Genomic DNA, 72,089 nt, shown 5'->3' on the forward strand with positions numbered 1-72,089 from the left:
TTATCCCAACAGTTTTGTACTCTCTTTTTGATCTTATAAGGTTTCCATTCTGCTACAGTCGATGAAGATAAGTTTTGTTTGTCTTGATTTAGGTGTTTGGGATTTCTAACACCATGATTTTCATTTTCTAGGGTTTATAGTTTTGTTCCCATGGAGTTTTTTTTTCGCTGTGCTGAACTAATTCTAACTTAGTGAACGTGGTTAGTGTTTGTAAGCCTCATAGTTCTTCTGCTCTAATAATATTTCATATATTTTTTCATGTTTTTTTTTTGTTGTTCGATACACCAATTGGTTGTGGTAACTGGTACGCCAGGGTCTACAGTACATTGTGGGTTCTCTTAGATGTATTTGATTCATAAAATTTATGGCTCCAATGCATTTAAAGATTCTTATAGCTGTGCAATTGTGGATATATGTGTTGTATGGTATAGAAATACTAATTGAGAAGGCAAAGGTTGTGGGAGCTCTGGCAAAGGTTGAGAAGGAGATGGATGCTGCCAAAGGTAATTTGCTTAACCTTGAACGTTTATAGTTTAGTTTCTTTTAATGATCCTTTGTTAATGTTAGAATTATATGAATAATAGGGATTTTTTCCCATTAATTGTGAATCCATTATTGAGTAATGAGGAAAAATGAGATGGTTTAATCACACTCACACTGAATTTACACTAGGCTTGTTTAACAGTTCTAGTTGGGTAACTGAAAGAGGCATGGGTAACACTATAATCAACCTCATTATATTGACTGATGCATGATTACGTATTTGCCGTTTCTCGTAAATATTGCATTTTGTTATGTCTATCCTTTGGTCTGCTAGACTTAGATGCCGACTTTTCGTTTGTTAAAATTTTGATTGTACTTTAGCTTCAAGTTACTTAAGAACATCTGATATTTCTGTGGTGTTTGAACATTGATTGTGATGCTTTTATGATCTAAATTGCATTGTCTGCATGGAAAGCAAGGTTTCTAGCTAATAAAAACACTTTTGTAGGATTACATGTGTGTTTATAGCCACACCAGTCTTGGTGCTCAACTGCTTATGGTTGGTGTGTTGCTGATACCAGTCATAGTGTGGTGGTGGTGCTGGCACGTGGTGTGAGTGTGTGCTGGCTGGTGGTGGTAGCGTGTGAGTATGTGTACGTAGGTGGTAGCGTGTGAGTGTGTGCACGTAGGTGGTAGCGTGTGAGTGTGTGTACGTAGGTGGTAGTGTGTAAGTGTGTGAGTGTGTGAGTGTGTGCAAGTGCTAGTGTGGTGAGTATGAGTGTGGTGATGTGTGGTGTGGTGTGGTGTTGTACATTGCTGCTGGGTGAAGTGTGTGTTGGATGGTGCTGTTGCGTGCCTGCCTGCTGCTGTTGCTGCTGGGTGTTGTTGCGTGCCGCTGCTGCTGCGTGCCTGCCTACTGCTTGTTGTTGCCTACCGCTGCTGCTGCATTTTGCTGCCTGCCTACTGCTTGCTGCTGCTGGGTATTGTTGCTGCCACTGGTGTCAATTTGTTGATGATTGAAAACTTTTAGCTCTTTCAATGGTGGGTTAATCAATAAAGCTTGAATGGTTGAGCTGGTAAGAAATTGATGATTGAAAACTCCATGATATTCAATTTTGTAAAATGCATTGCTTGAAGCTTGGAATTCTTCCTATGTAGATGAGACTCAAATATGTTTGCAAATTGATTTGAATGTTGGTACTACTAGATGCATGCTTGAGAAGTTTAGTTAGTTGATTTGAATCTTCAGTTGGGTTTGGTTCTTCAGATTCGATTCTGATGAAGTGATGCACCGAGATGCCCACACCAAGGTAAAGCAAGTCCGAGCACGCCTATACGTAAATACCCGACAAGTTCGGGAGATTCCGAGGTTCCTTCTAGTAAAGATTGTTTACTATTTTTAGCAATATATGGCGTGTAGTGTGTGGTGGTTGACTGGTGGTGTGCATTATGTGGACTAGTGGTGCAATGTGTGAACTGGTGGTTTGCGTTATAACTTGTTTAGTGCCCAAGTTGTTGCGTTATAACTTTTTTTTTTTTGTTTATCGACTGGACTTCATTTGATACTAAATGGTATAACTTACTCGTCGCAGAAATATATAGTCCCGATGAAAGTAAACTAGGGAAAGGAAAAATGGCTATGCCAATGATGATGATAGGGCACTTCTAAAGGTGTGTTGACTACTATGTCAAAGTATTTTTGTATGTCCTTTTCATGAAAATTTATTAGATGCTTATATACTGAAGATTTGATCATGTCTTATGATTAATATTTTTTCTGCGACTGCTTGAGCAAAATGTTAGCTCCCTTGAAAATTGATTGGCTAATTGATCAAGCATAATGAATAATCCGATCTCAATCTAGAGTTCAAAATTATGGACCAATTATCATGTAGCAAATGTTCCTTCTGTTCTTGAAACTTCAAAAGCAGTCTTGAGTTTCTTTGTTCTACCTTGAGTGGGAGAATTATACTCTCATGGGTGGTCTACGATATATCTTTTGCTTTCAAACTGTTTTTTTCTCCACTGGAAGACATTCTTATACGCTTCATGGTTATGCAGATAGTTATTACTCTCGATATATATGGGGTGAAGAACATTTTTGGAATCCCATTTAGTTACCGTGGATTCTATGACAAGAGTTTATCTGAAATACCGGTGAGAGCTGCTAGCTTCCCTAACTTATATGTTCGTTAGTTTCGTTATTTTAAGTCCTACTCTTGAAATTTTATGCAAATTTCAGCTCTCTCGTGAAAAGTGGTCCAAAATATTAATCTTCTTTGGTGGAAGTTTCCTTGGTGTTTCTCGTGGAAGTACTACCCGTCGATAATATTGTAGATAGCATACGTGGTATTTCCTATGTAGCGAAATAATTTGTCCACCAAAGTGCCATTGTTCTCTTTATTATGTTTTCTTCAGATGTTAAGAGGTTGTATATAAAATGGGTGTTTTAGGCCAGAAGAATTGATATACTTTTTGTACTTGGTGGCAATGGTACTCATGCAGGAGCAAATTCAATACACGAAGAGGTATTTACTTCATTTTGTTTTGGTGGTTACTGGAGGGAACACAATTTTATAGATTATAGTTTGTAGAAATTTGTTTTAAATATGATATCTGTGTACTCTCTGTTGCTCTGTACATGTGAAGGCACTTCTTTTTTGCTCCAAAACAATATTGTGGTGTGAGGAAATTAAGTCTGGATGCAATTACAATATGATTTTTCTGTAACATTGATTTACATATATATAGTATAGAAATTTGCGCTCGAAACAAAACGCTGAAATTTATAAACTTGCTTACTGTCTTAGCAATTTGGCAAGTGTCTGACTCCTAGATGTGCAAAATCTAAAAACAGTAATTTCCTCATCGTATTTTGCACATGTCGACCGATTTTACATGTGCTTGTGTCTTATAACTTCAATGGAATTTAGCCTGCAGCCATGCATGATTACTATCATTTCCTTAATAACTAACTCAGTAGCCTAACAATCAATTGTGCTTCTAAATGCATACTATGTTTCCTTTTTACTGACATAGTAGAAATGCTTTGTACAACGTCTCTTATGAGAAGAAATAACTATTAGATTCTCATGGACATCCAATGAGATATTAAATCTTAGAAAGGGTAAAGATTTGGTTGGAACTTTTGATTGATTTTCTTGTTCCACTCTGTCTTTGGCACTTATATTCTTGTAATCATTTTAGCTTCCACTACTCACGATTCGAATTTTAGTCACTCTCGACATAAGAGAACTTCCAACACGCCATCTGTTGTTATATTGTTTTTTAGTCATGATGGTATGAACTCTTACTTCCAAATAATGAAAATTGAACACCATACTCATGAAGTTGTGGTTAGTTTATTCTACCGCATATCTTTCATATTGCTCAAACTGGTTCTTTTGTTTGTTTGTTTCTTCGCCGCAAGTAGCTTTCTTTGAGAAAACTGAAAATATCTGTTGTCTGCATCCCAAAAACAATCGACAATGACATACTTTTAATGGATAAGACGTTTGGTTTTGATACGGCTGTTGAAGAAGCCCAACGAGCAATCAATTCTGCATACATTGAAGTAAGCAAGTGTGTTTCTCATTGGTTTGTCTCGCTTTGAAGAATGGAGGTGTCCATATTGCAACAACTTGGGCACTTTCTAATAAGACTTTCTTTTTAGGTAGCTAGTTGTAAACACAATGTAATGTAGCATAGTACTTTCGCTTGGGAAATATAAGTATTTAGTCTTGCAAGTGACTTCATAATTTTGAAAGGGATGGAATGAATACTATATATTATTGAATGAGATTGATGGTGTAATTTTGTATTCTATAGAGTGGATGGTGTTTTAAATGAGTTCTTTTACAGGGTGCAAGATTGTAAGGTGGATGTATAACAACTAATTATTATTATTTTTTTTTTCTAAAATATATTTTGTGATGCCATTTTGTCGTCACAAATATTTGTGACGTCGTTTTGGCGTCACAAATTTGTGATGTCAAAACGATGTCACAAAAATAATTGACGCCAAATTGTGTCGCCATATTTGTGACGCCAAAATGGTGTCACTAAAATTATTTGTGACGCCATTTTGGCGTCACAAAAAAGCTATTTTGGTGTAGTGTCCGGATTAGGAGGACAAACATCCATAATAACAGAGGCGTTTGTTCTCTTATATAATCAGTATAAGGAGAAACAACCTCACTTGGTCCTGTTCAATACACTCAAAGTGTACTAATATAATCTTATAGTCAAGATAGACTAATACCAGATTATACTACAACCGTACCAATGGTTTGTCCAAATTCATCTAGGTTGTGAACGATTACTTATATTTTATAAGGTACTGATGATATGATTTTCTGTGTGTTCACACCATATCATCTACAACATAAAGTATTAGACACATGCATATAACTAATAACATATATAATATGCATAACATTTGCTCATATGATTCCCATTCAAAATATAAAGAATTAGAATTAATACAAAAGTAATGCTTTTAATATATAACCCTATCAGTGCACATCTGAAGCTCCGGTCTTAATGATGCCAGCTGGGGCATATGTTACTATCCGTTGAAGTATGAAACTAATGTGAACCTTCTGGAGGTCGTTGCCTAGGTCGAACTAGTGAGGCGATCTCTATAGAGAGATCGTGCCATTAGTGCGAGTTGCTATAAGGTGATTTGGGATTGTGGGTTGAGTCCAAACAACCTGGAGATGTAAGTGAATAAGATCGGCTGATAGCTCTGTATGTGTTGGACACGTGTCTGATATCCATTGGATATGGATATTACTCCCTCACAGTCATGACTCTTGTTATGTGTTCGTCACCATAAAATGAAGCTCTATGTATGGAAATTGGGCCTGTAATTAACTGATGTTCATTAACAATGGTTGTGGAAAACTTGTGCATTGCCGTATTGGCTAATTGGTAGGATTTTGCTCACAATGCTCATAGGGACACACTCAAATGACTCAATGCAACACAAAATGAACAACCGCCTAATCAGTCTCATTTAGTTCCACGGGTTCATTTTTGCATTTGAATGCTTAGTTTTCCTTCCAACCAAAACATAACACGGTGCGTCAACCCAAAATTAAATCGAGAAAACTGTAATGCTGTTATGTAATAATAAACTCCCCATTTTGCCCTTATTATCCACCTCTCCCACCACCACCACTACCAACCACCACCACCACTTTTTTTTTTTTTTTTTTTTTTTTTTAACTTTGTTCCTTTTAAAAAAAAACAGCCCACTCTTCAATTTCAGAATTTTAATCAATTTAACATTTGATAAAAAAAAAAAAGTTTAATTTCTTAAAACCCAATTGTATAAGTTGAGGGGATGAAGATGAAGAATCACTAGAAGAAATGAACTGGGGTGGGAGTGGAAGTGTTTTTGGGAAGACAAAGCTACAGTTCATCTAAAATTATTTTGTGGTATGTTTGGTAATTAGATGGTTTTTGGGGGTTAGTTTGGTATTGTATTTGGTTGGGTTTTTGTTTTGGGAAAACTGGGCGGAGTCTGTTTTAGTTATGGGCACGTGGCGCTTTCTCATAGGGCCAGAAGCAAACTAGGCATAGCAAAATTGCAGCAAAAATGGGCTCTAGTTCCACCACACACAAAAGCCTAGAAGTATCCACTGTCCTACCAAAAAAAATAAAAAAAATAAGTATCCACTGGGCACAGTGGGCAAAAGCAGTTATTTGATTCACGTTTCAATTTCACACTGATTTTTTTTTTGGTCATGAAGTAAAAAGACCGAGGGAGACTGGGACCACACACTACTGCTGTACGGTATAGTAGGGTGTAAGAACCAGTACAATATCGAGCAAATCACAACCGTCTTTGCACAGCCAGAGAATTATACAGAGAATCTTACTTTACAGCTCAAACCAATAAAATCATTCCAGTCTAACTATTTCTACCACATCAAAAAAGTTCAGACGCCATTAAAATGTAACCAAGCATCAAACAAGTTCATCGATCATTAAAATGTAATTAACCAAGCATAACGAAATAAACCAAACTTAAAAAGTAACAACGTAACATCAGTTTCAAAATTAAACTAATAACAAAACAAGTAAACAACCAAGCAGTCCACATTCGGATTCACAATCAGCAACATTTGAGAACGATATCCAAATACTCCATTCCAACTTGATGAAAAACCCAAGCATCAACAGTCAAATCCATAGCATGTTTACTAGTAATCCCAGCATCCCTGTCTTCAAATCTATCCCAAACACTATTAAACTCAACTTCATTCCTCATCAAAATCCTCTTCTCTCTCCCCAACAATATCTCACTCAGTTCATCAACATTCTTCCCCTGCAACAACCCTCTCATTCCAAGAACAAAACTCCTGCCCAAGTCTTCAACCCCCACCACCTTGACCTTTTTATTCCTCTTCAGATCAAATTCCTTCTCAATAATCTTCCTCACATAACCTCCCCCACTAGTAATAACCTTCTTAGCCAAAGCTCTAATCTCGACTTTTTTACTCATCTTCAAATCATGATCTTCTTCTAGCTTCTCAGACACAACATTAATACTCATACCAACAAATATCACATTAGTATCAGTGAAAAGATCTTTCAAAACTTGAGGAAGTTTAGAGCCAGAATAGCCACGACTAGTTCGGTAACGAAGATCAGGTAGTTCGTAAATGAGACACTGGGAGCCGATACAGAGTGTTAAGTATTCATAAGGGTTGTTTTCGACACCTTTCTTAGTGTAGTTGAGTTCACGAGAAACTTGAACACCAACGATAAGTGGTTGGGTTTTCTTCTTTTTGTTACGGTAGGCTTTTTGGACTTGGGTTATCCATTTTTTGGCAGTGGTTTCGTTGTCCGAGAAGATTGTTAAGATACGGTTTGGACCGATGGTTACAGTGAATGATTCGTGATCGTCTGTGAAGTATGTTTCGGTTCCGTTTGAGCCTATTTTCTTCATTCTTTTCACTTCGGTTTCCATTTGTTTAATTAAAACTTGAGGAAGAAGAAAAAGAGTTTTTGGCAGAGAGGTGGGAGCTGGAAATGACGTTTTATAAGCTTAGCTGGGTTTTTGGTTTAATGGGAATTTGAAGTCCGCGGGGTAAAATGGTAAGAGTATCTGAATTGGTTCGTTTCTAGAAAGATCTCTTTGCCTAGCTTGTGAGTTGTGGTACGTATGATTCCTACAGAAAGTTAGATCGCAGGACCAGGGTGGATAGACTTGTTTCTTACGTTATATACGTATGTTACTGTTGAGAGCACTGGAAGACTGCTGAAACTGGACATGACACATGAGCAATTTTAGCACGTCACATAGGTGCCAAAGTGCCAAAATACTTAAATACCATTTCGGCATTTAGCACATATGTTTGACAATGCAACAATAGAAATTGAAGGACCAATTTGCTAATTGACTCTTTGGATCAATCCACGAAGTCCACAACCTTAAAGCCTGATATGAAAAAAACCCCAGCTTGAAATACATCCAGATGTCATGGCACCATTATGTCTACAGTCCTTTGTAAAAGAGAAAAAAGCTAGAGAAATTTTGTTTTATTGGAAGTTTGTCATGAAAACGTCCCCTACGTAAAAAAAAAAAAAAAACTGCAAATTGGGGAAGCCATTATCGCATATGTGCTGTAAATTACACTATTGCTAGGCTACTTTTCCCAAAATGAATTCTAATTAATGTTCTAAACTTCTACAGTTCTACCAATAAATTTTTAGGCAAGAAATTGAGCCTAACACCCAATTTTTGAAAAATGAAGTCTAAAGGACACATTTTTTGGTGAATAACTCACAAGGACAAATTTTAGAAATTAGTAACTTACGAGCCCACGATTTCAAATTTTGTAACCCTCAAGGACAAAATAAGTCGGCCCGACTATTTTATTTTTTTTAAATGTCAGTTATACCTTTTCGTGAAAATAACCCTCAAGGACAAATGGCCTGGATTTAAAATAAATATTTTCCAATTTTATTCCTTTCGTCATTTTACTATGAAAATGAGTGTTAATATTTCACCTTTTGGTATATGAACAATGATTGTTCATATCCAAATAATGTCGTCCGGGGTATACTTGACATTTCATCTATCCAATCCGCTTTTTATTTCAATCAAGAGGTTACTTGACAATCTACCCGTAAAAAAAAAAAGTCCTTAAAAAGTTACTTTTTCTACATTTTTGTCCTTGAGAGTTACTCCTTGATTTTTAGGCCCAACCTACATTCCCCAAATCCCCATCAAAATGCTTCAACCCATTATGTTTAGAATTGTCTCAGCAAGTAGGCTGCACACCTAAGGCTTCATTGCTGGTCATCACCTAAGTTTCAAGTGTCAATACATCATTTATACATAAAAATCCCATTCCTCACATCTGTACGTGTTTTTTCATTATTCATTGCTGGATGCAAAAACCTTATACGTTGAGGATTTTGCTCACAGTGCGCATTTGGCGATCAGTAAGTGCAATGCCAAGCAAATTGTCATCCCTCATCAAAAGGCACAAACGCCTAATTCAATGCCCTTTAGGTCCAAGTAACAAGTGCTTATAATTTGAGTTCTGAAATTCTTTCTAATCCCTGATATGATCAACTGATCAAAGACACACCACGACTCCACGTCTCCATGATATGATCAACTGATCAAAGAGAACTAGACTCAGAGTCCATGGACCACAGAATATGGTGCTAGAACCAGTGTACTACAGTCTACAACATGATCCTGCAGTTTCCTTGGCACCAACAAAAGAGGTGCGGACTGTGTGTGTGCTGTTTTATTTGCAGGTTACAGAGAATCCTACTTCACACGTCATCAAACCAATAAAATTACACCACCTGCGTGCTAGGCTGCTACTATTTCCAAGTTTCAACTATCATCACCATTGTGGTGATTAGGGCAAGGAACGGGTCGGGGTCGGGTCGGATATGACTATATCCGAATCCGAATAGTTTGACAATATCTGAACCTTAATCTGAATCAAATTGAAATCTTCTATCCGAACCCGATCAGATAACACTAAATTTTTTTAAAAAACCCAAAAAATATATTCGAATCCGAACCCGAACCCGACCCGAATAAATAAACATATATGAAAATCGACCCAAACTCTAACTATTCGTATTCGGGTCGGGTCAAACCCGACCCGATTCACTGCCCTAGTGGTTACCAGAATTATCATTTGAAGAACTAACAAATATTTAAATGTTGAATTGGGATTCAAGAATGAATAGAAGTATATTTTATTGAATAACAATGGTGTTCTTTATAATTTTTCTTTTTGCTCTCGTTTTACAGTTTTTTGGTGGGAAGAAGATAATAATATTCTTTTCCAGTTCTTGTCTTTATATAGTCCTCCAAAATAACTTTCCTCCAATCAACTGCTGACACGTGTCCATTCTCTTCTTTTCCACCTTCTTCCCATTCATATTTGTAAATATTCAACTATAAAGAGATATCAACTAATATGTTGATAATAAAAAGACCAGGCTGAAATATCAGTCACGATATTTGTCCACAATATTGCCCCCTCGAAATCTTCTAAGTTCAAAATAATTTAAAATTTGAATTTTTTGAGAAACGGTTACTGTTTGGAGCGTAACAGTTTGGCCCAAAATTAGAGGTATAAAAACCCATCACTATCCCTTTCTCTCTCCTCACGCTTCATTTTCAACTTAAAACAAAAAACAAAGAAAAACGCAAAGAAAACAGGAGCAACTTTTGAAACTATCACTATCAACAGTTACGTGTTTGCCAAACTCCGAAATCTTCTTTCAAATAACATATTTTCTTACAAACCTCTAAACATGTTAGAAAATTAAAAACTCTTATCTTATGCATTATATATGTTTATTTTCATCTTGTTTATTCTTCTTCTTGATTTAAAATTCTAGGGTTAGGGTTTTAAATTCAAACTGTTAAACTTTTTCAATACCATGATAGCTTATAGGGTTATTGAACTATGGTTTTACCTTGTTTCAGTTATGGCTAGGAGAAAAACTTTTGGTAATTTTAGACAAATTACATCTATGCATTTCTGGCTTCGAAATCGAGGTCTCATGACGACATGTCAGATTTCACCTCTAAGAACGCCATCACCACCACCTCGACACTTCGATATGTGTATTATAAATAACATAATATATGATTGTAATGAATATAACGATAGTAGTACCGATAGGGGATATAGTTTTAATTCGAAATTTATTGTTTCTAGTGATACTGAGATGTCAAGTGAAGATACCGAGACCGAAGTAAGAGCCCAGTCTTCCTCCTCGACCTCAACATCTCAAAGGGACATTCATAATGAACATACTTGGGATATAACTTATATCGTTGAGGGGTTACCCTGCCACCCCTTCGAAACTTTAAGCTCCGAGTTCGAGCGCGATATCGTGGACGATACCAACAGATGGTAGTATGGGCTTAATACATGCTTCCCAAAGAGGCCAAATCTAGCCCTAGTTTGAGCAGCCTACAAAATATCGAATGCCATTCATCTATGACACTACGCTGGATTAAGGAGAGATACCAAATGCCAAAGTGGCGATATCGACTCCATTATCATCACCGTTGGGCAAATTGTAGATATGAGATTTCCTTTTACAGACCTCGATCGTGAAGTCTTAAACCATCTCGATATCTCACTTGGCCAAGACATGGGAAACTTCTGGAGGTTAATGCACATTTGTAATTATTACAATGCTCACTTATCTGAAGATGTGTATAGGGCTAGAAGTATTAAGTTATCTGACATCATGAATCACTATTACTTTGTTGAGGGTACCATGAAGGGAGTGAGAGGTCCCGAAAAATATACCGAGTACTTTTATCCTAAGAAAAGAAATATTGATGGTCTGAAATGTATAATACGAGAAAACCGAGATAGCGATAGGAATTGGCCACTCTATCCCATCATAGTATTTGGGTAATGGGAATCTGCCGATGCCAATGCCAAAGCTCCCTTGAAGCACAGAACTTTCAACCTTACAAGTTTGTTAAGTAACCCTACTCTATTTTCGATATGGCATATCGGTTTCTCCCTCTGATCCAATTTCATCTTTTCCTTTGTTGCCGGTTCATAAACCTGCCCTTCCGAAGATCCTTGGGAATTCTCCTAGAGTTCTTGAGCTTCTAAAAGGGACTAAAGAAGAAATAAACATGAAGACCGATGTTGATGTGTATGGAAATCCAACTCCTACCGTTGTCTTGGAAGATATTAAAAATTATCTTGCACCGTTATACGTTCTCAAAGGTGGCGTCTTAGAATTGGATCAGCACCGAGGTCCTAGGAAAAACCCCGATGCTTCTGTCCAAGGTTTCTTACAACCGTGTTCTTCTAATACTTTTAGAAAAGATTTTGCTTCTTTAGAACTACCTCGTAAAACTCCTCAATGCTATTTTGAATATGTAAATAACGGTTTCATCATGACGGAAAATCTATTCCCCAAAATTAAGCAAGAGGTTCCTGATTTTTATAATTATGCTCTTCTGCAAGATGTGTTTGATCACCATTCCCTGTTTTATACATATATGTCTGGTAGAATGAGCAACAATTTGAGTGGTTTCTTGGGCACTCAAAGGCCAGCTGGGGGTAACTCATCGAAAGCTCCTGCTCGAGATAAGGAAACTTACTCCAACACTGAGCTGAATAGAAGGAAAATAAAACAAACTGCCGATACTACTACTACCGCTCATCCAGTTGCTACAACCTCGATACCACAAAGTCGTCCACCTTCTTCTTCTCGACCAACGACAACATCTGCTGTGGATTTCGAGCCTCAACTTTATCTCTATACAATTCTTCCTCAGGATAGAGCCATGCAAGTGCTTGCCGAGACACCTATCCCTGGACTTGGTCAGGTTCTCATGACTAATACAATTCTTCCTTGGGATAGAGCCATGTTGGCCAAGGTGTCAGCACGTGAACACTTCAACATTATGTGTGATTCGCTTGAAAAGGTATGTTTCCACCTGTTAGTTGTACTTGTACAAATCTCTATAATTGTTTCCCAACTTTTCTAAATACTTATCCCATTTCGCTGACTTCAGATGAAAGCTGCTGCTGTGGCACAGTTTGATGTCGATATGGCTTCGTCTGGGCAATTTAGAAAAGAGAATGAAACTTTACAGAAAGCTCTTGAGGAAGAAAAGAAACGTAGTGCCCTCCTGATTACCCAAGTGGCCTCTGCTGAGAGGAGCAAAAAATCAGGGGTTTTTTAGACATTGGCCCTAGTCTTATTATGGTAATTAGACTTTGGTCCAAAAATGCTGAAATATTAGGTTTTAGTTCTAATTCTGCCACTTGACCGTCAGTCAACTCAGTTGACTATGATCATGCTGCTTGCTTTTTTGAAATGGCAAGAATGCCCCTGAGCATGCATCTTACGCGCTTACCTCAATAATACCATTGGAATCCAACAGATTTAACTTGCCACGTGTCAAAATCTCACAATAGGATCAACGACCCAGAAAAAATAGTTGTTGGCAAATTGTTCTATAAGAGTCCAAGCTTCAAAGTTCTCTTCTTCTTCATGCATTTCATACTCCACTTCTTCCTCCAAGTAAATTAATAATAATAATAATAATAATAATAATAATAATAATAATAATCTTCATCATCATCCAAACGGAAAACAAGCAAGCAAGAAGTTTGAAATATGGGTGGAGCTCCTTCCGAAAAATATTTTGCACCACGGGTAGGTAGACTTGCACTTCACCTTCCAACTCTTTAATGGCTGACAAGTAGGACTAAACCCTAATATTTAAGTTACAACAAGGACCATGTCCTAAACGATGACATTAATACTTGGGGTTAAATTATAACTTTTTTTTAACTGTTTTTTTTACAGAAATGTCAGCTATGCTACCAAGAAGGTCACATAGCTACCAAATGCCCTTACCTGAAAAAAAAAAAAAAAAAAAAAATGCAATTAGGATAAATGTAGAGGCATTACGGATTTGGTCAAGTATGAAGATAAATCAGGCAAAGTACATGAGATGTGGCTCCACTGTGATTGGGTTGGATGCTTCAATAAGGTTCAACTAACCACTGCTGACAACAAGCTTATTTTGTCAATCGAGAAGAAAGTCACATTTGTCATTGATTGTGATGCATGTGGGCATGAGTCTTGCTGTGTTGTGGAGTATCCAGAGTGAGTGAGTGAATGTGTGTGTGTGTGTGTGTGTGTGTGTGTGTGTGTTTGTGTTATGGAATATTCCCTGTAAGGACATCTAAATAATGAAATAAAAATTCATTTATGCCATATTGCAAGTGCGTGTAGTGTGTGTGCATTTTTGTAATCAATATGAAGTATAACAGGACAAAATAACTAATATATATAGCATTGTAAGTAAGAAACAAAGAACATGGTTTCATACCATACCATAAGAGTCATCTGATTGATTCAAATCCAAAAAATAGACATGCTATCCCAAAAGACACAAACATCTAAAACCAGTAGACAACCTATAACCTAAGTAGAAGCAACAACCCTAAAACCATGCATCACCACTTTAACCTCCACTGACAAAGGCTCACCACTGACTTATAAAACTTATCTAGTGTAGCCCAAAATGTAACTGAAAACTAAAATAAAATGGTAAACTAAAATGCTGAAAAGTACCAACTTCATCCACCTACTGTGTCTGGGTAAGGGGCAATGTAGCTCTATGGCTTGAATTCACTTGGGGAGTTGATGGTGTTGCTGCATCATCACCAAATATCAAGTTATGCAAACCCCTTGTCCTGGATCTAGTGCCTGGTGTTTGCCCACTTGACCTTCTACTTCCTCTTCTACCTCCTTCAACTTGTGGTGTTGGTTCTTGTTGCATTGGTGGTGGTGTTGCTTGCACTGGTGGTTGTGGTGCTCTGCATCCTCTTGTCATTCTACTCCTTCCTCTACCTCTTTGTTCTTGCATTGGTGGTGGTGATGGTGGATGAACTAGAAGCTGTGGTGGTGTTCTGCCTCCTCTTGTCCTTTTATTCCTTCCTCCACCTCCTTCTTGTGTTGGTGCTTCTTGCATTGGTGGTGGTGCTTCATGCATTGGTAGATGTGGTGGTGGTGCTTCATGTTGTAATTGTGTTTCTTCCTGGACTTGATTTCTTTTCCTTTTCCTTTTCCTCCCTCTCTTATTGCCATCATTAGTTTCAACATGTTCATCTGGTGCTTCTTGCACTTGTGGCCCTGCATGTCATGTTCTACCATTAGCTATGATAAGCAATAATTATAATTAATACTAAACCATCACTAATTGAAATCTATTCAATTACCTTTCTCTTTACTCTTCCCTTCATTTTTATAAATCCCCTTCTGTCTTACTTCACAAGTAAAGGCATTGTGACCAAGTGTTCCACATTTTTTGCATTTTCTCTGAGTATTATGTGGTTCATCTTCCCCTTTAATCCATTGTTTTCTTGGCCTTCCAGCCTGTCTTGTTTGTTCAGGAGGCAATGCCAGTTCATTAGGACCTTCTTGTTAAGAGAAACAAACACATTAGTTATATTACTTGATTTAGGATATTTTGCATTAGTTAAAAAGAGACAAACACATTAGTAACTTACAATTTCTGGCCAATCCTCAATCTTATCTAGTGGGTAAAGATAATTTCCATAACTTGCTCTGAATGCCTCCACACTGAAATATGGACTACAATGTCTTCCATAAAATATCATGCAAAAATTAATAGTCTTGAAAGAAAGCAACTTTAAAATTGGAATATCACCACAAAATGTAAAATCAATGTGATGTAAACATTAGAACTACCTTGCCCACTGGGGTCTCTTTGGTCTGAGGACTGCAACTGCATGTACATAAGGCACTCCTAATATTTGCCACTCAATGCAGGTGCAAGTAAGTTTGGCAATATTAACAGTATACTTAGTCCCAGTCTTGTTGTTGATGGACAAATACTCAATATCTGATACACCTTTGATCTCATACCAATTGTATCTCAACTCCCTCTTTTTAATCATGAACATCACATTAGGGACTACTTCACTATTCACTAATGTCTATGACAGGTTTCTTCTATCATTCACAAGTTGTAACAAATCCAGGTTGTACTTATCTATAAAATGGACTAATGCCTTATATCTGATCTTCAAGATCCAAGCATTGAAACTCTCACTGAAATTATTTGTCAACTCATCACACTTTGAAATCCAATCAAAGTGTGCCCTAGCCGAACATTCTCTTGGCTAAGAGTCCAACCAATCCAAAGCTTTAGGGTCAGTCTTGTTTATGATGCCCATGATCCTTATAAGCTTTAGTTCTTTGTAAGCCATTGCTGCTCCCCAAGCTAGATTTTCCCATAATTCACCACTAAAAACTTTTTTCAAGTTCTTGTACATATACCTAAAGCAATATCTGCAACAAAAACATTTATAAATGTCAGTATTACTAAAATGATCGATGAAAATAAATAACTATAATAATAATAATAATAAATAAATAAATAAATAACATGTTTGGACTCTACCTATGAGAAATAAGCAGCTACAACACTTAGAAGCCCCTTTTGTCTGTCACTAATGAAAGTAATCTTGTCTTTATGCAAATCAAGATAAGGCTTCAGCTCACATAACAATTGGCTCCATGTATCCTTGTTCTCCCCTTTGCATACATAAAAACCAATTGGCTTCAGCTCACATAACAATAGCTATTAGAAAGCACCCACCATCTTGGCTTTCAGAAAACAACCATCCAGACCAACTACTGGTCTACACCCATTCTTCCACCCATCAAGTGATGACTTAAATGTAACTACAACACCAATGAAAGACTGATTCTTATCATGCACAAAATATTTAGCAAGGCTGCCTGGGTTGGCTTTGATAATTTGCCAACACATTTCTGGGACAAGTCTGTAACCCTCCTCATAGTTGCCATTGATTACTTTAGAAAAAAAAAATGAATTTCTAGGCATCCAACTACGGCCAATTTCACATAGTGGACAACCAACTTTTTTTGTTAACACTTTGGGCATCCAACTTTTCAATTTTAACAATGTGGGGATTCCGTCAGTTTCCCATCCAAATTAACTTAACAGTTGCTTATGTGGACCCTAAATTACTTCTGTGGATACTAAATTACTTACGTGGAAACAAGTTTTTCAACACATAAAGAAAAGGAAATTAAACAACGGTCATAAGCTGGCATTAAACCCAACAACGGTCATAATCTCCAACACTCTCTTCTCTAACTCCAACCCTAGTCATCATCTTCTCTTCAACACAATTATATCACCACCAGCTATCATTCTTATGAGTTCTATCACTAATTCAAATCCTCTTCCATTTTTTTTTGGAACCTTTTGTTTTTAATTTCATGTTTTTTGCAAAGATGTCAACTGCATCGGTGAATTCAGTATGTTCTTGTTTTTGTGGGGTTGAGACAAAAATAAGAACGTCAAATACACTGAAAAATCTAGGAATAAAATTCATAGGGTGTAGATACTATCTGAAAAGGTGTGAATTCTTCACTTGGGAGGATGATCTGGACAAAAAAAAAATATCAAAGCACTTGAGACGGAAAAGGAAAGACTGGAGAGCCAAGTTTATGAGCTGAAGAAGGCGAATGAAATGAAGAAAATGACCATTGTTATTCTTGTTTGTTTCATATTCTTTTATTTATTTCCTTTGTTTAAGTGACTGTAATGGAGTTTTAGTCTAAAATGTGGTAATGGAGTCATAAGCAAGGCCAATTCAAGCTGGAAATAAGACCAAGGAACCTAGTAAACCAATATGGAACAACCAACATCAACTGAATGTAAGTCCAAGGCTTTTCTTTTGGGTTACATTTTTGGGTTTTTTTGTTGGGTTACATTTGAATATGGATTCGGATATGATGTGATAAGAGAACTGCAACAATTAATGTAAGAAATATGATATTGTTGACTTAAGACTTAGAAGGAAGACTTAAAACTATTTTGGATAGATTGTATCTGATATTTGTTGCATTGTAAGTTGTGCTTAATGAATGTGTTAGTTAAGTAGTAGTATGTATTAATTTCTTTAGTTCCATTTCTTTACTTGTACCAATGCCAATGCTCATCTCCTACATAAGAATAATTTGCTCTCTACTCACACCACTCTCTACTCACACCACTCTCTACTCTCACCACTATTCGAAATCAGTTGATCATTCTTTTTTTGAAATGGTGAAAGGAACCTTGAAGACTATTTAGATTGACACATCCAAGTTAAGTGAGTCCTATGATAAACTATGTGAAATGATGAAGACAACATAGGGAAGGAAAGTGTTCATGGAGATAGTGTACCAAGATGGAGACATACATATTGGAGTCTGTCATAAATGTGAGAAGTTAGGCTACATTGAAGTGTTTGGGGAAGAAGGAAAAGTACAAAAATGTCTTCTCTACTGTGTTGTGAAAGAGAAAGATGTTGTTCCAGATGATGATGATGAGCCACCGCCAGGATTCCAGAAGTCTACTGTACGTGTCACAGAGGAGATCAATTAGGCTTCAAGCAAGCACCTCAAGCACACTAGCCCCAGCAGCAGAAGTAGGGACATCTAAAAAGCAAATAAAAGAAATTGTGTTAACACTGGCAGCTGTAGGTGTGTTCATGAAAACTCTGCAGAAAAAGTGATGGTGTCTTAGAAGTGAGGAATTCCAAGAAGTGATGGTGTCTAGTATTGCTATTGTTTAGTCTAGGTTTATTTTTTTAAAGAGTCTTTTGTTTATGTTATCTTATTGTGATTTTGGATGTTTATGTATTGGGAATTATGTATTGTACTAGTTTGGAACTACCATTTTTTTGTCTTCGTTTTTCCTAGTTTTTCTGTCAGAATATCAACTATGTGTTTGTCATGCAATGTCAGAATCTTTTGTCTTAGTTTTTCTGTCATAATCTTTTGTTGCTTCATTGTTATGGATTCCTCAAATCATCTGCATAAAGTAATTGTGTTATGGGACTGGTGTTTCTCTTAATCTTAATACCATTTTTGGGAGGGGAGATGATTCTATGAAGACGGCTTTTTAGTCTATTTTCCATGACTAACAAGGTATTATGTCAGGCTTGGGATGGTCAGAGGTGAAGAGTTATATGAAATAGGTCGGCTTTCCTAGTGTCTTTCCAGCTACCATCATTGTCTTGAGCTTTGAAATATAGTTCTTTCTTGGTTCCTTCTTTCTTCTGACAGGAGCAAAATATAGACAAAATATTTTATCTGACATGAACAATATTCCATTATCTGACAAGAGCAAAATATAGACAAAATAGGTACAAAATATTTTTATCTGACAAAATATTATTTATCTGACAAAAGAGGAACTTCTACAAAATATATTATCTGACAAAATAAGAACAAAATATAGACAAAATATTATTTGACAATTCAAAAGGAAATCGAAAAGGTTATCTGACAATTCAAAAGGAAATCCAAAAGGAAATATTATCTGACAATTCAAAATATAGACTAAGTAGCCTGCTGGAAATCTAAAAGGAACATACATATATTATCCTAAATTAAAAAAGGGTTATTTAGACTTTAGTCCTATTTTTTATGGGGTATTTAGGCTTTAGTCTTAAAATTATCGATTATTAGATTTTAGTCCTACTTCCACCTTTGATTTTCTTAAATGACCAAAATACCCTTAGAGCATGTTTATCGTACGTGACTTGAAATTACATAAAAGTAGGACCAAAACCTAATTTACCCAATTACAGGAGGGGTAAATCCTAAAAATGAGATTCGATTACGCAACACAATGTTGCGTTCATTGAGTCATTTGAATTGGAGTGCTACATTCATGGGATTGAAATCCGTTCTATCTTGGGAGACAATTGTTCACCAACTTTGAGCATCAAGAGGGAGCAAATTTGTCTTAATAAGGACATAGTGATTATCACTAGGATCGAATTTAATCATTGGTAAATTAAGTTAGTTTGTTGAACTAAAGGTTTGTTCATGACATATTTGTTGTATCAATTTGATTTTCTTGTTTACTTAATAATAAATATAATTTTATAATAAGTTTCCTACATAAATTACATCTGCCATTCGATCATTGAGATTTTTCATCTTGATAAATTAGGTGAGATAATGAGGGAAAATTCTTCTCACTCCCCCTATTTCGTAGATTTTGGGCTCACTAAAACCATTTATGGGCTTGGGCTTTTATGAGCTGGAAGGTCTCTCTGTCTGTGTGGCACTATCTTTAGAGAAGAACCTCAATTTGAGCAGTAAATTTTTCACTATATATTTGTATTAAACACGCGACTAGTCAATATTTGTATTTGTATTTATATTTTTATCCCTATGAATGTAGCACTCCAATTCAAAAGACTCAATGAACACAATATTGTGTTGCGTAGTCAAACAATTTAAAATTAAGACTTACAGAGATAGAGAATGCACAAAAAAACAATGCAATGACTTTTCCCAAAATACATTTTTTTTTAATGTTAGTTAAGAAAATGTTAGAAATTATTGCGTAGTCGAATCTCATTTTTAGGATTTACCCCTCCTGTAATTGGGTAAATTAGGTTTTGGTCCTACTTTTATGCAATTTCAAGTCACGTGATAAACATGCTCTAAGGGTATTTTGGTCATTTAAGAAAATCGAAGGTAGAAGTAGGACTAAAACCTAATAATCGATAATTTTAGGACTAAAGCCTAAATAACCCATTAAAAAAACAGAGCACAAAGTATCCAAATACATTATTGTCTTCATTTCCAAGCAGGTTTTGTCATTGTTCTAAGGCTTGTTCTAGTTTTCAACCCAACTATTTTAGTCCTACTTTTCTTAGCCTGTGGTTCATTTGTAGTTGCTTCAAATGGAGGATTGACAATTAGAGCTAGTGGTGCAGAACTTGAGATAGACAAAGATGGTGTTGAACTCAATTTTCATGGAAGATGCTTTTCCCTTTGGTTTGTACTTGTTTCCCTTTTCTAACATGACAGGTTCTTTTTGGCCTGGTATCTGTGGAATAGCATAGTAAATAATTCACACTAAGACAACAAAACAAAAATCTAAAATAATAACCTAATAAACACATAAGATAGGACTAATTTACATACCCTTATAAATGAGGAACCAGTGAAAGGAGATGTGTAGTACCCATATCCTTCTGGAATCACCTCTCTCCCACCACCTCTTCTAGATGGTGGTGCATTATCAGTTGAGGGTGCATTGTCAGCTGGTGGTGCACTTGCAGGTCTCTTACCTTTCCTTGATCTTTTAGGAGGTGGTGTAGTGTCTACTGTTAGTGGTGGTGGTCCATTGTCTGCTAGTGGTGGACTTGCAGGTCTCTTACCTTTCCTTGATCTTTTAAGAGGTGGTGTAGTGTCAGCTGGTGGTGGTGGTGGTGCATTGTTTGGTGGTGATGCATTGTCTGCTGGTGGTGGACTGCATTGTCAGCTGGGGGTGCATTGTTAGTTGGTGGTGGAGCATTGTCAAGTTCTGCTGGTGTTGTATTGCTAGGCTTTAGTTAGTGCTTTTAATTTTCTTCCTTTTCGAATTCCTTTTCTGCTTTATTGATTACCTCCTATCTTTGATGGTTTTTCATAGTTTCTTCTTTTTTCCTTCACAACAAAGTAAAACAACCACAATATAAATAAGATATAGACAGCCAAAAAAATTAATTATGTATGATAGTCCTAAATAAATATAACTACCTATTAGATTAGGAATACATTATGAATTAGATTACTCACATTTGGATTGGGTGCAACAGGTTCAGCTGTACAATTCTTTTTGTTATGACCAAGTACTTGACATCTCCCACACCATATTTGAGTCCCCTTTCTACTGACCCTATGACTAGTCTTCTTTTAAAGAATAACCACTTACTTGAAGCCATAACAAATTGTGTGCGATTTCCCTAATTAGAGATAAAATATTGAGATTTTCATTTTTTAGGGTTCTATGTTTTGCAAAATTGGAGGGAATTCCAAATTGGGGATAAAACATTACGAGGGAACAAGAAATTGGGTGTTTTCCCATATTTGCCACATCATTATAATTATTTAGCCACGTAGATTAATTTCTTGATCTTTTGATGATTTTTTAATAAAAAAACAGTCCTATGGTAAGATTGTTGCTGGTCTTGAGAGGGAGTTTGTGTTATCTGCTCCTCAGAAAGCAGTCATTGGAACCTTGCAGTCAGAACATGCAAAGGATTTCCTACTTTCTATTCCGATGGAGGGACTTGGACAGCGTATGTCGCCGGTAAAGTATCGTTCTATTCTCTAGTACCGTCTCATGATTCCTTTGTACTCTGATAGTGGTCTATGCCCTGTTTGCAAAAAGAGTAGACTAGATGCTTTCGGGGACCATGCAGCACATTGTAGATATTTCCCAGGTTTCAAATACCGACATGATCATGTCAGAGATATTTTATGTGATGCATTTTGGAGGGCTGGGGTACAAGTGAAGAAGGAGGCTTCTGTGAATTTTCTCACTGATCCGAAGGAAGGGAGATCGACACTTCGGCTTGCGGATGTATTGATCTATAGTTGGTCTGAGGGGAGGCATGCGTGTGTTGATGTAACTGGAGCCTCTCCATTGGTAAGGCTTGGGAATAGAGTCTTTGAGGTGGGAGAAGCAGCTAATAGAGTAGCGGCAGGGAAAATTGAGAAACACGAGGAGGCTTGTAAAGTTAACCAGCATTGTTTCATTCCTTTCAATTTTGACACTTTTGGTTTCTTGGCACAATAGTCTGTTGAGCTCCTTAAGAGATTGTAGAAAGTTATGGACTGCAACGTAATGACAGTTGGTTCTAACGAGTTTGTTTTTAGGAGGATAGGATTTGTCATTCAGAAAGGACTTGCGGCGCAGCTTGTTGCACGCTTGTCCTAATTATTTGTAAAACTCGTTATCATTATTAATAAAAAAAAAAAAAAAAAAAACAAATGTTAAGTTAATTTGGATGGAAAACTGACGGAATCCCCACATTGTTAAAATTGAAAAGTTGGATGCCCAAAGTATTAACAAAAAAAGTTGGTTGCCTACTATGTGAAATTGGCCATAGTTGGATGCCCAGAAATTCATTTTTTCCATTACTTCAAGCATTCTTCCTCTAGAACTCCACGCAGTCCAGTAAGAAACTGCAACTCCATACTCATAAAACATCTTCTTTTGTATATCCTTTAGGCTGTAATCTGGATGGTCCCTCATTTTATCTTCAAGTGCTTTAGCAACTCATGGTGTTGTAGCCTGTGTATACCTATTTTTCTCATCAGCTTCACATGTATGTTCATCATGATACTTTCTAAGAATAAAAGTGTGCTTGTCTTTTCTGGTCACTGTAGCAATTACAGTCCACTCACATAGAGGATCTTTGCATTCTAAAATGTATCTCTCCCTGTCATTTCTGACTTGTTATGTACTAAACTTATTTTTATTGCCATTGTGTGGAAGAACTCTCTGCAATCCTCAACAACAGCCCATGTCATTTGAGGCTTTAGCTTACATAACCCAAACTTTTTAGTTCTTGAAACTGGGTCCACAACCTTAGCAATCTCCTCAACCTCAAATACATTTGTCATCCCCTTCATAACATTTCCCAACATAGTGCCTTATAATTCATCCTCCAAATTCTTTAGCTCTTCATCAAATGACATTGCATCTTCATCCCACTCATTCTCTGAATAATCAGTATCAGTAGGAATGTACTATTCATCAGCATTTTCCTCCCTACTATTATATCCTGCATCCATCCAATTGCCAAACACTAGTCCAAAAGATGGCCCATACTCATACCTGAAATCAGCAGTATCACTCCCAGCAATCCCATTCAAAACTTCTTCAATATCATTTCTTACAGCATCAACACCATCATTCCCATTCAAGTCTTGCTGAATATCATGTCCTTCAGCAGCAACTTGTTCATTCAATTCATCCAAATATTCATGTAAATTTTGAGTACAAAATTCAATATCTACAGGATCTAATTGAGATAGGTGAACCACATTCTCAATCACATTACCTTCCTCAATCACATTCTCAAATACTTGTTCCCTTCTATATGAAGCACCGGCTTCTTCATCATCAAAAATTTCTAGGAACAATGGCTCTCCATTATGACCTACAAGTGGTTTAGTCTTCAGTATGTTAAGCCTTCCTGACTTTCTAATAGGTGCCATTGCTTTAGGTTTAGGACTTCGAACTAGTTTAGCTTTGTGAGTGTGAGTTGGTATAAGGGTTTCAGTAAGATCTGTACGTATGTACTAGGGGTTTCAGTTGGAATAATAGAGGGATGTGTAAAATTATTGAATCATGGTGATCTTCTAACAGTTTTAGTGACATATATAGGTTTCTTGGGTGTTGTGGGTATAGAAGTTGGGGACTCAAGTGGTGGGGGTAGTGTTGGTAATGACTTAACATGAGAGGCAGTGGTGGCTTTTGCACTTGTTGGAGATGGGCAGACAAAAAGGTGGTATTTTTTGTCTTTTCCAGGTTTAATAACCCACATGCATAAAATGTTGGTCTTCTGTTGTTATATGACATATCACCCCATCAATTAGACTTGCAATATGAAAGTTATTAACTCCTTCACCAACCAATTTTTGCACATCTTTGATCAAATCTAGCATAAATAGCTCATCTCCATCTAGATTTAGAGTGTGTTGCTTGCCACCCTTGTAATCACTAGACTTAGTCTTCCCCTGTTTGGTTCTCCCCCATTGACCACCATAATGAATCACAAATTCTTTCACACCTAGCAAAGGATTAGACATAGTACTGCAAATAACAACAACATTCAATTTCATAAAATAGAAATTACATACAATTTACATGAATTTCAATCTATTTCATATGCAATTAGCTGACATATGGTTGAAATACTAAATATCACAGTATTAAACTAAAAACCCCTAAATTGTTTCAAGCATTTAGGATTAAATACACTTAATTAAAAATAACATATTAGTCCCACTTAATAATATAATATTAGAGTTTAGTCCAACTTCTTAAAATGGCAAGAAACATGCAACAGAACAAACCAACCATTAACACAGAACAAACCATTAACCATGCACTGCACGAGAAGAACTATTACAGATAAGAATGTCTGAAAGAAAGATGAAAACACCACTTTAATGTTACAAAAAAACAAAAGGCTTCAATGTTAATGTTACAGAAGGCTTTAATATACAACAAAGGATTATCGTGCAAGCACTGAAGGAAAGACTAAGGGAGTTCAGACGTAGATTAATAGATGGGTTTAAGTGTTTGTTCATGACCATCCAATATTTTAAATTCAAATAAAAAACACCACTTTAATGTTTATTGCATATGAAAAATGTGATCTTTCATGTTTGCATATAAAAATTGTGATTTTTATTGTCAAACATATAAAGACAACCTTTAACCTTTTTACTTACATCGACTTAAAGAGTTAGAGGATGAAGATCAGCTCCAAAACAAATGAAGATCAGCTCAAAACAATGACGACAATCAATTCCAGTTCATGACACTCCAAAAAAATGAATATAATGTGCACAAACGAACCATATTATTGGTTTTAGGCGTTAAGGTTTCCTGTGAGAAGATCAGTCAAATGGTTTTAAGGTTTTGTAGTAGCCATATTCAGGGATGTATTACATAGGTACTGGGCCAAGAGATAAGGCCCAGACCACAGTATGTGTTGAGCCAAGAGAAAGGCCCAGACCACAGTATGTGTTGAGCCAAGAGAAAGGCCCAAGACTAGACTAGGCCCCATGAGGTAAACCTAAGAGAGAGATATAAAAAGGAAGAGAGAGGAGAGTAGAAGGGGAGGCGAAGAAGAGAGGCAGAGAGGGGTGAGGAGAGAGGTGAACTACGGCGGCTTGATCCCGAAATGGGTACGTAGGCAACCAAATTGGTGCAGCCGATCCAAAATGAGAGCCGGAGTACTAATAAAGCTATAGGTCGCGATTATGGTCGCAACAAATGGCGTCGTCTGTGGGGACGTCAGGACTTTGGCTGAACTGATTAACTATTTTCAAAGTCAAATACTCGACTTAAACATTCATGCGTTGAGGATGAGGAATCCACCTGAGTTTGTCTACGAAAGCAGTGGGTCCGGCTGACTTTGCTGATGAAGACAGAGAGAACACAGGATCAAGGATCGAACCAACCCAAAACAAATGGGTGTGGTTTCAAGTTTCAAATCTCAAATCCCGTCTTTGGCTCCAAAACCAAAGTAATGTAGATTTTAATTACAGCTTATGAGAAAGCGGGATTTGAGGAGAGAGCTGTGGAGTGTTTTGGTAAGATGAAAGAGTTTAATTCAGTTCCTAATACATTTACTTTTAATATTGTATTACATTTGTTAGTTGAGAAAGAAGTGTTTTTATTAGCATTGGTCGCTTTTATAATCAAATGTTGAAATCTGGGTTTTTCCGAATCGGTCTACTTTTTTGTTATCTTGATTCATGGTTTCTGTAAAAAGGCGGGAAAACGAAAGATCGCGATACTGATTGTTTGATGAAATGGTGGAAAAAGGAGTTAGTCCTGATACTATGGTTTATACTGTTGTTATTTCGGGTTTATGTCATGTTAATAGAACTGACGAGGCGAAGAGTTTGTTGGATAGTATGAAGTTGAATGGTGTTTGTCCTAATATTGTTACTTACAATGCTTTGATTGATGGGTTATGTAAAGTTGGTAAAGTTGATGAGTCTCTTAGTCTTATTGGTTTGTTGAAGGAGGGGTTTGTTATTGGGTTGAATGCATATAGTTCTTTGATCAATGGGTTGTTTAGAGTTGGGAGATTTGATGAGGTGTGTGAATGGTATAGGACGGTTTTGAAGGAAAATATTGTTCCTGATGTTGTGTTTTATACTGTTATGATTAAAGGTTATTCGGAAGCGGGTAAAGTTGAGGAGGCATTAACGTTTTTAACTGAGATGAGTGAGAGGGGTTTGGTTCCTAATACGTATTGCTATAATACTTTGATCAAGGGTTTTTGTGATGCGGGGCTTATGGATAAGGCTCGGTCTCTTAAACTAGAGATATCAAAGCATGAAAGTTTTCCTGACGCTGCAACTTACACTATTCTTATTTGTGGTCTGTGTAACCAAGGTCTAGAAGGGGAGGCACAACAGATTTTTGAAGAGATGGAGAAGAAGAAATGTTTTCCAACTGTAATGACTTTTAATGCTCTTATACGTGGTCTTTGTAAGGTTCAGAAGTTAGAGGAAGCTAAGATTTTATTTTTCAAGATGGAGATTGGGAGAAACCCATCTCTATTTCTTCGACTCTCTCAAGGTGCAGATCAGGTCCTTGATAGTGCGAGCTTGCAAACAATGGTAGAGCGCTTGTGTGAATCTGGGAAAATACTCAAGGCTTACAAGCTTCTCAGACAGCTTGCTAATAGTGGGGTTGTGCCTAGCCTCTTTACGTACAACATACTGATGAATGGTTTTTGCAAATCAGGTGATATAAATAGTGCTTTCAAACTTTTTAAGGATCTTCAACTTAAAGGGTACTCCCCTGATGCCATTACGTACGGGACACTAATTGATAGGCTTCAACGGGAGAGGATGCCCTTCATGTCTTCCATCAGATGGAAAGAAATAGTGTTTCTCCGAATTTGGCTGTTTACACAATACTGATGAAGTGTTATTGTCGTAAGCGGAAGTGGATACTAGCTTTTAGTCTGTGGATGAAGTATATGAGAGGTCTTCCTGATTACAACAACGAGAGACTCAAATTAATGGAGAAAAATGTGGATCTAGGAAATATCGAAGTTGCAGTTCGTGGAGTACTAGAAATAGATATGAAGTGCAAAGTTGTTGAGTCTTCACTTTACAATATCTTTCTCACTGGGTTGTGTCAGGCAGGAATGCTAGATCAAGCTCTCAAGATCTTTAACGTGCTTGAAGAATGTAAAGTTAGCGTCACACCTCCAAGTTGTGTTTACTTGGTTAATTGCCTCTGCCATGAGAAGAAGGTTGATCTAGCTTTAAATGTTTTTCTCTACACATTAGAGATGGGTGTTAGATTGATGATGCATGCCGGTGTGCAAACCCGACTTATTAATTCTCTTTATTTCTCAAGACAAGTTTAAGGACATGGTTGACATTGTAGCTAGAATGGAGTCTGCAGGTTATAAGTTAGACATTCATTTTTCCAGAGTATCAAAGGCTTTACTATGAAATTGTCATAGTATGCAGGAGATGAAGGAGGTCTATCTGACTGATGATCGTAGCACGAATATTTCACGTAAATCAAGTAGTTTCATCCACGTGTTATGGGAAAGGATTAAAACTATGAAGAAGGATTACAACACTGTCAATGAACTTATCGAGACTACTGAGTTTGATTTTTCTTACAACCAAGAAACCAAGTGTATTGGGGTTGATCGTCAAGCGTGGGATGCGTATTTTAGGGCACATCCCAAAGATAAGCACCTAAGAGGGAGGATGTTTCCTCATTTTGTCGAAGCTTGTGTAATTTTTGGGAATGACTTTTCACATCATACTGGTGAAAGGTTTGGGCAAGTTGTTGGTGACACTTAACAAGCTGAGAGTGTTCTTGGTGGTTTTAGTTTTTTGTAGAGTATTCAATGTAACAACATCGGCAGCGAGGAAGTTGGAGACAAAGGAACAATGGGACCAATAGATTGGGACTGAGGTCAACGGCGTGGAAGCGTCTGAATACGGATGGTAAGATGATAGCACAAAAGTGACAAAACATATAGGGGCATACACCGCGGCAGGGTACAGAGGAAGAGAAAGATCCGCGGAACAGATTTGAGATTGAGCGGGTTTATTACAGGATATAACATTAAGCAAGACCGGGGTCTAGCCCCATACTAGCTATACGGGGAACCTCGAAATCTGCTGGTATCTCTATGTAGTGAGGATGTTGGGTCTACTCTTGTGTGGGAAGAGATAGAGAGGAGCTGCTTCTAAGCCAGAGAGCGGAGGGGACGAGCCCTTCGTGGACCCTCGTGTCCGAATCAAACATGGGGCAGGCTGAGATGTTCCCGGATGTACATTCCGAAGGAGAGCGGAGGGGTTCGAGAAGACCCTTCGCGGATATGTCGTGGGGCTATCCGAATGAGAGCGGGGTGGGATGAGCCCTCCGCGGATCAGAGATGCTAAAGATACGTGGGGCAATGAGAGAGCCCCAACTGGCGACAACCCGTTCGAGCCCGCGAGTGGGATGAGCCCTTCGCGGATCAGAGATGCTAGAGATACATGGGGTAATAAGAGAGCCCCAACCGGCGACAACCCGGTCGAGCCCGCGGAGTGGGATGAGCCCTCCACGGATCAGAGATGCTAGAGATACATGGGGCAATGAGGGAGCCCCAACAGGCGAGAGTCTGAGCGAGCCCACGGAGTGGGATGAGCCCTCCACGGATCAGAGATGCTAGAGATACTGGGGGCAATGAGAGAGCCCCAACTGGCGAGAGCCCGAGCAAGCCCGCGGAGTGGGATGAGCCCTCCGCAGATCAGAGATGCTAGAGATACATGGGGCAATGAGAGAGCCCCAACCGGCGAGCCCGAGCGAGCCCGCGAAGTGGGATGAGTCCTCCGCAGATCAGAGATGCTAGAGATACATGGGGCAATGAGAGAGCCCCAACAGGCGAGATCCCGAGCGAGCCCGCGGAGTGTGATAAGCCCTCCGCAGATCAGAGATGCTAGAGATACATGGGGCAATGAGAGAGCCCCAACCGGCGACAACCCGGTCAAGCCCGTGGAGTGGGATGAGCCGTCCGCGGACCAAAGATGCTAGAGATACATAAGGCAATGAAAGAGCCCCAACAGGCGAGAGCTCGAGCGAGCCCGTGGGGTGGGATGAGCCCTTCATGACGTAAAAGGCAAGAGATAGGCTGGTCAAAGAGAGTAGCCCCAGAGCCCGGTTGAGTCGCAGTCCTGAGATGCAAGAGATATCTGGGACATGAGATCCGAACAACGGGGATGAGCCCTCCGCCGGGACATGAGATCCGAAATCAAACCCTCGGGGCAAGCAGAGTTACCCTCATCGACTCCACCCAGGCAGTAGATAGCGGGGATGAGCCCTCTGGGACATGAGATCCGAAAATCAAACCCGGGAGCAAGTGGAGTTGCCCTCATCCGACTCTCCACCCGTGAGGCGCAGAGACAACGGGGGATGAGCCCTCCGCGGACATGATAGAGATTTCTATGAAGGGGAGCTTATGGCTGGCGAGAGACCCTCCGGACATTGTAGTGAGTTATGAGAAGGATAAATACAGGGGACGACACCTCCCGACATAGTGGTGAGTTCTCTCGGGGAGAGATGGTGGTCGAGGTGATACACTCGCATGAGGCAGGCTGATGAGTTCCGAAAGGAGAGCAGGTGGATGGGGGAGGCGCATCACCGATATGGTAGTGAGTTCTATGTGAGAGGTGTTGGCTGGGTTGAGACACATTGTGGGCATGGTATTGAGTTGAAGAGAGAAAGCCGGATGATGAGATTAAGGAGTTCTACGAAAGGGGAAATGAAAGGGTGAGACACTCTGCAGATATAGTAGTGAGTTATGTGAAAGAGAGCTTATGACAGGGCGGAGACACTCCGCGGACATAATGGTGAGTTCTCTGAAGGAGAGATGGCGGCTGAGGTGATACACTTCGCAGACAGGGCAGTGAGTTCCGAGAAAGAGAGCAGGTGGCTGGGGGAGGCATACCGCTGATATGGTAGGGAGTTCTTTGTGAGAGGTGATGGTTGGGTTGAGACACAGCGTGGGCATTGTATTGAGTTGAAGAGAGAGAGTGAAGGGGATGAGATAGTTGAGTCCTACGAAAGGGAAATGAAAGGGTGAGACACTCTGCAGATATAGAAGTGAGTTATGTGAAGGAGAGATTATGACAGGGCTGAGACACTTCGTGGACATAGTAGCAAGTTTTCGGAAAGAGAGAGGTTGGCTGAGGTGAGACACTCCGTGGACATAGTAGTGAGTTCTATGAAGGAGAGCTTATGGCTGGGTTGAGACACATTGTGGGCATTGTATCGAGTTGAAGGGGGAGAGCGAAGGGGATGAGATCCTTTGGGGATACATTAATGGGGTATATGAACAAGAACTGATGGATTGAGTACTTCACAAACATACGGTCCAGTAGCAGAGTACATGGATACGAAATGTCCTAAGGAGGAGAAGACTACGTACAGTCACAAGATACTGTGGATATTCAGAGTTCAAAGAGAAAGACAAGAAAGTTTGAGGACTTCTCGGGTCCATCGTCGTCATCGCCGCTGAACCCGAGAGGGGCAAATGTAGTAGCCATATTCAGGGATGTATCACATAGGTACTGGGCCAAGAGATAAGGCCCAGACCACAGTATGTGTTGAGCCAAGAGAAAGGCCCAGACCACAGTATGTGTTGAGCCAAGAGAAAGGCCCAAGACTAGACTAGGCCCCATGAGGTAAACCTAAGAGAGGGATATAAAAAGAAAGAGAAAGGAGAGTAGAAGGGGAGGCGAAGAAGAGAGGCAGAGAGGGGTGAGGAGAGAGGTGAACTACGGCGGCTTGATCCCGAAATGGGTACGTAGGCAACCAAATTGGTGCAGCCGATCCAAAATGAGAGCCGGAGTACTAATAAAGCTATAGGTCGCGATTATGGTCGCAACAGGTTTTAGTGATTGAAAGTGAGAGAGGACGATGGTTTGAAGAAAGAGAGTGAGAGAGAGCGAATATGGTGGGAACCTTCCCTCCTTATTTCACGATATTGAGATGCGCAACTAAAATCATACGGCCACAAAATTAAGATTCTAATACCCATTCATTTCATTACACGTGTGCAATCAATAATTCAATAGGTAAGTGCATGAGATGAATGCTCAGGGGCATTCTTGCCATTTCAAAAAAGCAAGCAGCATGACCACAGTCAACTTAGTTGACTGACGGTCAAGTAGCAGAATTAGGACTAAAACCTAATATTTCAGTATTTCTGGACCAAAGTCTAATTACCATAGTAAGACTAGGACTAATGTCTAAAAAACCCAAAAATTAGCTATCGATGAGGCCAAAAAATTGGTTAGCGAAAAGATTGAGTTGTTGAAACAAATGGAGGGTACTTTGCAAAAAATTAAAGCAGATCACGAGAGGGAAAAAACACGTATTCTAGCCGATGCTGAGCGGGTTACTAACATTTCCCAAATAGAATACTGTGTTAAAGTGATGAAAAGTTTTAGACCTCATCTACCCCAAGAACTAATTGACTAGTATATATAAACTGAATGCTGGAGATGATGATTCTGTCTCAGAGGCTGAAGATGAAGACGCTGGTGATGAGGTTGTCGAAGTTGAGGCACCAACCAATATCAAAACCACTAAACCAATCAACCCCGAGGCAATAACCACTGATCCTGAGCTAATACAAGTTGGTCATGATCTTGCTGAGGTCGATGCTGCTATTGATCATTAGTCTAAGGAGTAATTTGAAATTTGTACTTTCGAAAATTGTAATGTTGGGGCTATTTTTGAAACAAAATTCTACTGTCTTTTTGAAGTAAGAAGTTCCCTTTTGTGCTCTTTATTATGCATCTATACTTAGAATTATTTCTTGCTAGTTATACTTGTGCCATATTTTTTGATTTCGATACCACCCATCAGAAAAGATAGTATCAATTGATACTTAACATATTTCACTATTTTGAATAGAAATCCCCGATTTCGATACTACGATAACATACAAATAATATAAATTGATACTTAACACATTTACTAGTTTGATAAGAAAATTTTAATTTCGATACTACCATAACAAACAAATAATATCAATTGGTAGTTAATATATTTTACTATTTTGAGAAGAAATCTTAAATTTCGATACTACCATAACAGACAAATAGTATCAATATCACTTAATATATTTTACTATTTTGAGAAGAAATCTTCAATTTCGATACTAACATAACAAACAAATAGTATCAATTGATTCTTAATATATTTTACTATTTTTAGAAGAAATTTTCAATTTTGATACTACCCAAACAGACAAATAGTATTAATTGATACTTAATATATTTTACTATTTTGAGAAGAAATCTTCAATTTAGATACTACCACCATAACAGACAAATAATATCAATTGGTACTTAATATATTTTACTATTTTGAGAAGAAATCTTCAATTTCAATACTACCCTAACAGACAAATAGTATCAATTGATTCTTAATATATTTTACTATTTTGAGAAGAAAATTTTCAATTTTGATACTACCCTAAAAGACAAATAGTATCAATTGGTATGTTACTTAATATATTTTACTATTTTGAGAAGAAATCTTCAATTTTGATACTACCATCACAAACAAATAGTATCAATTAATACTTAATATATTTTACTATTTTGAGAATAAATTTTCAATTTCGATACTATCATAACAGACAAATAGTATCAATTGTTATGTCAATTAAAAATGATTATGCAGATACCTGGAGTTTTCGCCATTGACCTGGTATCGAGATAATGCTACAGATATCAGGATACTCCTTTCTTTGACCTGGTCTTGAGCTCGGCGCTACAGATACCAGAATTTCCTTGATATTTACATGGTATCGAGCTCGGTGCTATAGATACCATAATTTCCTTGATATTTACCTGGTATCGAGCTCGGTGCTACAGATACCAGGATTTCCTTGATATTTACCTCGTATCGAGCTCGGTGCTACAGATACCAGGATTTTTTATCCTTGACTTGGTACCGAAGCATCGATGCTACAGATACCAGGATTTTTATGATATGGACCTGTTTATCAACAAATTCTACAGATAGCAAGATACTTTGATATTTGCACGCACATGGTAATTGGAAAACTTGAATCTCCTTATTGAATAAAGAAGTTTAAACATATACAATGACAATGAACAAACATATTCGTTATTGATAAAATACTTTCAAATTGCTTACATTGTGAGGCTTTGGCAATATCTCACCTTCAGAAGTTTTTAAGTAATAAGCTTCATTGACTCCAACGTTGTGAATGATGTAAGGGCCTTCCCAACTAGCTGCTAATTTGCCAGCCCCTTTTCTTTAGTGGCTGGAGTTACCATCTTCAAGATTAAATCACCTTCTTGAAAATGCCTTTCTCGTACCTTCTTGTTAAAGTTTTTTTTTTCTGATTTGTTGGTGATATGTGTCCAACTTCAACCTGACTTCATCTCGTTTTTCTTCGAGATTCAACACTTTCACTATCATGACGCTCTTATTCTGGCCATTCATCAAAACTTTAGTTCTAGATGTATTTACCACCATCTCTACTGGAGTTACGGCTTCCATATTATATGTTAGAGTAAAAGGAGATTCTCCAGTAGTAGTTCGTGGTGTTATTCTATAAGCCCATAGAACACTATTGAGCGCCTTTGCTTGTCCATTTCTTAAATGAGGTGAGTACTCTTTATATATATATTATAGCTCTACCCTCTTTAATTGAGGAAGCGTTTCTAGAGTGTCCATATATCATGGCTAATTAAGAAAAAGTAGAAGATAAAATAGGAAATAAATATTTATCTTTATCCTTAGATATATATTATAGTTATACCCTCACAGAGACTCCAGTTTTTCCTAAACTCTATTACTAAATATAAAAAAGTATGATATAAATAAGGAAACAATCCCATCTAGAGTTTTACAGACTTTCCAATTTTTTCTAAACACTATAACTAATTATGAAAAAATAATCACATCTAGAGTTTCACAGAATCTCCAACTTTTCCTAAACAATATAGCTAATTACGAAAAAGAAAATAGTAGACAAAAAACTAAATTGCTAAAAACAATAATTTCCACCGAAAACGATTTTCCTAAAACCCTTTCGATTTGATGCGCCATCCACTATGTGATTTAGACATTTATTTATAGTTAAGAATTCAAAAAATCACAATTACGACCACAATAATTACGACATATTCCAATTCATATATATATACCCTCACCAATCTATTTTTTGGAATAGTCGCAGGGACTCCAGTTTTTTCTAAATTCTATTACTACTTATAAAAAAGTATGATATAAATAAGAAAACAATCCCATCAAAAGTTTCACAGAGTCTATAACTTTTCCTAAACACTATAACTAATTACGAAAAAACAATCTTATCTAGAGTTTCACAGAGTCTCCAACTTTTCCTACACAATATAGCTAACTAGCTTTCGAACCCATCCTACGAACGGGTGTCGTTATATTAAATTATTCTAAAAAAATATTTGAACTATATAGATAGATCCATTTATGAGATATGAATATTACTTTGGTCACTCATCCAAATTTCTTGCAACATGAAAATCACACTTCAGAAAATAATAATAATAATAATAATAACGCACTTTTATAAAAACCCTTCGAGTTTTTTTTGTTATTTGATAAAATTTTTGTGAGAATGCCCAATGAGGCGAAATTCATATTGAATATACTTGAAGATCAAGTCATTCCCAATCATATACTTGTTGAGACATTTCCACTACACATAAAACAACAATGTTTTGAGGTTAGTTCAATGTATTAGCATTTAATTTCTGATTTTCCGTTAAATATTTTTTGAGATCAGTTCATTGCATTTGTATCCAATTTTTTTATTTTATGTTAATTCATCTTTGAGGTTAGTTCAATACAATTACATCCAATTTCTGATTTCCTATTTTTCAATTTTTGTTAATTATTCTTTGAGGTTAGTTCTATGAATTTGCACTTAGTTTTAGATTGCGCGTTAATAACTCTATGAGGTTAGATCAATACATTTGCATCCAGTTTCCTATTTCAAATTAATTATCATTTGAGTTTAATTTAATGTTTAATGCATTTTTTTCATTAGTTTTTTATTTTTAATGCATTTGCAATTATTCTTTGAATTATTAGTATGATGTATTTGCATCTAGTTTTCGATTACACCTGAATGATTCATTGAGATTAGTTCCATGCATTGGCATCCTGTTTTTGATTTGTCGTTAATTATTCCTTGAGGTTAGTTCCATTCATTTGCATCCAGTTTCTGATTTCCTATTAATTATTCTTTAAAGTTAGTTCCTTGCAGTTGCATCCAGTTTTCAATTTTTCATTAATTATTCTTTGAGGTTAGTTTGATGAAGTTGCATCCACTTTTCGATTTTCTGTTAATTTTTCTTTGGGGTTAGTTTGATGCAGTTTCATGTTGTTTTCGATTACCTGTTAATTATTCTTTGAGGTTAGTTTGATGTATTTGTATCTAGTTTCCAAGTTCCTGTTAATTATTCTTTGAGGCTTGTTGAATGCATTTGCATCCAGGCCAGTTTTCGATTGTCTGTCAATTATTCTTTGAGGTTAATTAGTTCAATGCACTTGTATCTAGTTCCTGGTTTCCTCGTTAATTATTCTTTGAGGTTAGTTATTGCAATGTTACATCCAGTTTTCGATTTTCCGTTAATTATTCTATGAGGTTAGTTCATTGCAGTGTTGCATCCAATTTCCGATTTACCGTTAATTATTCTTTGAGGTTAGTTCATTACATTTGCATCCAATTTTCAATTTTCATCCCACTAATTATTTTTTGAGATTAGCTCAATGCATTTGTATCAAGTTTCTGATTTTCCGTTAATTATTCTTTAAGGTTAGTCGATGCATTTGCATCCGTTTTCGATTTCCCATTAATTATTCTTTGAGGTTAGTTTGCTGGATTTGCATCCAGTTTCCGATGTCATGTTAATTATTCTTTGAGGTTAGTTAAATTAATTTGGATCCAATTTCACATCAATTATTCTTTGAGGATAGTTTGATGCATTTGCATCCAATTTTTTATTTTCCGTTAATTATTTCCTTAAGGTTAGTTTATGAAGTTGCATCTAGTTTTTTATTTCCCGTTAATTATTCTTTGAGGTTAGTTCAATGCATTTTTATCCAGTTTTTGATTTCTCGTTAACTTTTCTTTGGCGTTAGTTCAATACAATTGCATCTAGTTTCCAATTTTCCACTAATTATTCTTTGAGGTTAGTTCGATGCATTTGCATCAAATTTTTGATTTCCCGTTAATTATTCTTTTAGGTTAGTTCAATGCAATGTTGCATCCAATTTTTGATTTCCCGTTAACTATTCTTTGAGGTTTCTTCAATGCATTTGCATCAAGTTTTCGATTTCCCATTAATATTCTTTGACGTTGACTGGTTCAATACATTTGCATCCAATTTTCCAATTTTGCATTAATAACTCTTTGAGATTAGTTCGATGCATTTACATCCCGTCTCCTATTTCCAGTTACCCTTTAATTATTCTTTGAGGTTAGTTCATTGCAGTGTTGCATCCAGTCTCCGATTTTTCGTTAATTATTCTTTGAGGTTAGTTTGATGCACTCACATCCATTTTCTGGTTACCCATTAATTTTTCTTTGAGGTTTGTTCAATGCAGTGTTGCATCCATTTTCCTATTTCCCGTTAATTATTCTGAGTTAGTTCAATGCAGTGTTGCATCTATTTTCCGATTTCTCTTTAATTATTCTTTGAAGTTAGTTCAATATTGTTGCATCCAACTTCCGATTTCTCATTATTATCCTATTTCCCGTTAATTATTGTTTGGGGTTGGTTCAATGCATTTGTGTCAAGTTTCTGATTTCCTGATAATTATCAAAGTACTCCTCAAAGCAGCTAATAAGAATGTTCATCGTTCGCTAATTCATGTTAGCACATAAAGAGCATGAACACTGATATGTTTATTGATTCAATGACCCATTTTCCAAAAAAACTCAGGTACTCCTCTTCATGGTTTAATATTTGAAAACCATCTGAGACAAATATGGAATGTGGTCCGTGATAGAAGGCAAATAAATACTTAATTTACTAATAGTGCAATTACAAAAAAAATCACTCTTAAAAACATGAAAATTTCAAAACAAACCTGTGATAAAAGTTTCAATTTTGTTCTACGAAAGAAATCTATTAATTAGAACTCCATCACAAATTAAAGTGAAGTAAAGTATAAGAAAGAGTCGAATTAACACTGAATCACAGCATCACTCTATATTAGAAATGAATTCAAACTGCAACACAAACAAAAACAAAAAGTTGGATAAGTTGTCTTTAAATATATATCAGCTGCTCTATAGAGTCCATCATCAATAACTCGGGCATAGTCAAGCAAGATTTCAATGGTAGCAATGAATTTCCGTAGATCTAGATATGGCTCAGGCACAATTTCCGCTAGATAAGCATCAATGAGTCGTCCAACCTTCAGGATTGAGTCATGACTTGGAGAACCAAGACCTTCAAATTCATACCCAAAATGTGATGCTTTTTTAGATTCTTCGTGATTGATTTGTTACAAAAGAAACCAAGTGCTAAGAAATCATTCCTTTTGTAATTGTAAGTGGGACGAAAGTACCAATGTAGTAGCTTATGGCTAACAAAAATATAGCAAAGCAACGCATGTGAAAGAAAATCAGCATTATATTATATTAATAACACACCTAAATCAAAGAACATACAAAACAATCAGATTAGAAAATCAATCAAACGTACCCAAGTGGGTCGAAAAACACAGTACCGACTGCTTTAACTTTAAGATACATTAAACATTAACTTGTGAACTGAAAAATCGGGGAAATCGACTCCCACAAAATTTAAGAAATATCAAATATGAATTATGTTGTGTGCCTAAACTTCAATTTTAAGAAAATAAATTCATATAAGCATATTACTCAACTATTATGGTACATGATCATGGAATCTTTTGGTTTCCCTCAAGTATATATATTATTATGTAGGTTTACATCATTTTACTTTAAGTATGCATTTAAAGAATGGTAGTCTGAACGGCACAAATGTTCCTACATAGACATATGTACACAATAAAATTAGTGCGACCAAAAAATTTGGAAGTACAGTTTCAAGTTTTGAATATGTAGTCCAACAATGCAACTTCACAAAATACAACCTAACTCAATTATATCGTATTAGATTTGCAAGGTTTACTTATGATTATAATAATAATAATAATAATAATAATAATAATAATAATAATAATTATTATATAATAATTATTATTATATATATATATATATATATATATATATATATATATATATATATATATATATATTCAGCAAAACATACCCTAAAAAATAAGAAAACCTCATTTAGTATACTAACTCACCTTCTGTTGAAGAATCTCCTATTTGTGTTTCCATGTAAGAATCTCTTATTTCTGGCAGTGCCACTGACACTCCCTGAGAAATTTATCTACTCCAAAATACCATCGACATACAAACTACTAACACACAAACTTTAAACATGTACAAAGTAATTCATTCTCACTTGAGTACACTACTAACACCAAGAACCCTATTCAAAATTTAAACAACGACCATGAACTTATCAAATTATGCAAATATAACCTAATAACAACCATGAAAGTAAGTTTGGATTACTTCAACTTCTAAAGATATTATGGATAGAATCATTGATATCTACCCATGCACGAATTGGTCTAGAAATGCTCTTAGGAAATTAAGAGTGAAGAATAAAAAATAACAACCACATATTGAAACAAATAAAAACAATATAGAATATGGGGAAAAAAACACTTGGTTATCAGATCCATCAATAAGTAACTACATTTACATCTTTAGGATGAACTGAAATCTTGTTATTATGTCAAAAGAAATTTATCCGTTAGCATGGATGGGGCATGCTAATAACTACGTAAAAAGGAAATATAAGTCTTAAACACATTATATAAAATACAGCTAGTAGATGAGGATTAGGTGAGTGAAAATAGTTACTTGAAAAAATTTATTGATCAAGAATTGCTCATATGAAAGAGAAGTTCAAAGCTCCGAAACTATACATGTAAGGTTTAAAGCTTTAGATCTACTTACTAACGTTTTTATAGAACATACTAAAATATGTGGATAATATATAGATAGTGACGACTAAAATAAATAACTTAACCTTCTCCTTAGATGAGGAAGTAGACTGAGTTGATAAACAGTTAGGGTTGATATATATACGTAAAATGTATGGTTTGTCAATCTCAGGAGTCACAGTCAAACGTACTAATGTTAAACCTGCATTACCTTCTCCCTTAACACTCCAAACTTTATGGTAAACACAAATCAAAATAAAGAAGACTCTTGAAATCAGCACATACTGGGGGAGGTAAAGAAAGAAGACTTGTAGAAATGAGACTTTTGAAATCAGCACAATAGTTGTAAATTGAAGAACTCGAGAATATGAGATACTTAGAAGTTCAAGAATTGGGACTTTTAGTTCCTATTTAGTTTTTTTCTCGCAACTTCTTTCTCTAGCTTTTTTATCAACAATTTTTTTCTCCTGATTTGAATAGAGTCTCTCCTGTAATCTTTATTATTCTTTGTTTGGATGTGTATAGATTAGGAACAGGAAACATAATTAATTAGGACTCTTGAAGAAGAGAGTCTCTCCTGTAATCCTTATTATTCTTTGTTTGGATGTGTATAGATTAGGAAACAGAAAACATAATTAATTAGGACTCTTGAAAAGAGATTTAGTATATAAAGAAAACATAATTAATTGGGACTCTTACTTACTATTTTTTTTCTCCTATTTTTTCTTAATCCCCCTGCTTACGTGGACAACCCCAATGAGCCTGAAAGGGGACTGCCATTATATATATATAAAGATTATGAAAAAAAATATGAGACAAAAAACTAAATTGCTAAAAACAATAGTTTCCACCGAAAACGATTTTCCTAAAACCCTTCCGATTTGATGCGCCATGCACAATGGGATTTAAACATTTATTCATAGTTAAGGATTCTAAAAATCACAATTTTGGCCACAATAATTACGACATATTCTAATTAAATTTATAAATTTATAAATTTTCAACACTATATATATATATATATAGTGGCCAGAATTGTGATAAATATATAATTCGGCAGAATAATGAGATTCAGTTAAAGTGGACGTTGGGCTTAAATAAATTATATGCAAAATTAAAACAAATTACATGTGGAAAATTAAATTATACAACAAATAACATCACAAAATATATAATAGAAAATGAAAAAAAAATAATGGCAAAAAAATAATGAAAAATATTTAAAACATATATAATACTGAATAAAACTAACGTCAAAGAACAATTAATGGGGAACCGAAAATTGGATGCAAATGCATCAAACTAATCTCAAATAATATTTAGCGGGAAATCAGAAATTTGATGCAAATACAAACATTAAACTAATCTTAAAAAGTAATTAATAGAAAATCGGAATATGGATACAACTGCATTAAACTTACCTCAAAAAATAATTAACGGAAAATCAAAACTTGGATGTAAATACATCAAACTAACATAAAAAAAAAATAATTGTTGGAAAATCAGAAACTGGATGCAAATGTATTGAACTAACCCTCAAATATTAAATTAACTATAAATCGGAAACTGGATGCAACTGCATTGAACTAACATCAAAGAAAAATTAATTATAAATTGGAAACATGATGCAAATGCGTGGAACTAATCTTAAAGAATAATTAACGGAAAATCGGAAACCGGATGCAACTACACTGAACTAATCTTAAAAAATAAATTTGATGCAAATGCATTGAACTAACCTCAAGAAATAATTAACGGAAAATTTGAAATTGGATGCAAATTCATTGAACTAACTTCAAACAATAATTAACGGGAAATCAGAAACTAGATGCAAATGCAACCTTATCAAATAATAAACGAGAAATCATAAATTGTATGTAAATGTACTAAACTAATCTCACAGAATAATTAACGGAAAATTAAAAACTGGATGCAAATACATTGAGCTGACCTTAAAGAATAATTAATAGAGAATTGGAAATTGGATGAAAATGTATTGAACTAACTGCAAAGAATAATTAACGAGAAATTGGAAACTGGATGCAACTGCATTGAACTAACCTTAAAAAAAAAATAACGGGAATCGGAAATTGGATTCAACTGCATTGAAATAACCTCAAAATATAAATAATGGAAAATCAAAATTGGATGCAAATGCATTGAACTAACCTCAAAACATAGTTGGATTATATGTTGTGAGAATGTCTCGATAAGTATAGTTTTGCATTTAAAATTGTGTTTATCATATCTCTTTCCGTATAGCTTCAATATATATGAACTTCACCTTATTAGGCAATCTCACAAAACTTTAATCAAACTTCTATTATTAAACAACAAAATAAAATTGAAAGGTTTTATCAAAGGTGAGTTTTTTTTTTTTATTAATAGAAAGTATGGTTTTCACGTTATAAGAAATTTGGATGAGTGATCAATATAATATTAATATATAATAGTTCTGTATATTTGCAAATATTTTTTAGAATAATTCATATAAAAACTCTTGTTCGTAGATAATCTTTGCAGATTTCACACTACCAAAAGAACGATTTTACCCGACTGACTATGGCTGTCGCGAAAGGTATTACTTGACAGACCAAAACTGCCGCAAGACCGTCGGAAAATGCTCGGTCGGCATAGCCTTCCGACGGTTTTTATTGGTCAAAACAGGCTGTCGGGGTTGAAGATCTTTGCCGACGGACATTCCCACTGTTAATAACCGTCGGATATGCCGGCTGTCAAAAATCGTCGGATAGTTCCTGCTGTCAAAAACCGTCGGATATTCCTGCTGCTAAAAACCGTCGGATATTCCTGCTGTTAAAAACCGTTGGATAGTTCTACTGTTATGAACCGTCGGTTAGACCAAATTGCCATCGGGCCGTCGGATATGCCAGCTGCTAGCCGTCGGGTAGTTTGCTACTAGACAGTTTTCATCCATCGGGTATTAGTTCTTTATTTAAAAAAATATATTTTTTATAATAATTGTTTCAGGTATCCCAACATTACATTCTTGCAAGTTCCCACTCAAATGCTACAAACGCCAATGTATTCATAAAGAAACAATGTGTTTAAATAAAAAAATAAGAATAAGACATGTTGTTCACTAAGTATACATATTACTTCCTTTAGAAACCAAAAATCAGCACCACGTACACCATCTGTCTAACAACCAGTCCTAGTAATCTCTAGTACCATTACTTACAACAAACATACTCAAAAAACCAAAATAGATGAAGTTTGCATATCCCACACAATAGATTACTCATACTGCAATCTTGATTCAACCCTTCAACAAAATCACTAAGGTCCAAAGCGTCTCACCAAGTTGGTAATCCATTTCCCAAGATCTTGAAGTGAGTTTTGCTGACCAAAAAAAAAGAAGCAGAAGAAGATCATGAAGTACTCTTAGGAACTAGAAATAATTCTAGCTGTTCTATTCTAGCTATAAGTACCTAAAAATACCCAAATAAAAAATCCCAGCCCATGAAAATACCCAAACAAAAAAAACGTCTTTGGAAGAATGTAAGAAATTTGCTAATCAAAACAGAATCAAAAGCCTTAAGTTTGAATGTAAGAAACTTGCTAATCAAAACAGAATCAAAAACACGTGCTGGAAGAATGTTTGAAGTTTGTACACTAACCAAAACAGAATCAAAAGCCTTAAGTTCTATTTGTGCGCCCTCTCTGCGTCCTTGAACAACTGCATGCCTATCTTGGATTTTGAAGAGCCATGTGTGTTATAATATCTTGTAGCTTTGTTCCCACTCCTAAGATTGCCTGCAAGAAGTTTAGGGGTGAGATTGAACTTCAGCACTAGTTAGGAAAGCTACTACCATAATACATAAAATTGCTTACAAGTAGAAGAAACACGGCTATCCACAACAACGCCTGCCATCTTGGAAATAACAATATGATCCAATGAAAAGACTGTATCTTAAATTGAATTTGAATTGAGAATATAAATAACCAGAAAAATGTTTGATTAAAGACGTGAGCTCACCAGCAACACATTCAGAAGCAAAAATACCACAACCGAAGGCCATAGCAAAGGCATTATACCTAATTAGCTCTCGATTTTTCAAGAGCAATGGCATTAGCTTCCGATTAGTGACAATTATACCCGTGTCTAGATCCAAGAATCTACCCTTTGAGAAGTCCATCCGGCAATTTGTTTGATGTCGTGCTATTGGTACCACCATGGTACTCAAAAGTTGGAGTTTTGACTTTTCTTCAATTGTTTTTGGTTTTCTTTATTTTACTTGCTTTTTTTTACCTTTCTTCTATTTTTTCTTCTTCTTCGGGATACCGGGGGCACTAGGTCCGATCCGAGTGGCGTAAAGTTTTGTGTAGACAATGTAGTATCTCCATTTTATCAATATAATATCTTTCATCAATATATATATATATATACAAAGGCATTATACCTAATTATGCTCTCACCGCTTTTCAAGAGTAATGGCATTAGCTTTTAGTGACAATTATACGTGTCTAGATCCAAGAATTTCCATCCGCAATTTGGTTTCGTCGTGCTATTGGTACCACCATGGTACTCAAAAGTTGGAGTTTTGACTTTTCTTCAATTGTTTTTGGTTTTCTTTATTTTACTTGCTTCTGTTTTACCTTTCTTCTATTTTTTCTTCTTCGTGGGATACCGGGGGCACTAGGTCCGATCCGAAAGTGGCGTAAGCTACTTTGTGTAGGTGTAATGTAGTATCTCCATTTTATCAATATAATATCTTTCATCAATATATATATATATATATATATATATATATATATATATATATATATATATATATATTTCCATGAAGTTGTTGACGCACAATGTAGACATAATTAATGTAGATGAAGTTCCAAACAGACCTTTATTTCAAGTCCCAGCAATGATATCTTTTCCACAACCTGAGAATGCTTGATAGAATACTTGATGGCAGGATCTAGATCATCAGGGGTAAGCAAAAGTTGGAAGCGCAGCCCCCCCCCAACATGTAACCATGCATGACCAAGATTTTCAAGAAAATCTGAAAAGCATTAAGTTGAAGACAAATGTAAAAGTTTTTGGTACAAAAGAAAGTCCTCATACTAGAGGACCAAGTATGAATAAAACATTGGAGGACAAACTTTGAAGGTGAAGTTTACCATACACAATTATAACCAACAGAGACAGCATATATTAACTCATAAAAATTTTACCTTGAGATGAACTTTGAAGGTAAAGTTCTCTGAGTGGCATGACAAATGAATCCAACGAAGAAGTCAACCTACTGTGGCTTGATGAAGCAATGAGTGAACTCAATGACTGGAGTTTTTCATACTGCAATCAAACACACAAAAGTCGAATGAGTCTACATTGTTAGTGGTGAAGATATCGATCTCAAATTTACTTCATTTTTATGCGAAGGAAACCACAAAGCACAGGATTTAATGATTGGGGAAAGCTCAATTTCAATCTTCTACGACAATTTTTATCTTCTATACTCACTAGTCACTACTTTTTTTTTAACAGTAAAAGTCACCTAATTAATTTCTCAAAAACTTTCAAGAAATATACAAATGGATCTCACGTAAAAGATGCTACTCGAACTCTAATCTACACCCTTCCCCCCATTACATCATGCTAGTTACCCTAAACCCTCCTCCATGCTCAAGTGGTAAAAAGGGGATTCGGTAATGTTCAAAAATAGATGAAGAGATAACACAGAAGAGGTCATAAATCTACAAGGGACTGCTCAAAAGATGGTGCAAATGTAAAAGAGAACAAAAACATCCCTCAAGGAGAATTTATTTGAGGAAATAGGAATACCTTATTTTTATGACCATGAATACAATCAAAAGTAGCCCGTATTTCTGCATACTTTTCTTCCCCAAAAGATTTCTTGTGAGCATATATGATCTAGAGCAAATCAAAATCATAAGTTATAAATTATTATGAGTCCCCAAAAACTAAAAGAGGTATTTTATACTTACAATTAAAACTTACTTGTTCGAAGAGAGAGCGAGCAGTAGAGAGAAGAATGTCAGGCAAGTCTCTTCTTGAGAGAGAATAATGCCATAGGTTTCCACGAGCAACTCTAAGCTTTAAACACTGCTCATCAAATTCCTTGATAGAAAATGAACCATGTCTGTCATTATCTATGGCCCATCTAAATCCCTACAATCATTTGACATATCCGTTAGCTTCTTCTAATACATAGTGCAATTTTTAGCAATCATTTCCTATTCACATGAGACGTCAAAACTATCGCTTGTGGCACCTGAACACCAATTATTGGGACAACCACTACATACCAAGTATCCACAAAAGCAGCAAACCATGCATGCATTCCTGCGGCAAAAGAATTATCATATGACTTGGTGCAAATTATCAAACATTGCAAGTTAAATTTCCATTAGTACAAGTCTTATTTAATTGACCTCCAAGCATGTCAAAATTTCGAAAAGAAATTCCAACAAGTAATTTCACAGTGAAAAAAATGGACTTAGGGGAGAATAAAACAATGTAGCATATAAGGCTTTTTATATTGCAAGACCCTTCTCCGAAAGTGTCTCCCAAGGTATATACTTTGTTTTTACAGGAAGGCATCAAGAATCTCAATTTGTGGCTTGATACAGGAGATTCTACTTTTCTCTTTTTTATGTTTCTAATATCATCAAAAAAAATACTCCCCAAATCCTTTTCAAACCCTTATTGACAAAATTTGGTCCTGATTTCCATTGAAAATTACAACAAACAAGACGATAAGACAAGAGGAAACAATAATGGAACGAGGAAATCCCCTGTCGAGTAATACAAAGGCATATAACAAGGTACCTCACCGGGTGTCAAGAAGTGGCTGCATGGCCGTTGAACCAACGATCTGTTCAGAACAAGATTTCGCAGATTGACATACCTAATAAATAAATCGAAATTTTGGAACTTATTCTTGTGACAAAAGTACTCGATGATTGACATACCTAATAAATAAATGAAAATTCCAAACTTATCTTGTAACAAAAGTACTCTAATTGGTGCCACACCAACCGAATACTCGGATGAGGAGGCCGGAAAAGACTAGAAGTTCCCAAGCTTTATTTTCATGTAATTAGTGGATCACTGCTTGGCTTGTTCAAAGGACTACATTTTATGCCTTTGTTGTTCCATTTTTCCATTGCACAATAAAGCATACTTTAATTGATAACTTATTAAAAGAAAAGGCCATAACAATTTCATTCCATTGGAATTACTCTCCTCCTTTGTGGAGCTATATATTAAATGGATTTCTACTCGCTATTATCCACAGGGGGTAGTATAAATTGAGTTTTTCCCTTCTTTTAGCAACTACTTTGGAAGAGTGGAAAACTATGGGAATGCATATATTGTTCTAAGTTGCCTCTTCAACCCAAAAGTCATTAACCTTCATAGAATTATTGTATTATCATAGTGTTTTGAATGAAAATCTTTTTGATTTTGATGAGACAAAAATTTGAAGTGTTTTGACAGATGGAAGGAACAACAAATCCACTTAAACATATCGATCTTAATTTACTCTCTACATTCTAAAACCAATAGTATCAAATCAGACTCGCAGAGAGCACAAACTATGTTTAAAAAGACATACGCAGACATATGAGAGTATCAAAGCCTACCTCCGCTCAAACACTACAAGAGTAGCTGATGTTTCACACCTAATGAGAATGCTAAAAATTAGCGTAGGTATGCATATGAATCAACCTGCATTAAACATGAAAGACATCATAATCTATTCTTCGATTCTAAAGGATGAAAAATACAATACTTAAGAATTCACGTAACCGCAAATAATTCACTGGGTATAAATTCATAACAAACTAACAACTGAGAAGAGAACACACCAGCAATTCTTGGTTAATCCTAGACACATTAAATCACGCTGTCACAAGCACTTTGAAGCAAAAAAGGAACCTAGAAGAAGGTCCAACCACAAAATATGCAATCGGGATAAAAATACAAATTTATCCGGTTTTCGTAATGCAAGATATATCCGACAAGATCAATGGAGTGTAAATTATAAGATTCTTTTCGGTATACTTATGTTTAAAATGAGGGTGCAACATGAGTGTATGTTATAGGATACTACCCAAATAAAGAAATTTCCACACCTTTCAACATCTTCCTCAAGGTAGGGCATCACAAAGCACCGCACCAGCCAGAGGAAGAAATGTAAGTCATGCGACCATAAAGAGAACTTGAAGTAGGAATATCTAGAAAGAAGAGAGGAAGAAGACTATAAAAGAAAATGGGTTCAGTTTTTGTAGTCACAATACCAAATTAAGTTGTGACTTTGACATTATCGGTTTCTTGAACTGGAACTACAAGCTATCAAAGTATGTCAAGGCATTTTTTTTTTTTAGGTGAAGTGATGATAAAAGGTGCACTAGAAAAATGAGAGTTCATCATATTTCTCCAACATTGACTCTAATCACATGGTTAGGGTCCAAGTCAAAAGTAATAAAACTACCTAGATCATATCACCACAACCTTAGACTAGATGAGGAAGCAAACCTCGGTTGGGCGTGTATTCTTCAAGTGTATGAAATTGACTACAGGGTTTTCCAATGACAATAAACTACAAACATGTCTATTTAGCAAATCCACGTAAAACCAACAGAAATTGACAGACCTTGCATCTTGGCTAGGTACATTACAAAGTGTGAACCCATTGCAGGAGTGATTAGATAAAGCCCATTGTATTAGACCTGCGCAAGACGAAAACCATATATTCATGAACAGTCTCTCTTCTAAGTCTCCGGACATCAACTAAAGCAGGACTTACCAGTTGGGGAGAGGGCTGAATACATGACTTTCGTGTGATTACTGCATGATCTTCTCGGTAAACACTACAGTAAAACCCGCAAGTCTGTCAAAGTTAAATAGTAACTTAGCTAAAATATTTTTGAGAACATTTCATCGCAATAACAATTCTCGTGGATATACCTACTTAGCCTTCTCCCAACTCATTTAAGTACATTCCCTAACTTTATTGATATTAGAGTCGTGTTATTATGTCGCTTGTAGAGACAATTCCACAAAGAAAATTATACCAACCATATATTAATGCCTATGATCACCCTTTAAGTCTTTCCAGAGATTTTCTTTTATACTACATTGCTTATCTTTGCGAATTTTTATGAACTTCTTTGTTGGGATATATTCAAAATATCCGTGACACGCCTACATGGCTAATCTATATGTCACTAATTGTAATACTAATATGTTCACTTTACAAACAACCCCATGTATCTTCACACCATTCCAATACTATTGGCCAAGTCAAAAGCTTCTCTTATAGCATTTTAATTTTCAAATTAATGTCAAGACATGGATGAATATTGAACTAAATTAAACATTCAATTACTTAAATACTGCTTCCAATTCACACTAAAAAACAAACAAAAAAAAAGTCCTTCCCCAACCCCAACATTTCTTTTTCTCTAATGAAAATATAATACCAAAGATACAAACTTTAAGTCGTAGTATTATAACTAACTAACCTTGAAGATGAATAGGTGAAAGTGTTGGATTAGTAACTTTATGATAAATAGATTTTGTCACTATAACATTACTCTCATAACCATTCTCTGAACAAAAACCACTTTCTCTAACGACCCATTTCACAGCACCTGATCATTAAAAAGAAAAAAACAAACAAAGGGGTCAGTTACTTATTCAAAGCAACTTGAAATGAAGTAAAGATAGAAGAGAAGAAAAGTAGTTCATACTGAAAAGTGTGAAGAACACAAGCAGTTGTCAGTCAGTAAACAGTGTTCGTTTCTATCTCTCACAGATGATGTCAGTCAGTTGTTGTTGCCCTTGAGAGCTTACAATGAAACTGTAGTTTTAGGAAGCCAAGGTGCAAAATTGTAGCATGAAGTTACTAAATGCCTTTCTGCGGTTCCAATTGAGAAGTAAGGTGATTTTAATATCTTTGGCCTTGTTTATTGTATCCATAATGATTGTTATTTTGAAGATCTTGTTTGTCCTTCTTTGAGAAGGTTTATTGTTAAGTAGAGTTTGAAGACCATTTTGCAGCCTCTTCTAGTTAGTCGCTTGTGCTACCTCTTGTCCGTATACCCTTACCGGCAAAGACTTGGTCTAGGCACTATGTGCAATCTCGTTGTGGTCCGGTATTATCGTTACTCAACAGGTTTGAAGGAAGCACAAGCACACACACTCCCTCACTCCTCAAACACACAAAGCCAGAAACATGCACCTTAAGTTTGATCCCCAAACAGACTAAACAAGGTTAGGGTGGAGATTAAGAACCCTAATTGAAGAAGAGAAAGGTGCCGAAGAGAGGATAGGAAACCCAAACAGTATGAGAATTAGTGAACAATCTTTGTGGTTCCTCATACCTTGTATAATGGCTACTTTTTTTAACATTTTCCCTCTCGATCTTACTTAATGGCTACCCCCAAAGAGAAATAAGGTTACCATTCTACTTCGGCATCATTTGAAGTCCCTACACAATACCTTAATAGACAGATACCAGTTGCGAGGCGGTTTTATGTTCGTTACCATGAGGGATGTTTTACTCTAATGTGTGGCATACTTGTATAGGGTATAAAGAAGCTTACATGTTAGGATTGACCTTTTGTTTGATACCGGTAGCTCGGTGGTTTGAAGATCGTTACCATTTAAAAGCATTACTCAAATAATAATAAGATGAGTTGCTTTAAACCAAATCAAAGTCAGTAGCCTTTGATTTGAAGGTATGATACTAGTATGCTACATATGATACTAGTCTCCATACACCTCTTCTGTTCGAATATTTTTTCGGCATTGAAGGTATATAATACTAGTCTGCTACAATTACTTCTACAATTGTAAAGCTATATAAACACGACATTTCTAATTCCACAAAATGCATTACCACTAGTATAAAGCCGGCGCTTTAACTATCGTGTTTCATCAAACAAATGTTGAAAATAAAAACACTTTACTCACATTGGGAACTAAAAAATAGAATATGGGGAAAAAGAAAAATGCATTCTTACAATTGCTTATATATCAAATGGAGCTTTCATAATTCGTATAAGAGACAAAAAAAAAAGATAGCCAGTGCATATCTATAGAATACTAAACTTTCAACGACACTAAAATATATAATACACACTTACAGAAAGCAAAGAAAAACAGCCAAGGAACCTGTTTGTCATCCAAAGCAATTTAAACAAGAAGATCAGACATTATGTAAAAAGCCCTTTGTCGAAACACAAATCAAATTGGACAAACTTACCAGAAATTATGGTGATAGACGAATATTCTCAAAGCTGAAATTAATCAAACACAAGTTTTAATAAAACAGCTAGAAAAGAAATCATGTTTCACTTATTGAACAGAACACAAGTTTTAAATAAATAACTAAAGTTTTCATCTTTTAAAAGCCGATGTTCAAACGAGTAGTAGTGGCAGTGGAGGAGGAGATCGCGGGTGGCGAGAGAGATGAGGTGGTGGCTTTGTAGTGAAGGAAAGTGAATATTTTTTAAGGATTAAACATGCAAAAACTAGAAAACGAAGTGAGAATGAGGCTGAGATTCAAACAACTCAACTAAATATTCAAACATTGAAATTACCTGTTCAGGTTGAGAAGGGCGTCGGTGCAATGAAATTCAAGAGGTAATAGTCCGACGTGCTCGCGAAAGCTATTGCGTATGAAGGAAAAGCTGAAAACTTCGGCAGTTGTTAGAGTCGGTTTTATTATTTTAATTTTAGGGGTTTAATTTTTCATGAAATTTTAGAGCGTGGGAAGTGAAATCTTTGCCGCCTGTTGAATAGATATGCCAACGGTTAAGAAGTACGGCCATATTTTGGTGTCCGTTGGAAACAAACAATGGTTAAAGGCAGTCGAACTAGCCGATAGCTAAAAACTATCGGGCAACCGTCGGACAGAACAAAACAATTGTAATACCTCCGGGACGGATGGCCAACTAATACCCGACGGATAAAAGGCGTTGGTAACTTCCTATGGTTATAAACCGTCGGGTAATCTTTCTGAAGTCTGTCGGGTAAAGTCATTTTTTTGGTAGTGTCACATAGTGAGTCATGCATAATTTAAATAATAATTAATAGGAAATCGGGAACTGGATAATCTTTGATGATCCCACATAGTAAATCAAACATAATTTATTTTTTATGTTTGCAAAGACACTACAGATAGATCAGTAGAAGTTGGTATTACACCACATTAGATAATTAAAAGGATATCGAAAACTAGATTCAAATATATAACTTAGCTCAAAGAGTAATTAATGGGAAATCGAAAACTTTATGCAAATGCAATAAACTAAACTCAAGAAGTAATTAACTAGAAATCGGAAACTAGATACAATTGCATTAAACTAACGTCAGATAATAACTAACGGAAAATTAGAAATTGGATGCAAATCCTTGAAAAATATTTAATGGGAAATCATAAACGGTATGCAAATACATCAAACAAACCTCAAATAATAATTAATGGGAAATCAGAAACTGGATGCAAATGCATTGAACTAAACTCAAAAAATAATTAACAGAAAATCAAAAACCAAATGCAACTGCATTGAACTAACCTCATAGAATAATTGGTGGGAAATCAGAAACTAAATGCAAATATCCATTGAAATAACCTCAAAGAATAGTTAACGGGAAATCAGAAATCGGATGTAATTGCATCGAACTAACATCAAAGCATAAATAATCAGAAACTAGATGCAGATGTATTGAACTAACCTTAAATATTTATTAATAAAAATCGGAAACTAGATGCAAATGCAATGAACTAATCTCAAAGACTAATTAACGAAATATTGAAAAATTGATGAAACTACACTAAACTAACCTAAATGAATAATTAACAGGAAATTATAAATTTGATCTCACTACATTGAACTAACCTCAAAAAATAATTAACGGAAAATCGAAAACTTGATGCAAATGCATTGAACTAACCTAAAAAAACAATTAATATAAAATCGGAAATTGAATGCAACTGCATTGAACTAACCTCAAAGAATAATTAATGGAAAATCAGAAACTTGATGCAACTGTATTAAACTAAAATTATAGATTAACTAACGGGAAATCAGAAATTGGATGCAAATGCATTGAAATAACCTCAAAGAATAGTTAACTGGAAATCGGAAGCCAAATGTAACTGCATCGCACTGACCTCAAAGCATAAATAACTAGAAATTGTAAACTATCAAACTAACTTAGAAAAAACAATTAACGGGAAATCAGAAACTGGATGTAGATGTGTTGAACTAATCTCAAAGAGTAATTAACAGGAGATTGGAACCTGGATGCAAATGCATTAAACTAATGTCAAAGACTAATTAACGAAACATCGAAAACTGGATGCAACTGTACTGAATTAACTTTAATGAATAACTAACGGGAAATTATAAAGTAGATGCAATTGCACTGAACTAACCTCAGATGATAATTAACGGGAAATCGAAAACTTGATGCAACTGCATGGAACTAACCTCAAAGAATAATTAATGACAAATTATAAACTGAATGCAACGTACTACATTGAACTAATCTCAAAGAATAATTAATAAAAAATTAGAAACTAACGGATCCATAATGTTCTTGTCTCGTCTAAGAAGAAAAGATTTGGGACAAAAGTTGTTTCACCTCTCACTTTTCACTTTACACTAACTCCAACTCCAACTCCAACAAACCACAAACATCAGAATCATGAGTTGGAATCTCACTTCATGGTAAGATTCCTACTTCTAGTTTTCCAAGATCTAAAATCTAAAACCCTAGATCTAAAATACCCTTCAACTCCAACTCCACAAACATATTTCCAAAACAAGTTTTAAACATCAGAATCATGAGTTGGTACAGGAGAGCAAAGCTTGGAATCACCTCATTTCAAACAACTTCATCGAAAGATTCCTAATTCTAGTTTTCAACTTTATGGTAACACTATTGTTCCTACTTGTAAGCCTCCTACTACTAGTTTTCAAAGATATTACAATGTAGAACGAAATCAAGATATAAGGGCAAAGAGATTATACCAATTGTCTGTTTTAGCTATAGTTGGTGCTGGTTTATGGGCTGGTTTTGTTTTTTCCGTCTTGGGGTAATTGAAAAATGTTCCGTATACAAATCGGAAACATATCGTTGTTTGTTCCCCCATGCAGGAGAAACTACTAGCAAATTCTTGGTTGGAAGAGAGTAAGACTAAATATAAAGGAAAACTCTTAGATGAGAAGGATCCTCATAGTGTGAGGGCAAAGTTGATACTGAAAAATATTATTGAAGGATTAGAAAGAGAGGTGAAGCGTAATCCAAATAGTAATGCTTCGGGGTTTAATCATTATGATGAATTTAATTGAAATATATTAGTAGTGGATGAGTTACCGATTCATGCATTGGCTATGGCTGGGGAACTATTTTTATTTTAGAGGAACGCTAGAAGGGCTTACCGATGGTGGCGTGGCAACAGTCATTGCCCATGAAGTTGCATGTTGTAGCTCGACATATGGCTGAATTTCCACACTTGTTAGTAAGTAGCCATAAGAGAGAATTGGAAGCTTACATTGGGCTACTATTGATGGCTTCAGCAGGATATAAGCCTCGAATTGCAGTAGAATTTTGGAAGATTGCCAGTTTGAGTAATCACGAATTTCAAAAGGAGATCTTAACCATCCATCTTTTGAGGAACGAGCAAACAAGCACTCACCATATACAAGGAAGTAACCAGTCAATTAGAGTCAATATTTTGGGAACTTAGTTTTCAAATGTAAAGCCTGAGATATGGAAACGAATAGGACGGTTTGCAATGAAGTGAAAACGAATGTAGATGAGTAGATGTTTTTACCTGAACATCATCTTCAAAGTGTACTTTTATTTTTTTCGATAGGATATTTTCAAAGTTACAGATGAGGTTTACAATCTATGGTTAGTGGTTTACAAATTGGGGCGTGATACAAGTTATGGCTAGGAAATGAAGTGTTTAAAGTGCAGTGCTTTGTGCCTCCCTCGCCTGGTGGACAGATTTTGGTGTTCACAGGATTGCTCCAAATCAACTTGGATAGCCAGCATAGCAACTATTCAGGAAATTTACTAAGCATTGTTCTTGTTCCAAGTAGTACATTTAATATATTCTAGAGTTAGTCTTCCTCATTATGATATTTGTCTATCAATTTAAAATTTATATGCAAATTTGATCTGAGAGGTTCAATTTTTTGTTACATCAAATGGGAAATAGACTGCTGTCCCGTTGCAGATGACTTGTGTTGCAGATGTGAGATGATTTGATGAAAATCCATTTGGAATCACATTCAGGCTATAATACACTTGCAAAACGTTGCACACCCCTAAAGCAAGATGAATGGCCAACCGCAACAGTATTGATTTTCAACCAAGTAGCAGCATTTAACGGTGACCATTTTGCATTGTTTTTCATCTGAAGTGATCCCTGGAGTAGTGCCTCCAACAACTATGATTGATCTCCAAATTCTTTGGCTCTAACTAAAAATGCCAACTGAGCTCACATTTATTTTACAAATCTGAAGATATTATCAATATTCACCGATATCGATATTTTGGTCCCTGCTCTCACGAAAAAAACATATTTCCAAAACCCAAACAAGAAACATCAGAATCATGAGTTGGTACAGGAGAGCAAAGCTTGGAATCAAACAATCTCACTAATTCAACTACCCAACTTCATCGAAAGATTCCTATTCTAGTTTTCCAATTGTCTGTTTTACTAGTTTTCAAAGATATAGTTGGTTGCTGGTTTATGGGGATTACTGGTTTTGTTTTTTTTCGTCTTGGGGTACGTATTGAAAATGTTCCGTATACAAATCGGAAACATATCGTTGTTTGTTCCCCTATGCAGGAGAAACTACTAGCAAATTCTTGGTTGGAAGAGAGGAAGACTAAATATAAAGGAAAACTCTTAGATGAGAAGGATCCTCATAGTGTGAGGGCAAAGTTGATACTGAAAAATATTATTCAAGGATTAGAAAAAGAGGTGAAGCGTAATCCAAATAGTAATGCTTCGGGGTTTAATCATTATGATGAATTTAATTGGAATATATTAGTAGTGGATGAGTTAGCGATTAATGCATCCGCTATGGCTGGTGGAACTATTTTTATTTTGAGTGGAACGCTAGAAGTGCTTACCGATGGTGAAGTGGCAACACTCATTGGCCATGAAGTTGCGCATGTTGTAGCTCGACATCTCTTTGAATCCCCAAGAAGTTTATCAAGTCGTCGTAAGCAAGAATTGGAAGCAGATTACATTGGGCTACTATTGATGGCTTCAGCAGGATATAATCCTCGAGTAGCACCAGAATATTTTAGGAAAATCAGCTCGATGTATCCGGATTCGAAAGGAGATCATGAACATCCATCTTCTGAGGAAAGAGCAAACTTATTGTCTCAAGCTCATGTTATGGAACAAGCACTCACCATATACAAGGAGTCGTGGTCGGAATATTTTGTTAACTTAGTTTTCAAACGTAAAGCCTGAGATATGAAAACGAATACGACAGTTTGCAATGAAGTGAAAACGAATGTAGATGAGTAGATGTTTTTACCTGAACATCATCTTCAAAGTGTTTTTTTTCTTTCTTTCGATAGGATATTTTCAAAGTTACGGATGAGGTTTACAATCTGTGGTTAAAGGTTTACAAATTGGGGTGTGATGCAAGTTATTGTTAGGAAATGAAGTGTTTAAAGTGCGGTGCTTTGTGCCTCCCTGGTGGACAGATTATGGAGTTCACAGGATTGCTCCAAATATTTAGGTCAGACACTTGGATAGCTTTAAGTTTTCAGCATGGCGTTACACACACTGTTGCTCAACATGCGGCAAAACTATTCAAGAAATTTACTAAGCATTGTTCATGTAAATTGGTCCAAACTTGTGTGGTTTCCAAACGGAATTCCCCGGCACTCTTTCATATGTCGGATGGCTTTACTGGATGGTTTGAAAACAAGGCAGAAACTGATGCAATGGCATGTGGTTACTGATGATATGTGTATCCTATGTGGGCAGCATGCGAAAACTGAAGAACATCTATTTTTTAGTTGTTCTTATTCTCAAACAGTGTGGGCAATCTTACTGGCATGGGGGATATAACAAGTCGAGGGCAGCAACTTGGTTGGAGGAATTGAAATGGGTAACTGAGCATGGATATGGGAAAGGAGTTAAGAAGGATGCACTTCGATTGAGCTTTAATGGGTTCATGTATTGGGTGTGGAAGGAGGGGAACGAGAGAATTTTCAGCAACAAGAATTGTACAGCAGCACAGTTAGCTCAGTTGATATTCCAAGATGTTAAGACCAAGCTTCACTCAGTCAACTACAAAATGCAAAATGGACCCGAGAGAGAGCAACAAATGCACATATGGAATATTCACATCTATCCCATTTCAAGAAAAGTAGGATCAATTTTGTACTTGGGCTAAACCAGAGTTGGGGACGTATGCACTCAACACTGATGGCACCCTACAAGTACAAGACAACTTAGGAGGATGGGCAGCAACTATCCAGTATGATCAGGGTGAGGTTATTTGTGCAGCAAAGGGGAAATCTGATTTTTCTTCAATAGCTCTCATTGAACTTAAAGGTGTTGAAAAGGGGTTACAACCAGCAGTGACGCACAACATTAGAAAAATAAATGCCCAAACAGATTCCACTAATGTAGCGTCCTTTCTCAAGTCTAAGGAGTTTCCATGGCAGGCAAAGCATACTGTAATAGCAATGATTCGAAAGTTGATAGCCCAAATGGACTTATTCTCTATCCAGCACATACATAGAGAATGTAGCAGACTTGTGGACTCATTAGCATTAACATTCCATCTGTTAGATATATTGAGATTATTCCTAGTTCCTTTTCAGTGGATATGAAATTTTTTAGGGTGAACTAGTGTTACCCCTACTAGATGAGCCAATTAGAATTTCTCCCCACTAGATGGGAAATTAGGGTCTCCTTCCTAAATACACACACAAAAAATTTGGTCAATCCAATTTGACTTTTTTTTTTTATTTAGAGGGGAGACCCTAATTTCCCATCTACTCGGGGGAAATCCTAATTGGCTCATCTAGTGGGGGTAATATTGGTTAACCCCAAAAATTTATATATGAGGATGTAATTAGGGGTGCCAACTGGTTGGTTTTGGGTCGGGTCTTAGCGGTTTCGGTTTAGGTTTTATTATTTACGGTTTTATCGGTTTCCCAAAAATAGTATGAGAATTATAGATGTAAAACCATAAAACCCATTGGTTTTATGGTTTTCGGTTCTAATTCGGGTCTTTATTATTTATTATGATTATTAAACAATTTCAATAATTTAAATACTAAAATTTGCATTGTTTTTATTTTTATTTTTTTATTTTCCTACACGATAATATTTTATATATAATTAGTGATGTATCCATAGTTCGTGATTCCGAACGAAACTCCGGAATTCCGCCCGGAATTTCGGTTTTTCAAAAAAACGGAATTCCGAATATAGAGTTGAAATATCCGAAATTCTGAAATCATCCAAAATTCCGAATATAACAAGGGTCGAAATTTAATGAATTTCGGTTTTTGAATTTGTCGGAATTTCGAAAATTTTGAAATTCCGAACTATGGATGTATCAACAATCATATTTACATCAATTTATGAATATGTATCAATCATACACGTTAAAACATTTATTATTCATGTGATAATTTAAACCTTTGATATATAAATTAAAATAATCAAATATCTAACCTTATAATTTTGATTTTTTTTTACGTACATACACATATATTTGTTTCCTTGTATTAACTCAATCGTGTACACGTGCAATCACATATATTTGTTACATTGATATATTTTACGTGCATACACATATATTTGTACACGTGTATTAACTCGCATTTTAAATCAAACATGCGAGTACATACATCTTACAATTACATCTCATCACTAATTTTTAACATAAACACTATATATTGGTTTATAATAAGTGTGTGTACCCCAATATATCAAGCATGTGTATCCTATTTAAATATACACGTGCATAAGTTAATAAATATAAAATGTATTAGTTAATTCATAATATACACGTTGACATTATTATTAACAATTTATGATACACTTGTTTAACGTATAATTATAAAATATATATTTAACAACACACATTCACTGTTATGCTATATATATTTAATAGACTTTTACACGTAAAAAATATATTTTATATTATGATGTATGAGTTTGATTATCTTAAATGTAATATAAAATTAAATTTTATATATCGAAATCATAATAATCGGTTTCGGTTTCGGTTTGGGTACCCACGGGTTTTTACTATTCGGTTTAACGGTTTCGGTTCTTTATCGGTTCGGTTTTTAATGACCCATTTTAAATGGGTCTAACTTTTTAAGACTCAGAACCGGAACATTCGGTTTCGGTTTCGGATAATCGGGTACCTATTGGCACCCCTAGATGTAATAGAGAAAAAAAATTTAAGAATGTAATCATCTTTTTATTATCAATAAAAAGGAGTGGGGGACCTCTCTGGCCAATAAAAAAAAAGGATTTGAACCCTTTCAAGAGATGGCTAATTTGGTCAATATAATGCACTTTTTTTTTCAATATAAATAATTCATTCTCTAGTACCTAGTGATTTTATGCATTTTAAGGATTTTTAAGATCCAAGAAAAAGAACCGGTAGAATATCAATTCTTACTAGCCTAGCTTAAACCAATTTTCAATGCCTGAAACCTGCTTGGTGCTTCCCTTCCCAGGAAGTCAGCAAAACAAATTTATAGGCTACTAGAAACTTAGAAAGTAAATAAACTCTAAATCTAAATAGGTTGGTAGGGGTGCCAATGGGCACCCGATTACCTGGAACCGAATCGAAACCGAAAACGAGTGTTTCGGTTCTGGGTCTTAAAAAGTTAGATCCATTTAAAATGGGTCATTAAAAACCGAACCGATAAAGAATCAAAATCATAAAACCGAATAGTAAAAAACCCGTGGGTACCCAAACCAAAACCGGAACCGATTATTATGATTTCGATATATAAAATTTAGTATTATATTACATTTAAGATAATCAAACTCATACATAATATAATATAAAATATATTTTTTACGTGTAAAAGTCTATTAAATATATATAGTATAATAGTGAATGTGTGTTGTTAAATGTATATTTTATAATTATACGTTTAACAAGTGTATCATAGATGTTAATAATAATGTCAACGTGTATATTATGAATTAACTAATATATTTTATATTTATTAATTTATGCACATATATATTTAAATAAGATACATATGTTTGATATATTGTGGTACACGCATTTCTTATAAATCAATATATAGTGTTCATGTTAAAAATTAGTGATGAGATGTAATTGTAAGGCGCATGTACTCACATGTTCGATCTAAAATGCGAGTTAATACATGTGTACAAATATATGTGTATGCACGTAAAATATATCAAGGTAACAAATATATGTGATTGTACGTGTACAAGATCGAGTTAATACAAAGAAACAAATATATATGTATGTATGTAAAAAAAAATCAAAATTATAAGGTTACATATTTGATTATTTTAAATCTATATCAAATGTTGAAATTATCACATGAATAGTAAATGTTTAACATGTATGATTAATATGTGTTCATAAATTGATATAAATATGATTGTTGATACATCACTAATTATACATAAAATATTATCATGTAGGAAAAGAAAAAAATAAAAATAAAAACAAGTTTTAGTGTTTAAATGATTGAAATTGTTTAATAATCATAATAAATAATAAAGACCCGAATTAGAACCGAAACCGATAAAAAACCGTAGGTTTTTATGGTTTTGGGTTGGGTTCTATAATTCTCATGCTAAAACTGTTGAGAACCGAAACCGATGAAATTGCAAATAGTAAAATCCAAACCGAAACCGCTAAGACCCGACCCAAAACCGACCCGTTGGCACCCTTACAGGTTGGTCTTCCAAAGGGACCTCTCGACATTGCATTATGATCAATGGTCGGGATTAGCGACAACTTAAACCCTGTAACATGGTTCAACTAGCACTATCTATCTAGACTTGAATCAGTTGAATGGCTCAAGGAACCAATATTTATGGACACTCCTAAAATGTTGAGATCAATTTCAAATGAGCTGAGTACTTAATTGCTTACATCTAAATTGAAATTCTCGCATTGCCATTTCATTCGGAGCAAATTGGGGCTGCCAGTTACGGGTCTAATATGGGCTGAAGAGAGCTAACGGATCCACAAGCCTTCCTGTCTCGTCTACAAAAGTTGACATTTCAGACTCAATCCCGGCACAACTCCATCAGAATCATGAGGTACAGGAGAGCAAAGCTTGGAATCACCTCATTTCACAATCTCACTAATTCAACTGCCCACTTGTAAGCCTCTTACTACTAATTTTCAAAGATATTACAATGTAGATTCTGCGATTGCGGTTGCTTCTGGGATTGTGGTTGCTTCTTGGATTGGTACTCTATCTTATATGTTTTGCTATCATGGTATGCGTATTGTAAATGTTCCGTTTACAAATCTGAAATGTCTCATTACGTCAACTATGATGCAGAAACGACTAGGAGATTTTATGTTGGAAGGTTGTATGATTAAATATAAAGGAAAACTCTTAGATGAGAAGGATCCTCATAGTGTGAGGGCAAAGTTGATACTGAAAATTTTTATTCAAGGATTAGAAAGATAGGTGAAGTGTAATCCAAATCATAATGCTTCGGGGTATTATTATGATGGATTTAATTGGAATATATTAGTAATAGATAACTTTGTTATGGATGCGTTCTGTATCCCTGGTGGAACTATTTTCATTTGTGTAGGAACGCTGCAAGCGCTTACCGATGGTGAAGTGTCAGCAGTCATTGCCCATGAAGTTGGGCATGTTGTAGCTCGACATCTTGTTGAATTCCAACACATGTTACTAAATAGACGTAAGAGAGAATTGGAAGCATATTACATTGGGCTACTATTGATGGCTTCAGCACGCTATAATCCTCGAATTGCAGTAGAACTTTGGAAGAATATCAGTTTGAGTTATCCTGATTTTTCAAAAGGAGATCATGAACATCCATCTGTTGAGGAACGAGCAAACTCCTTGGCTCAAGCTCATGTCATGGAACAAGCACTCACCATATACAAGGAAGTAACACCCCGCCGTCCAGTCAATTAGAGTCGTGGTCGGAATATTTTGGTAACTTAGTTTTCAAACGTAAAGCCTGAGATATGAAAACGAATAGGACGGTTTGCAATGAAGTGAAAATGAATATAGAACAACTAGACGAGGGATATCATTTTATCTGAACATCATCTTCAAAGTGTATTTTGTTTTGTTTTTTACTTTTTTTCGATAGGATATTTTCAAAGTTAAGGATGAGGTTTACAAGCTATGGTTGAAGGTTTACCAATGGGGGTGTGATACAAGTTATTGTTGGGAAATGAAGTGTTTAAAGTGCGGTGCTTTCTGCCTCCCTGGTGAACAAATTTTGGAGTTCACAGGATTGCTCCAAATATTCAGGTCAGACGCAGGGATAGCTTTAAGTTTTCAGCATGGTGTTACACAAACTGTTACTCGGCATGAAGAATTCAGGAAATTGACTAGGCATTGTTATTGTTCCAAGTAGTATATTTAGTATATTCTATAGTAACGGATACTTTTTCGCATTATGATATTTGTCTATCAATTTACTAAGCATTGTTCTTTGTTCCAAGTAAATTTATATGCGGATTTGATCTGAGAGGTGTGTCAATTTTTTTGTTCCATCGAAATGGTAAATTGACTGATGTCCTGTTGCAGATGACTTGTATTGCATATATGAGATGATTTGTTTTGTTCAAAGTTTTTTTTTTTTTTTTCGATAGAACATCTTCAAAGTGTAAGGATGAGGTTTACAATATATGGATGAAGGTTTACAAAGTGGGGAGTGATACAAGTTATGGTTAGGAAATTAAGTGTTTAAAGTACGGTTCTTTTTGCCTCCCTGGTGGACAGATTTTGGTGTTCACAGGATTTCTCTAAATATTCAGGTCGGACGCAGGGATATATACTATAAGTTTTCAGCATGGTGGTACACACACTGTTGCTTGACATGCGGCAGAAAAACTCAGGAAATTAACTATAAGCATTGTTCTTGATCCAAGTAGTATATGTAGTATATCCTAGAGTAAAGCTACTCTTTTGCCTTATGATATATGTATATCAATTTACTAAGCATTGCTCTTGTTCCAAGTAGATTTATGTAAGTACCCTTCGTTTTACACTACAGAGCACGTGTCCACAAGGCAGGACGTCTTACTTCAGCTCGTCCCACAACATCAGAGCGTACCAACGACCCAACACCCAGGTCGTTACCAGCAGCAGTTACAGCTATTCATGGAAAGATATCAACTAGCGCAATCCGGGAGCTCAGTCAATGCAACAATCAAGGAAACATTTACTTTGTAACATCATAGTAATGTCGAATAATCAAGATAGCATACAAGGTGGATCTGCAATCCATAACGGTTCAGACACACATCTACAAATAGAGAGAGATGAACTACGTAAGGTTTGATTCAAGTTTACCTCGAGAAACTTGATACGTAGGCAACTCTTATCCCAAGAAGAGTGCAGCCATTTCCTATCCAACAATTCATTAGGTCGTAGTCCCAAAATAACCAACATCTACATTGGCGTCGTCTGCCGGTTCGTTTCCTTAAGAAAAGAACAACCACTCTTTTCTCAAGTCTACGAAGCTGGCCAGAAAAACCACAATGGAACCCAACCTACAAGCATTGGCAGACCAGATGAAGACACTCCAAGAAACCTTCATCACTTTACAACAAGAGAACCAGACAATGCGAGAGCAGGCTAACTCCACCACCAACAATGGCACCATAGAAGCCGGGGAGCACAACACTATTGCAGCCCTAGCCAACACCACCAATCAGCGGTTAGAAGACTTCGCGCAAAAACTAGAGAAGTCAAGCGAAAGAGCCAGTGCAATCCAGATCGCTCAGAAGATGCTAGAGACGTACAAAGTATTACCATTCATCTAAGATATCCGAGACAAACAACCTCCTTCAGAGTTCATCCAACCAAAGTTTCAGTTGTACGACTGTACCTCTTGCCCAGGCGAGCACGTAGCAGCCAAATCCTAGCACTCTACAACCATCCTGATTACGACTACCTGAAGTGCAAACTTTTTTCAGCCAGTTTAAAAGACGGGGTAATAGACTGGTTTTACACACTCCCTCCAGATTCGATCAACAACTTCGACAGCCTTGCTGAGACGTTCGTAGCAGAGTTCGTCCACGACAGAAAGAAGCACGCCAACCTGGACTCCTTGTTCCAGCTCAAACAAGCTTATGACGAAACTATATGAGCCTTCCTAGGACATTTTAAGAAGGACCTCCTCTCGCTGGAGTCAGGACTCAGTGACGGTTTCGCAATTTCGCGATTCACAAACGCCCTCTTGGACGACTCCGACCTAGCAGGGTCCCTCATGCGCAACAAGCCAGACACCTCAACCGACCTGTACCACAGAGTCGACAAATACATCAAGTACGAAGAGTGGATGGCCAAGCATAAAGGCAAAGAGGTCCTTGCAGTTAGCAACGAGCCATACCCCAAGGAAAGCAAGCAATATTCAAGCAACAACAACAACAACAACAACAACAACAACAACAAGAGATCCAACGCCAGCAAACCTTCATACACAAAGAGGGAATTCTCCAACTTCTCCAGGACGCCAAGTCAAATCCTGAAGAAAATATATACAACACCATACTTCAAACCAAACATCAACAAGGTAATAGCCATACCAGAGCGTCCATACTACCATTTCCACAAACTCCACCACCACGACACTAATGATTGTTGGAGCCTCAAGCATTACCTCCAAGACCTAGTGGAGGATGACAAATTAAAAAAATTCTTGCCAGAAAGCGATCTGAGGCACAAGCTGGATGCCAAACGCCATAAAAGCAGGAGCCGTAGCAATGAACGACCTACCAACAACAGAAATAGAAGCACGTCAACTCAACAATCTAAGTCTCCAGGTCGGTCATGACACAACAGGAGACAGCACTCCTCCAACCAAGCTGAGGACAAAGTAATCAATATGATTATAGACACCTCAAACGATGAAACCTCAGGTCGAGAGAAGCGCAGAAGAGTGGGAGCAATCTAAGAAATCTGCCACCTCTCACACAAAGCCGAGATGATCAACCCCACCAACCCTAAGAAGACAACGACAATTTCATTCACAGAAGAGGATCTGGACAAGGTGTGCCTACCTCACAATGATACCTTGGTAGTACATGTCAAAATCAACGGTTGGACAGTCAAAAGAGTCCTCATCGATCTAGGGATCTCATGCGACATACTATTCTATCAAACATACAAGGACATACACCTACCGGACTCGGTGATGATAGAGTCCAATGCACCGTTTTATGGGTTCAACGGATATCGTACAGATGCCATCGGAGATGTAATCCTACTAGTCTCCATTGGCGAAAAAGAGAACATGGTCAAAACTTCAGCACGCTTCAGTGTGATCGATGTCAGGTTGTCCTACATTGCCATTCTAGGACGCAGTTGGATTCACAAAATCCAAGCAATTCCATCAACCCTAACCAGATCCTACGATATCCTGGTCCCAGAGGCATCATGGAGCTCAGAAGCAACCAACTAGAAGCCCACCGATGCAATCAGGTCAGCACTAGGACCTCACCCAAGCCTCAGGTCGTCGAAGTCAAGGACATCCTAAAGAGGCAGGATCCTCAAACATCCATCCCTCTAACAGCGACATCAGAAAAGCTCAAAGGAAAACAAGCTCAAATAGAACCAGGAGAAAAAGTCAATTTGGGCACAACTGATGACCCAAAATTTTTTATGTAGGGGCTGACTTAGACCCCAAGCTCAAGGAGCAGCATGTCAAATTTCTATCTCTCAATAAATATGTTTTTGCTTGGTCGTATATCGATATGTCAGGAATCGACCCTCAGGTCGCTTGCCACAAGTTAAATGTAGATCCAACCATCAAGCCTATCAAACAACGACCTAGGAAGCTAGCGCTCAAGTTTCAAAAAGCCATCAACGAAGAGATAGAAAAGCTTAAAAATGTGGGATTCATCAGAGAAGTCGAGTACCCGACCTGGCTTGCCAACATAGTAGTCGTTCCAAAGAAGATTGATCAGGTACGACTCTGCATAGATTTTACCAACGTCAACAAGCACTGCCCAAAAGACAGCTTCCCCCTACCAAGAATCGACATACTGGTAGACCAAACTTGCGGCTATGAGCTTTTGTCATTCATAGACGCATACAGTTGATACAACCAAATACCCCTTGCAGAAGAAGATCAGGAAAAGACGTCCTTCATAACTGAGCAAGGTACGTTCTGCTACAACGTCCTACCTTTTGGCTTGAAGAACGCAGGAGCGACCTACCAAAGACTGGTCACCAAAATGTTCAAAGACTTGCTAAGAGACACTATGGAGGTCTACATAGATGACATGGTGGTCAAAAGCGAAAAGGCAGGTGGTCACATCTCCCACCTACAAGAAGCCTTTGAACGACTTCGCCAAAACAAGATAAAGTTCAACCCAGCCAAATGCATATTTGGAGTAGCCTCAGAGAAATTCTTAGGTTACCTCGTCTCACAAAGACGCATTGAAGCAAACCCAGAATAGGTACGAGCTTTCCTTGAAATTCCAGAACCAACGACAAAGCAACAAATCTACAAGTTATCTGGCATGGTTTCAGCCCTCAACAGGTTCAACTTAAGAGCATCTGACAAATGCAGACCATTCCTGCAAATACTCAAAAAGGGAGCAACATTCACATGGACAGACGAGTGCCATAAAGCCTTCACTGACTTGAAAGCTTGTTTATCAACTCTACCCGTCCTGTCCAAACCAGAAGAAGGAGAAACACTAGGGTTGTACCTTGCAACTACCGACTTCGCAATCAGCTCAGTTATCTTTCGCGAGCATGATGGAATCGAAAAGCCAGTCTACTTCACCAGCAAGACGTTGGCAGATGCAGAAAAGCACTACTCTCCGATGGAGAAAACAATGTTTTCTTTACTCTACTCAGCTCGAAAGTTCCGACCTTACTTCCAATCTCACAGCATCAAGGTCATCACTGATGTACCCATCAAACAGGTATTGAATTCTAACAACAAAACAACCCGCATGGCCAAATGGGCTGAAGAACTTGGAGAACATCACATCGAGTTCGTTCCTAGAACGTCCCGCAAAGGCCAGGTCGTTGTTGATTTCTTGGCAGATTTCCCCGTCGAAGACATCAACTGAAAACCCGAGCCAATCACTTCACTCCATCAACAAGCCACCCCAGACATATGGCACCTCCATGTAGATGGCGCATGCAATAACAGTGGCAGTGGACTGGGGACTGTATTAACTTCACCAAAGGGAGCCCAGCTACAGAAATCAATCAAAATCGATTTCACAACGTCCAACAACGAAGCAAAATACGAAGCATTGATCACAGGCCTCTGAATGGCACAGCAACTACAAGTTTCAAAGCTTAAAGCTTACAACGATTTCCAGCTAATCGTCAAGCAGATGACCAAAGAATATGTCACGAACGGAGCAAACTTGGCAAAGTATGCACAAGTTGTTTATGACATAATCAGCTCGTTCAAAACATTCTCCTTAGACCATATTCCTCGAGAAGACAACAAACATGTAGACAACTTGGCTTTTCTAGCCTCCAAAACACAAGAGGCATGTCCGGCCATAGTCTACATTGACATTCTGGAACGACCTGCTTACCAGAAAGTTACCAGAAAGAAAATATCAACAGCCTCACAAATTTCCAGCCCTCATCTGAAGAAGAGATCAATCAATCTTGGATAGGCTCATTCCTCAAGTTCATCTTACATGGTGAGGTCCCATCAGAAACAAAGCATGCTCGTGCAATACAACTTCGAGCCCCAAGATACACAGTTATCAAAGGAAAATTGTTTCGCAAATCAGCTGGAGGACCCCTCCTAAGGTGCATAACTCCAAGGGAGGGACAACTCATTTTCGACGAAATCCACAAAGGTGAATGTGGCAACCACGCAGAAGCAAGATCACTGGCACACAAAGCAATCGCCCAAGGGTATTATTGGCCAGGCATGCATATTGAGGCAAAAATGTACATTCTTAAATGCCTCCAATGTCAAACTTTTGGCCACAATCACCTAAGTCCAGTAAGGGAATTGATCAACATAGCCAGCCCATGGCCGTTCCACATGTGGGGGCTAGACATCATGGGACCGTTCATCCCGCAAAAGAAATCAGGGCTCAAATAAGTCCTAGAAACCACAGATTACTTCATCAAGTGGCTTGAAACAATCTCACTAGTTCAAGTCAAGGAAGTCAACATAATCAACTTCATTTGGACTAATATTATTACTAGATTTGGTCTACCCCACACCCTAGTCATGGACAATTGAACACACTTTGCTGGCACACAAGTCAAGCATTTTCTATACCTAGATATGCACAAAGCAATGGCCAAGCAGATGCCACCAACAAGGCCATCAAAGAAAATCTCCAAAAGAAGTTGGAGAGCAAGAAAAACCAATGTCCAGAGCAACTCGAAAACATTCTATGTGCATACAGAACAACAGCTAGATCCAGTACAAATGAATCTCCTTTCACACTTTGCTTCGGAACGGAAGCAGTGATACTATCAGAACTCACAATCACAACTAGACGTTCTGACATTGTTGAATCAGGAGTCAATGACAACATCTTAGCAAAAAAAGTTGATCTCCTAGAATAACGTAGAGAAACTGTCGCAATATCCCTAGCTCGGTACCACCAAACAATCCAACGTTCTTACAACAAGAAGGTCGTCCCAAGATCTTTCCAAGCTGGCGACCTAGTCCTCAAAAAGACTTTAGCATCAGCCAAGCTCGACCCAACATGGGAGGGCCCCTATATTCTTGACAAAGTCGTTGGAAATGGCGCATATTAGATCAATAAACTTCCCCGACCTTGGAATACAGCTCTCCTTAAGTGCTTTTATCAATAAGTTTTTCTCCAAGTACATAAGTTTATGTGAATGAAATCTCATCAACATTTTCAGTGCATCTATCATTTTTGCATTACATGAGCACCTTGCATTTCACACTACGCGGCCCGACCTAAGACATCACAATGTCAGGTCGGATATCAAAGATTGAGTTCAGAACGACTCAACAACAACAGCCACGCAGTGGTTAATTTTCAATCAATTCAAACCAAGGTCCCCTAAAAGGACCCTAAACCAACTTAACACCAATACCAGGTTTAAGTATGGTTCAACTGTAATTGTCACTCAAAGGCCAATTATCAGACAAAATTCAATCTAGGGGACTCCCAAAAGGACCCCAAGTCAACTTACGACCTCACAAAGGGTTTAAGACATACTCAAATATAATGGCCACTCAAAGGCTAATTATATCAATTAGAAGTTCCCCCAAAAGGAACGAGTCAGGGCGTACACCTAAGGACAAGACGAAACCTAGGTGCCAACTGCGTAAATGCATCAGGTCGTACTTAAACGCTCTACGAACTGTGACAAAAGACGACCTAGCAAAGTCAAGTAGTCCATTAGGACTAGTACTACGCAGCACAGGTCGTCAAACAACAATCAATAAAAACAAAAGCAATCACATGCATACTTCAAGCCGACTTCAACAAGTAAGTAATTTAAATATTTCTAATTACAAAATCGGTTAGATACTGAGGCCCCCAGGTTATCCCTGAAAAACGACCTCAGTATCCCCATCAAAAAATAATATTGTATCAGTATCAAGAACAAAAGCTGTTTAAATATTGTTCAAAGACCTCCCAACCCAAGAACAAGAACAACCACAAGACGTTCAAAGATCTCCCAACCCAAAGACAAGCACAAGACGTTCAGAATCAGTTCACACAAAAAAATTATCCACATTCAAAGGGTCCAGATCACCGCCCTCTACAACACCAGAACTGGTAACCTGATCAACAACAACTTTAGAAATATTCAAATTAGAAATAACAGAAGGAACAGCTGGAGCAACCGGTGGCACAACGACTTGAGTCAGATGGTCTACTAGCATCTACACCGAGATCTGCGGCCATTAATCGCTGCGGCCCCACTTTCAATAGACATCTTAAGGCGATCATACTTATTTAATGCCTCAACATAATCATCCAACAGCACGTACACATCACTACTTTCCACCGTGTCCACCAAGTCGTTATATGCGCTCAAATTCGTTCAAATGATGGAGCGCGACCCTCTTGCACTCATCAACCCATTCTTTGAACCTCCAAATTTTATGGAATCCAAAGCGGGCTGCAGCAGAGCCACCTTACCACCAAGCTGTTGCACTTGATCCCTCAGCCCTGCAATCTCCGTTCTCTCCACTTGCTGCTCAGCCACTAGTCTGCTACAAGTTTGCTTGTTGACATCCAGCTCCTTCTTGTAACAGTCGGAGATAGACGCCATATCCTTCAGCTTCCAATACATCGCCAGAACCTAGCAAACAAGATAACATCTACAGACATTAAAATGGATCAAAATCAACAAGACCAAAAAGGAGCAAGCTCAGAAAAGAAGAATACTCACAAAGCACAACGACCTTTCCATCTCCACAAAGTTCACGTCCAAACCCTTACCATCCAGCTTGCGCTTATCCCCGGCAAGTGCAATACTCTCCAACAACGCCCCACCAACCAAAGGGGACTTGAAGCTACAGTCACCATTCACAACAAACTTAGGCAACAAGCTGTAGGGGTCCTCATACGTAACCAATCTATCAAGGACAACACTATCACTTTTCTTACTTGGGTCCGTACTTTCTGACCCCTTGCCCTGCTTCATAGCAAGCTCAGCCTCATCAACCTTTTTTTTTTCCACGGGCCTCAGCCAACCCAGAACATCAGCCAAATCAATCAGGTTCATCCTCTTCAGAGGAGCACGACCTGAAGACGAACGACTTCCAACAGAACCAGGTCGGTCTTTAGACTCAGTACGGGCCTTCTTAGCCCCCTCCGACTCAACCATTTCGGAACGCCTTTTCAGATTAGGCTTTCGGAACCAAGTGGGAGCATCACCCTCCCTACCAGCACTCCCACCTGCAACACCACCAGCACTTCCAGCACCCGCATCTCTAGAGGAGAAGCAGTTAGATGCAGAACAATCTGCATCACCAGAGGAGAAGCAGTTGGACGCAGAGCGCCCTCCACCCCCCAACTTAGAACGTTGGGGTGCCAAACAATTTGCATCACCCAACTCAGAACGTTGGGATAGCAAATAATTTGCGTCACCCAACTCAGGGCGCCACCCTCCACCGCCCGCTCACCGCTCCAACGGTGTTCAAATGACCCCCACCGGACGCCCTAACTCCACCGAGACGGCCGTCACCAAAGACCTCCACTCCTTCTTACTTCAGAAACATGTGCTTTCTTATAACTCTCCCTCTCCATGGCAGATTCTGAGCTAGAATCCAAAAGTTCAACCACTACCTTGTGAACCCTAGCCTTTTGCTCCAGCCTTTATAGTTGATTTTCTTCCCTCCACGCCTCTTAAAGTAATGCACAACCTCCTCCAACAAAGCCTGATTATCCTCCAAACTCAAACAATCAAACCTTTCAATCACACCGTTCTTCATACGAGAAGGAATAGAAACCTCTGCAAAAACAAACCCAAAATAAATCAGAACGTCCAAATTATAATATAAAACACACACATTACGACTTACAACCAATGACCTACCACGAGATTGTACAACACGTTTATCAATCTCCAAACCAAGAGGACAATATCTACCCGCAGCCAACAACGACCTACGACTCCAGTCCTCCTTGCTTACTCCCCACAATAACAGGAGACTTCCCCTTATAAACATGAAAACTAAAGTTCATAACACCCGACCTCCTAAAAACAAAGTGCTCAATCACATTGTTTAAATAGATGTTGTAGCCCCTGTCATTCAACAAGTCCAACACATGGAGAACCCTCCAACTGTTCCCCACGACCTGACAGGGGGCTTTCCCCAAAAAGCTCAACACCTCCACAGTAAGACGGGAAAAGAGCAGCCTCATCCCAGCCTTTAACTGCCCATAACAAACAACTACTCCTCCACCCCAAGGAACGTAGTCGTTAGTATACAAATTCTTCTCCCTAGCCAGATCGTACATGACCAGGTCGGATTTCACCCAACCAAACTCCTTCCTCAAAGCGGCATAACAATCCACCGACTTAGGCTTCCTCTCATCCACCGTCTCCAACGAGGAAGACGACGAAGCCTCATCACCACTATGAACCCTCTCCTCAGTTTCTTCACTTACAGTTCTCTCTCTCCATTCATTAACTTCAACCTCACCACTCAAAATTTCACTAGTCATAGACATTGCACAATCAAAGAAAGAAAGAAAGCTCAAATTTTTAAAGTTGAAAGACCAACCTGATTCAAGAAGGACGAGAAGTTTTTTTCTTCTTTCTTTCTCTTTTTCTTTTTCTTTCACTCTGCAATATTTTTCCTTTGGTTGAAAAGTGAACAAACAAAAAGCTTCTACAAGTCAAAAAACCCCTCAACTGCCCAAACTCCTCGAGACAATCAAAACGTTTTGTGTTTCCAAAACTTAAATCATTACTCGCCCACAAATCGCCATAACTCTGGGCCTACGAATCCAGCCCAACAATTCCCACACATTCCCCAAAACCTAAATTCAAAACAAACTAGTTGTCAGACACGTGCTTTAAAACTTTACTTTTAAAACCGTTCTTGTTCCACGCAACAGCTGTCCAAAGGACAAATAAAAAGTAAAGGGGGATGTGTAAGTACCCTCCGTTCTACACTACAGAGCA

General features: G+C 36.9%; 3 protein-coding genes and 2 long non-coding RNA genes across 5 annotated transcripts; 3 read left to right on the plus strand and 2 right to left on the minus strand.

Annotated features, from left to right (window-relative positions):
* Positions 1-222: 222 nt before the first annotated feature.
* On the plus strand, positions 223-4,329 carry LOC147492146 (uncharacterized). The gene is made up of 7 exons (XR_015199243.1): positions 223-503; positions 992-1,559; positions 2,086-2,154; positions 2,545-2,640; positions 2,726-2,829; positions 2,937-3,011; positions 3,917-4,329. It is a non-coding gene; the product is annotated as an uncharacterized LOC147492146 (long non-coding RNA).
* A 21,594-nt stretch (positions 4,330-25,923) lies between these two features.
* Positions 25,924-27,048, plus strand: LOC147492147 (uncharacterized). Its single transcript, XM_086567419.1, has one exon. It carries the CDS (start codon positions 25,924-25,926, stop codon positions 27,046-27,048), a length of 1,125 nt encoding a protein of 374 aa, XP_086423545.1.
* A 17,014-nt stretch (positions 27,049-44,062) lies between these two features.
* Positions 44,063-45,549, minus strand: LOC147492148 (midasin-like). Its single transcript, XM_086567421.1, has 5 exons — positions 45,481-45,549; positions 45,207-45,377; positions 45,030-45,119; positions 44,420-44,540; positions 44,063-44,247 (listed from the first exon to the last, which is right to left on the minus strand). The coding sequence occupies exons 1-5, from the start codon at positions 45,547-45,549 to the stop codon at positions 44,063-44,065; spliced, it is 636 nt and encodes a 211-aa protein (XP_086423547.1).
* Positions 45,550-48,736: 3,187 nt separating this feature from the next.
* Positions 48,737-50,879, minus strand: LOC147492149 (uncharacterized). The gene is made up of 3 exons (XR_015198448.1): positions 50,819-50,879; positions 48,965-49,062; positions 48,737-48,865 (listed from the first exon to the last, which is right to left on the minus strand). It is a non-coding gene; the product is annotated as an uncharacterized LOC147492149 (long non-coding RNA).
* Positions 50,880-54,990: 4,111 nt separating this feature from the next.
* LOC147492150 (mitochondrial metalloendopeptidase OMA1-like) lies at positions 54,991-55,725 on the plus strand. The gene has a single exon (XM_086567422.1). It carries the CDS (start codon positions 54,991-54,993, stop codon positions 55,723-55,725), a length of 735 nt encoding a protein of 244 aa, XP_086423548.1.
* The last annotated feature ends 16,364 nt before the right edge of the window (positions 55,726-72,089 follow it).

Source organism: Coptis chinensis, chromosome 6 (assembly GCF_015680905.1).
Source record: "Coptis chinensis isolate HL-2020 chromosome 6, ASM1568090v1, whole genome shotgun sequence".
NCBI classification, from domain to species: Eukaryota; Viridiplantae; Streptophyta; class Magnoliopsida; order Ranunculales; family Ranunculaceae; genus Coptis; species Coptis chinensis.

Bases quoted from the DNA above. Each gene is read 5' to 3' on its own strand.
- LOC147492147 (XM_086567419.1), top strand. From the start codon at position 25,924: ATGGTGGAAAAAGGAGTTAGTCCTGATACTATGGTTTATACTGTTGTT.
- LOC147492148 (XM_086567421.1), bottom strand. From the start codon at position 45,549: ATGCATGCATGGTTTGCTGCTTTTGTGGATACTTGGTATGTAGTGGTT. The intron at 44,541-45,029 runs GTATTCCTATTT...GTTTGATTGCAG, and splicing joins TTCATGGTCATAAAAATAAG to TATGAAAAACTCCAGTCATT. The intron at 44,248-44,419 runs GTAAAATTTTTA...AATGCTTTTCAG, and splicing joins CCTTCAAAGTTCATCTCAAG to ATTTTCTTGAAAATCTTGGT.
- LOC147492150 (XM_086567422.1), top strand. From the start codon at position 54,991: ATGGGGATTACTGGTTTTGTTTTTTTTCGTCTTGGGGTACGTATTGAA.